Source organism: Schistocerca piceifrons, chromosome 1 (assembly GCF_021461385.2).
Source record: "Schistocerca piceifrons isolate TAMUIC-IGC-003096 chromosome 1, iqSchPice1.1, whole genome shotgun sequence".
NCBI classification, from domain to species: domain Eukaryota; kingdom Metazoa; phylum Arthropoda; class Insecta; order Orthoptera; family Acrididae; genus Schistocerca; species Schistocerca piceifrons.
The window spans coordinates 567,965,984-568,038,072 of record NC_060138.1 but is presented as its reverse complement, the minus strand read 5'-3'; positions in this window follow the sequence as shown (position 1 = coordinate 568,038,072).

Genomic DNA, 72,089 nt, shown 5'->3' with positions numbered 1-72,089 from the left:
AATCCACGCCGCCTCCTGTATGTTTCGGATAGCCCAAAGCAATCACACGATCATCGAAATATTCATTCAGGAAATTAAAGACGTCGGCCGTGCGATGTGCCCGGGCACCATCTTGCATAAACCACGAGGTGTTTGCAGTGTCGTCTAAGGCAGTTTGTACCGCCACAAATTCACGAAGGATGTCCAGATAGCGTGATGCAGTAATCGTTTCGGATCTGAAAAATGGGCCAATGATTCCTTTGGAAGAAATGGCGGCCCAGACCAGTACTTTTTGAGGATGCAGGGACGATGGGACTGCAACATGGGGCTTTTCGGTTCCCCATATGCGCCAGTTCTGTTTACTGACGAAGCCGTCCAGGTAAAAATAAGCTTTGTTAGTAAACCAAATGCTGCCCACATGCATATCGCCGTCATCAATCCTGTGCACTATATCGTTAGTGAATGTCTCTCGTGCAGCAATGGTAGCGGCCCTGAGGGGTTGCCGCGTTTGAATTTTGTATGGATAGAGGTGTAAACTCTGGCGCATGAGACGATACGTGGACGTTGGCGTCATTTGGACCGCAGCTGCAACACGGCGAACGGAAACCCGAGGCCGCTGTTGGATCACCTGCTGCACTAGCTGCGCATTGCCCTCTGTGGTTGCCATACGCGGTCGCCCTACCTTTCCAGCACGTTCATCCGTCACGTTCCCAGTCCGTTGAAATTTTTCAAACAGATCTTTTATTGTATCGCTTTTCGGTCCTTTGGTTACATTAAACCTCCGTTGAAAACTTCATCTTGCTGCAACAACACTGTGTTCTAGGCGGTGGAATTCCAACACCAGAAAAATCCTCTGTTCTAAGGAATAAACCATGTTGTCTACAGCACACTTGCACGTTGTGAACAGCACACGCTTACAGCAGAAAGACGACGTACAGAATGGCGCACCCACAGACTGCGTTGTCTTCTATATCTTTCACATCACTTGCAGCGCCATCTGTTGTTGAAAATTGTAACTGCTGTAATTTCGAAAGTTTGTCTGCCTGAAAATGTACTGTTGTCCCAAGCATATTGCAACAAACGGTGTATTTCTATCGCTGCTCGTTTAGTTTTTATTGCCGTTTCAAATATACTGGTCATTTTTGAAACACCCTGTGTATATATATATATATATATATATATATATATATATATATATATAATGTACTGTTTCTACCTAATGCGCCTCTTTGCTTGTGCACATTAGGCAGAAACAGTACATTTCTTTAGGTTTTCCCAAAGTTCAAGATTTTCCATTTTAGTGACATTGTCTTACTGAAATGTGTTAGGATAAACCTTTAAAATTCACATGGATTTATGCTAGATTAGGTGTTAATATTCTGCTGACGTTTTTATGAGTTGTATACTTTTTTTTGCTTTGATACTTCTGTATTTTCTATGATTCATTATAGTCAGTTATATATCGTTACTATTGGAAATAAAAATATCCTTTTACGGTTTTCCTCTCATACTTTGATACATTTTCAGTTAAAATAACTTTTTTGTTTGACTCTCTTCTTGCAATAATATTTAAACATACACTTATTACATTTGCATTAGGACTCATATGATATTAAATGGGTAGATACATACTTACAAGAAATGGAGCACCCTGTTTTTTTCATTATTTATTACGACCATTGCTTTTCCATTCCATGATTTCTTGCTCTTTTCAGAATGTAACTACATTCGTTTTGCAAATATTCATTTACATAATGGTTTTTGCATCTTTGTGGGATAATTGGGAATATTTTGTTTTTGTTTGATTATAAGAGGGTCATTTGTTTTCTTTTTTTTTTTTTACATAAGTAAACTCATTTTCGTTCAGTTACGAATAAATACTTATTGCCTTTTTCTGGGAATATGTGAGCAGTACCTGTACCAAACTTGTCCCAGTTTTGTTTCAATTTATCGAAGGAGGTACCTGCACGTGTGTGGGATTTTTTAATGACACACTGTTGTGTGAATGTGGCAGTGCATTGATCTTTGTTTCTGATCTCAACAATAGGATTTGTTTGATGCACGCCAGAATGCTGCGAGTTTTGAGCAGAAGGTTGCGTGGTTGTAGTCACTGTCTATAGTCGGATAAAAATCACTTTAAAATTGTCACTTCGACAGGGGCACATGATGGCGTGGATCAGACTTTACACGCCCCAAATGGAACACAAGCGTAATCCTACATTTCATTAAGCTCGACCAAACAAGCAAATTATTCACTTTGTAAATATGGAAATTGCATCAGCAGCCGCGCCGAGTGGCAGTGCGGTTTGAGGCGCCATGTCACGGATTGCGCGGCCTCCTCCCGCCGAAGGGAGTCCTCCCTCAGGCATGGGTGTGTGTGGGCATAAGTTTAAGTAGCGTGTAAGTCTAGGGACCGATGACCTCAGCAGTTTGGACCCTTAGGAATTCATACATTTGGATCAATGTGTTCTGGCAGAGTTACACTGCAGTTTTATTTTAATTTTATCTGCTCCAACAAATTATTGAGACGATATAAGGATAGTTTACGAAGTTGCATTTTCTCATGATGTTACCGAATTTTCAACATGGGGGAAAGTTTTATGTTGTAGAAGTTAGCTGAATACATCATGCGATTTAAATCTTAAATAATACGAGTATTTTAATACGTGGTGCGTCTAAAATGTTCGGTGAATGCTATCAGACGACAAACAAAACAAAAGATACAAACAAATGTTCTTTATTGCCCTTCAAAATATTCGCCACCAACTACAATACACTTTTGACAAACTGTCTTCAAAGGCCTCTTGTGGAACCGATCGCAGAACTGCTGCCACATGATCTTTGATGGCATTCACATCCGCACAACGTTCACCTTTCATGGCCACCTTCACGCGGGGAAACAAGAAGAAGTCCAAGGAGTCAGATCAGGGGAGTACGGAGGGTGTTCGAGAACAGTTACCGTCTTCTGCACCAGGAATTGGCTCACACGGGTCGCGCTTTGTGCAGGGCAATTGTAATGGAGCAGCATCCATTTTCCAGTGCTGTGCAACTCTGTCCGAACCCTCCGAATACACTGTAACAAAAAAAAATTGTTCAAATGGCTCTCAGCACTATGAGACTTAACATCTGAGGTCATCAGTCCCCTAGAACTTAGAACTACTTTAACCTAACTAACCTAAGGACATCACACACATCCATGCCCGAGGCAGAATAAGTCTATGGACCGATGACCTCAGCAGTTTGGTCCCTTAGGAATTCACACACATTTGAACATTTGACTACGTTCAACTGATCGCAGTCTTTTTACACTGCCAGTTACATGGATTGCATGCCGTGCATCGATTGCCCTCAACTCTCTGAAGACCCATGCGCAAGCAAGCACAAAAATGTTTCAAACGTCTTTGAGCTCTATGGGACTTAACTTCTGAGGTCATCAGTCCCCTAGAACTTAGAACTACGTAAACCTAACAAGCCCAAGTACAACACACGCATCCATGCCCGAGGCAGGATTCGAACCTGCGACCATAACAGCAGGGCGGTTCTGGTCTGTAGCGCCTAGAACCGCTCGCCCACAATGGCCGGCCATGCATGCACACATGAGCAAAGCTGCCGTTCAGATATGACACCATTCACCGAACGTTTTAGAGACGCCATGTATGTTCGAAACTAAAAGTCTGTCGGAGATCGCTAACGAAGGATAATTTGAGTTAAATATGACGCACAATGGTCCGCTCGCGCGTCGACTACTAATCGAGCGCCAGTGCAGTTTCGACAAATCTCTAGAGGCTTAGAATGAAACTGTTATTAATTTTTCTGATCCCCTACTTAATTCTATCAGAACAAAAAAAGAAGATTAAGAATGTTTATCACGGTGGGAAAACCTGTCTTAAATATACAAACCTGTATTGTCTTGAACGAAGAAAGCTATACAAATAACAGGGCCTCTGTATTACGGCATTTATACTGTAAACAGTAATACTTATCCTATCAGATACGTACTGAATTCTTGACATGAACTTCCTTATGAATTAGTTGCTGTTAAGGCCTTATTATTAAAATTTAAATACTTACGACGTGAGTAGTTACAGATGTAAATTGTGCACGCACAGTAGCTGGATCTGCCAGGGCTCCATTTCCACGGGGACAATGGAGAAACTCCGCTGATATCTCTCTCATCGATATGACGGAATCCTGAAGAGTCTATTGTCAGTGTTGTCATTTAATAAAATTATCATCACCTCCACTAAATTTTCCAAAAGAGTTTCATTCTGTCATGCTGTGGCCTTCCTGACAGCTTCTCTTGTTATTGCTCTGACTGCAGGAAGGGTAAATTTATTGTTATTCCTGGCAAAGTAACCTTTAATTTGGCCCATATCAAATCTACCGGGTTGAAGTGGCAGTGATAAGGTATTTATCTAACGACAGTAAGCATTTTTTTTTTTTTGCCAATTCGTCGATTTCGTGTAGGGGGATGATGCTTATGGAGAGAGATTACTTCTATAAGCTGCAACTTTTTAAGTTAATCACCTTCATCGATGTTATGACGCTGAAGTCAATGAATAATTTTCCTCTTTCGGTTTGCATTGGTAGGTGCCCTGGCAACAACAACTGAATGGCAAGGTGCATTATCCAGATCAACTGTTGAGTGGTTTCCAAGATTTGGTATCGGTATATCTTCAAACCAATTTGTAAATGTAACGTGGTTCATTTCATCGTGATAATCTCTTGTTTTCTTTGGTTTAAAAAGCAGGAGACTGTTTGGGAGAAAATCTCGCACGGTGCCTGCGTGAAGAAGAATAAGTCTGGCCCCCTTACCAGAAGGCATTGCCATTGTTCCTCTAGCTGTGCCGGCTGTCCACCCCTGCCTGACAACGTGACCAGAATCGACCCTTGTTTCATCAAGCCACACCATTTCATCTATATTCATGCTACAGATGTCCCTTAAAAATTGGCAACAGCATGCAGTTACATCCACCCTCTCCATCAACAGCTTACGGCTGTAGAAATGTCTATAGTGGAGGCCAAGGCCGTTTAAAACTGTGGACAAGGATATAAGACTACCTTGAAAAAGTCGTGATTCTTTAAGTGCGACCAGTAACTTCCTGAGCGTCGGATTTTCCTTCCAATGATAATAATCATATACATGACGACGAACCGCATCCTCTACAAACGAATCAAGCAGTTGCAGGCAGTTTGGTATTGGCGGAAAGTGTCCCGGGCCTGCCACGTCGATTTGCGCCCCTACCACTTGGGTCCTCTCTGTCAGTCCTAAAGTAATTTTGGACAAACTATAGGAACTCGCGGCCAACGGCCTTGCCGCAGTGGTAACATCGGTTCCCGTCAGATCACCGAAGTCAAGCGCTGCCGGGCTGGGCTAGCATTTGGTCCATCCGGTCTGCCGAGCGCTGTTGGCAAGCGGGGTGCACTCAGCCCTTGTGAGGCAAACTGAGGAGCTACTTGATTGAGAAGTAGCGGCTCCTGTCTCGGAAACTGGCATACGACCGGGAGAGTGGTGTGCTGACCACATGTCACTCCATATCCGCATCCAGTGTCGCCTGTGGGCTGAGGATGACACGGCGGCCGGTCGGTAACTTTGGGCCTTTGTGGCCTGTTCGGGCGGAGTTTAGGTTTTTTTAGTTTTTTCTTTTATAGGAACTCGTACTGACCTGGCGCATTTATTGAGTAGTATAATTTGTATTACACGTAAGACTGTCTGTGTGGTAGTGGCACATGGTCAATAAAGAATATAATAACTGTCATGATAGACGTTTCGTGGAACCCTATAGAATAAAAGTAGGTTTTGTTCCATATTTGATGATTTATGTGTAAACCCATGGAAAAATGGAAATGAGCGTTTGGCGTCATTGGCCGGGATGCCCCTTACGGGGCAGGTACGGCCGCATTGGTGCAAGGTCTTACTACATTCGACACCACATTGGGCGACATGGGCGCCGATTGGGGAGGAAATGAGGATGAAGACAACACAACACCCAGTCCCTGAGCGGAGAATATCCCCGACCCAGCCGGCAGTCGAAACCGGGTCTCTTAGGATGGCAGTCCGTCCCGCTGACCATTCAGCTAGCAGGGCGGACTGTGTAAACTCATGACCGTCACAGACCTTTCCTGGTGGTACAGGATCATACCAATAAAATTTGCGAGATCGCTCCCTATGCGACCCACGCGGTAGGAGGAGGACCAAAATAATACAGAGCCCTGGGCGGAATGGCCACGGGGTTAGAGGCGCCATGTCACGGATTGCGCGGCCCCTCCCGCCGGAGGTTCGAATCCTCCCTCGAGCATGGGTGTGTGTGTGTGTTGTTCTTAGCATAAGTTAGTTTACAGTAGTGTGTAAGTCTATGTTCCGATGACCTCAGCAGTTTGGTCACTTAGGAATTCACACACATTTGAACACATTTTAATACAGAACGAGAGGATAATAGGGGGGGGGGGGGAGGGCGGGATCTTAAAATTCGTTCGTAGTTGCGTTCCATGTGCCTCATTTGTCCGTCCAAGTTCAATGATTCAATGATTGGCCTTCATCATTAATAATTTGTGATGTTATCCTGCATCTTCCCCTGGATGCGGCTTAGAATTCGGTACTTGATTTCAAAATCTCTGTCTCACGATGATGTAATCCAGTTGGTATCTTCCTGCACCTCCAGGTCTTTTCGAAGCATAACTTATAATTTTATGACTAGTCAGTAATGTTGCTGCTTCTATTAGCTGCATTTTATTGTAGAACTCAAGGAATCTTTCTATTTCCTTATTCCTGATGTCTAACTCAAATTCCGTCGCCTACTGTAGCGGATCCATTCATCTAATTATTAGATTACGTATTAACTCATCCATTCAGATTCCTCCTATTCTCTCTCTCTCTCTCTCTCTCTCTTCATCTTGTATTTACCTCGTCGGCCTATGTACTTTAACTATTGCTGTTGGTTGTAAAATCACGGTCTTTATCATCGGCGTGTACCAATTTGTACTGTAAACTGTCACTGAAAACGACTTTTCATCTTGCTCAGAGCTTTTAAGGGCTGTGTTTCTGCGAGAATGCTAGTCTGCTTTCTGAGATTAGTTGAGCAGAGGAAAAGGCATGGTACAGTAGCGAAGAAGTTGTGTATATCAGTTTGGTTTCTAAGTGCTTGTTTTTGTCCAGTGCAAAGCTGTCGAATAGTTTGTGGTGCTCTGACCTGTCTGTACGCCATTATAATCAGTTGGCGACGTTCCCTGACATCATGACGCTTTTTCCCACAATATTTCTCTCTGGCAGCGGAGGTTTTCACCGAACTGATGTTGTCGCGGTACACCCTTGAGACGACGGCGCAGTATTTCGAAGATGAAATGTCCCAGTGCCCCCAGATCCGCTGACACCGTCGTACCGACCGACGGCCAGTGTAGCGTCCGATGACACCCCAATCACGTGGTATGCAGAGTTATTCTGTTCACCGTTGCGTTCACAACTATTTCCTATGTAGCTGTTTTCGAGTGTAGCTAACTGGACAGATACTGAGAGGGAGCAGACGTGGGACGACCTGGAGACTTCCAGGAGAGTTTACTGGCTGCCACGGAAAGGGGTGAAGCATTTAAAGTGACAAGAGGAAAAATTGATTACATTCAGAGGACGGGCATTATGAACTCATATTTTGAGGAGAAAAAAGCACGTTTACAAAATAAACCCCGAGCGAAAATTTGAGGCACAATTCTGACAGTACGCTGTTATAACCTTCTGAAAGTACAAGCTTTTACGCCGGCCGCGGTGGCCGAGCGTTTCTAGACGCTTCAGTCCGGAACCGCGCGACTGCTACGGTCGCAGGTTCGAATCCTGCCTCGGGCATGGATGTGTGTGATGTCCTTAGGTCAGTTAGGTTTAAGTAGTTCTAAGTTCTAGGGGACTCATGACCTTAGATGCTAAGTCCCATAGTGCTCAGAGCCATTTGAACCATTTTGAACAAGCTTTCAAATTTCGCGCACGCCGGTTGTTTGTCACTCTCTACGCCCCGAGCGTGGTGCACTGTTCAACGGAGTCAACTAATGCCCTCCGTTGGAGGTTCAAGGCGAGATAGAATGAGGGAGGAGGTGTACACATCCATCCAAAGTGTTTTGAAATATTATTTTAAACTACATGATATTCTACGCGAAAAATTGTGCGTTTAATATTATTTAACAATATTCTCATATTGATCTTCTTCAGCTGTGTGTACGCCTCAAAACAAAAACGAATAAACCTAAGCAACTGAAGAAATATTATGAAATGAAGTTAATGATTTTGTATTTACTGTTTAATTATGTCAATAACGTTGACGAATAGCTCATCTTCTGCAAATGTACTTTAAAATCGGAAGAAAATAACGCAAAACGGCAAAGACAACAACTAAATAGTGCCAAACTTTGTATTTAATGATGCATTCATTCCTTTCATTCATTTACACTACATATGTGAATCACAACATAAAAATGTTTAAAGCCAAAGGATCTGTGGCACCAACTACATTCTACATGTTAGAAACAACGCCCTTTGACACAATGAACAAAGCACGTTACCAATGTCAGAACAGAATTTCAAAAACCTGTTACTGCACTGCAAAGTAGGCGTACCTTGCGCTCAGGTTGCTGCAGTGTGTACGCATGTTTAAAAGATGTATTTTGAAAAGATCATAATTGCGTAAAATAAGAACAGTGGGCCAAATTTTCGAGCGGTATCGATTACTAGGGGTGATATCTTGCAAGAATCTCTTTTTCTGCCGGCCGCTGTGGCCGAGTGGTTCTAGGATCTTCAGTCCTGAACCGCGCTGCTGCTACGGTCGCAGATTCGAATCCTGCCTCGGGCATGGGTGTGTGTGATGTCCTTAGGTTAGTTAGGCTTAACTAGTTCTAAGTCTAGGGGACTGATGACCTTACAGATGCCGATTGGTATGAGAACTTAGAGTGATGTAGTTGCAAAATGCGCTGTTAATATAAATGAAATATTATTAGCGCAATTTTTTCAAATTATCTTTCTCCTGCTCTCTGTAATTACTTTATGCATAAGCGAAGTTGTAATTATTTTCATTACAATGGTGGTGTAATTTCAATAGAAATATTTAAATTATGAAGAAAAATTATACAATGTGAATTTTTATTATTTGCAGAACGAAGCTTGCCGACAGATTAAAGCTTTGTACTGTACCGCGACTCGAATACGGAAGATTATCTTTCAGGAGAAATGCTCTTATCGACTAACCTATCGATGCACAGACTACAACCTCCCTCACAGCTTCGATTATGTCAGTACTATTACTTTACAAAATTACGAGACGTTTGCGAAAGAAGATAGTTCCCCAAATTGAAACATCATTGCAATTATTCCCCTTCACGAGGCAAGAGAGAGACAAGACATAAAATGATTATACTCATCAGCTTCAACACATAAAATATAGATTTTAGTCAGGCAAAGGAATGAACTTACTTTAGAAGGAGATAGTGTGCAATGGACAAGATGCAAGGCGAGAAAGAAAGTGCAGAATGAACCACTAAATACGAATTACCACTTTGCTTCAGAGTCATAGATTTTTTATCCAGTTTCAATGAATCTGTCTGTACAGCTGTTCGGCACTCATTCAACCTTTGCCAGTACACAGAAGGATATGTACATCAACGCTACACCTTTTGTTTCACTTCACTGGGATAGTAAGTACAGCGGATGGAGAAAATTATGGCAACACCACAAACACAACAGATTGCTATGTCTGCAATAATACGTTGTAGGAAACCCGTTGGCATTCAAAACAGTTTCAGTCATCCCGGCGTGAATGAACACAGGTTGAGTACGATTTTCACGGGAATGTTGTGCCGTTCTTTGTGCAAAATAGTGACACTTCAGGAAACAATGATGGAGGTGGCTAGCGATCACGCACCCTTCTCTTCAAAGTGGACCTCAAGGCTCAAGGTTCAACATCTGCCGTATACAGCTTTTCCCAGGTTGAACCCTTGCTTGCTCACGTACAACTGGAGAGTCAATAATCGGTAGACTATCTTTCAGAAACAAGCGTTCGTAGGTTGGTTTGCCTGGTTTAAGAAGAATTATCATTTTGTTCTTTCGCTACATGAGCGGGAAGGTATGCCAGTTCTAGAACACTTAGTCAAGAAGTTTTAATTTGTTTACATTTCTGACGTCATAAGGCACGCCCTCTTGTCCATGACGCTATTATTATTTCTTCAGTGACTCCATCAAGATGGTGGATGTCAGGAAATTTAAAAATCAGTAACGGAGGAGGATGGAATATTACAAAGTCTTCCATCTTCCACGTCATATTTCTCCTCTTCTTCTGCACCTCCGATGTCTCCACCTTCTGTTTTCATAAATATATTGTTTTCTTTGGCTTCCCCCTCAGTTAAATGGTACCCATTTCCCATTAAATGCTACCGGTTACGTGCTGAATGGTGTGCGTTGTGTGACAGTTAAATGGTTTAATGCTTAATTAATGAAAAGGTTAAATGGTACCTATTAGTCAATTAGTCAATAAGCAGTACCTGTTACCTATTAAACAGTACTTCTTACCAGTTTAACAACTGCCTGTTACCCAGTAATTATTAGATGTTTATTCATTTACCCAGGTTCAGCAGTAGGCATAGTCCTCCAAAAAAATAATTTCTTCTTCACATGGTAGGAAAATCTATGTAATAACTATAGAATTCTAAAACAGTGTTTGAATTACAATCTAGAATTGAGAATGATCCACCGGATATTATCATTTCATCAAGTTGGAGCACTTACTTTAAAGTTCACTATCATATTTTTGGCACGATTTGGAAGATTGTGTGTGTGTGTGTGTGTGTGTGTGTTTGTGTGTGTGTGTGTGTGTGTGTGTGTGTGTGTGTGTGTGTGTGACAAACTTCTTTGGCTGAAAGATGAAATAAATACCCTAGTATGGGATCAGTATAATGTTTCAAGAACATAAAGCAGCAGTATTATATATTGCATTTTTAATGTTTTCAGTATAATAGTTGAATTAAAACTCATTTTCTGCAATTGCATACTTCCAATTCGTTAACTACGTTGCATAAATGAACAATGGTTATTCACTATTTGTAGAGGGTATGTTTTATACTCGCTCTAATATAACAGAAATACAAATGTGACAAATTATATTATATGCTTGCAGTGACAACTGAAATTCATCACAGAATACATACGTTCTCAAGCAATAAATAGCTTTCATCATCTACCTTGAATTATGGATTGCCCTTGGAACAAAAATGTGCCTCAGCAAGAGAGATTTCTGATAATTCTGGAAATTCTAAGCCACTATTATTTAGACATACCTGGAACAAAATCAAGATGTCAAGACACAGTGACTTGATACATTTGCTCCACGTCCTTTTCGTGCTGTAGTCTAGCCTGCAAATTATTAACATCGATTCCAGGCCAAGGATTTTGAAATACTTATAAGTTTCGTATAGTCAGGCCTATGTTTCTACATTTTACATTACTCTCAATCTTCTTAATTTGATTTCATATGCTTAATGTCTGCAAGGAAAATACAAGAGACCATTTCCGGAAATGTTTTCTGGCAAAAACATGCAGCTTCAACAGGGTCTGTACTTAATGTTTTACATAAAAGACTAATTCACTCAAAATGTTTAGTAAGTATTTTGTATTCAACTTTTGCTTGTTCTTTTCCTTGGTAAGTTCAACGTCTGAAATATGCTTTAACTTATGAGTACTGAATGATTAGTGAGAATAACATTGCTTACTTTGGTAATTCTCGTTGACACATGCAATCTAAGCTGAAGGTGATATCAGCAGTAATGCCCACATGAGTTTTGCAATGCAGTATACATATCATATTTCGCTGAGCCAAGAGTCAAATTCATTAGATGTTAGCGAGATAAGACTTATCATAACAAGCAAAATGCTCAATCAGCGAATTCCGTCATGCCATTGGCTGCTTGGTTGCTTGTGACACTTGACAATCATCATAGAACAATTTAGCTGAGCTCAATAATTAATTTTAGGAATCAATGTGCCATGCACTCATGGTACAGAAATCGAATTTTGCATGTATGAAAATGCTGCTTTACATAAAGCATTCGAATACTCTAAAGCACATTGAAATATTGCACATTACAACATTTGCATGTATTTTGGATGAATACTTTTGAGTATAGCACAAAAAGAAATTCAGAGCATTCAGACATTTTTTAGCACACTTTAAAGCATTTGAAATACTTCAAGCTATATTCTTCATTTGATTTTTGGAAAAATACTTTTGAGCATGGCACAAAACATTCAGAGCGCTGCGATTTTTGAGCGTTTTTAATATGTAAATACTGTAGATTATCCGAATATTTATGCTACTGCGGAAGACCTGTAGAAACTATTTTCTTGTTGACGGGTCAGAGTTCTTCTTTTGTTCTATTGGGATGTCACGTAAGCTGGCCAGCTTTGTGCTCCTTGACAGCCTTGTTGAGGTCTGACATCTGGAATGTGCTAGTAAGACTATCGGATTTCTTCTGAAAGATTTGCTGTGTTTTTAAGTACTCTGATTTTGTCGTTATTGTCATTTACGGTACAACACAAAAATGTGAAGATTGAAACCCACAGTTACACAAGCTCCCATCATTAGTCTATCAACCGTTCATACACATGCACTCAAAAAACACGAAGTAGTCATAAAATAAAACCATAATAAAAATGTTCGTACGTAAAGTCCACGTCTTACTTTAAAATCAGCAACACCCGATTCTGTGTTTAAATGGAAGTTCCTCCATTTGAATGTATAGATTATTCATTCTATTAAGCAATCATAATTTCTGCTTTTGGCCATTTTCAGTTGTCGCTTAGTTCTTTGCGACGAGTATTTCAGTCAAGACCACCCTGAGAAAGACTATTCAGATAAAGGAAAATCCGCCTGTTCTTCTTCCAAAGGGAGACATCACCGATCAATCTGCGCTGATTCGAATCAACCTAAGGCATCTCACAAACAATCTTATTCTCTCAGCGTCCCGTGAACACATTGCCCACCGAATTATTAAGGAGGACGCTAAGAGGATCAGATTGTTTGCGGGATGGCTTAGGTTGGTTGGAATCATACCAAACTGATCGGTGATGACTTCCTTTGCAATAAGAGCAGGCGGCTCTTCCTTTCTTCGAACGTCTTTAACAGAGTGATCTTGAGTGAGACAAAGAAGACACCAATATCTCACTCTTAGTGTTTTCAGGCACTCCTTCACGGTTCTGCAGTCTTGTGCTCAGTGATCGCTACGGTCGCAAAAGACGCAGTAAGGATTCACAGAACGTGTGGTCTTGTGTTTCGAACGACCTTGCTTGGAGTTAACGTTGAGAGTGGCTGCGGTAAGAGTTTACGTGCCGGAAGGAGCAGACGTGCCCGTGAATGGCGTGTCCTTACATAGTTTTTGCGCAATGAGCGCACCATCGACTTATTTCCCTAAAAATTCGATTACAAGTAGTACGTCACCTGCGGATAGTTTCTCCCTATTCACGTGGATTATCCAACGTCGCCAAATGTCTGTGGGGTAAGTTCGGAAAATTTTTGGCATTTACATCCTCACCCAAGGATTTCGTAGCTTCGATATGTTTATTATGTTATATGCCTGTCGCAATGAGAGTTTCAGGACGTTCAACTCGAATAGTTCGCAGTCCTAAATAGTCCAAGTGAACCTGTATATGTGGTTGCGGTTCCCATACTTTGCCTGAAGAATTCGCTTATTGTCTTCGTAAGTAGAAGCGGTCAGTGTTATGCTATCGACCAGTTGTATGGGCTCTCCTACAGATAGCCTCTTATGAATGCGAGCTTATTTAGATAGACACGGAAGCGCTCTATCGATACAGCTTTCAAACTGTTCCCAAAATCGAAGCCCGCTCTCAATGTCTTCAGAGAGCTTTTCGAACTTAATAGACGGCACCTTAATTCACATAAGGATCTTATCCTCAGACGAGACTGGATCAGTTACGCTCGATGTCACGCTAGAAGACACAATTTTTTTTTCTCGATACCGTCATGGGATTTGAAAATTTCGTCTTTCCCTTCTCAAGATAGTCGACGCTAACAACTAAATCCGTGTTAAATTCCTTGTCTTAGAAATGGTTGTATAAAGTACTGTAAATCTGTGAGAGAAGTGACAACCCTTCTTCCAAGCATTCCTTGAGTTACTTAATATTGTAAAATCCGTGTTAAATTTCTTGACCGAGAAATGATTGTTTAAAGTAGTGTCAAGCTGTGAGAGAAGTGACAGCTCTTCTTCCAGGAATTCCTTGAGATGTTGAATATTCTCTGACGTCGTGCATCTGCCATTTCTTCAGTCGTGTATACTAGCACGATAAGACTTCTCTGACAAGATCGTTTTCTTATCAAACCTTCTAACTCTTCAAGAGGGATTGTTGTTCCTAGCTTCCGAACAATATCCTCAACACGCTGTCAAAATATTTTCCGTTTCAAGTAAGCAAAGCCTGACTACGTGAAGCAACTCTCTGCTGTCCAGAGATACTAGTGCCTACCACGTGCGACAATTGACGAGCAGTTTTATGTAAAATACGCGCAATCATATGATCTTTCTTTGAATGTACAAGACACTTCCTAATGTTTTCAAGTGGCAACAGCAGACTCCGCTGGTCGTGATTATTTTGTTTTCAACAGCGACAGCAGTGGACAGAATCAATCTTGCATGCAGTGTGCCTACTCTACAGTGCGTAATTGCATCAAACCTGTTTAATACTGTAACAGCCCCGTCCTCCGTCAGCGGGAAGAAGGTGGTAGTGCATCGTCAAATGGTAGCCCACGAGCTCCCAGTTCCCGAGTTCCGGAACCGGATGATGTCGCTGCCGACTGCAGAAGGTAAAGAAGTGCAAGCCGATCACTTAACGGAGCGTTTTTTTACGTAGCTGTAACAACACGATCGTCAACGATATAATACAAAAATAGGTACAAAGATGAAATTCTTAGGACAACAATGTACAACGTCGTTGACATTCCACAACAGTGTTAAGCGCGATCAGATTTCTGCAAACAAAGTCATCGTTGAAATACCTTAAACCTAACTTCCCGTGTTTGGGATTCACAGTCATGAGGATTTTTTTAAAGGACATCATATGTGCCGTTGACTGCAAAAGTTATTTATCTCACATCTGCAGTTTCGGCCTTTGGGCCGTCTTCAGGTGTTACTGCAAAAGATAAAATAATACAAAAATTATGTACAGAGTGCATATAGCCTACAGAACTGAACAAACAAGTCATGTAGGCAGTAGTATATTACAGGAACGGTAAAACTAATACTTTACTTACATTTTGCTTCACCACATGTCACACATTAAAATCCTCCAACATACATCGTTAAAAACTACCCTTTTCACTGGGGAAATACAGTAACATCATACGAGTGCGAAATAATGAAAGTTACGTGAAATGTTACCATTGTTAACATTCTTCACATGAATCACTGCAAATCAATGTTCTGACACTTTGTTTACTTGTGAACTAAGGCCGTTGCTGCGAAAATATATTCACAAGTCAGACTGTCTGTACACTTATCAGAGATAACGGCTGTAACCTTCGTATCATAACATCTTTTTACATCTGCTGACAACGTACAGCTTTCTAGTTGGTGATAGTGTCGTATGGTCCAGGGGGACACGATAGAAAAATTTATTTACAATAGACTAGCGTAAAAATACATATATTATCTGTTCAAAAGGTCTCACACTTACTTAGGTACTCATACAGAACATGACAATAGAAATCTTACGTATTACTTTGCTTGAGAATACATTGCGACTGATGAAAAAACGCATAAAGCACAAAATACTCGCCAGTGATACAGCCAACAGTGCATCACAACAAATCTAGGGAATAAATTACAAGACGCTACCTGGTAAATATGTCTTTTTACAAAGCCGTAATGTGTGGAATGTAGTTATGTAAAAAGGTATGTACATATTCAAATTGCATAAAATCCCCTCGAGAAAACTGCAAAAAGTAATTATGCAAATAATGCACTGCTAAAACTGATTAGGCAAGAAAAGACACACCGTACAGGGAAAATGAAATGTAGAGAATAAAATTAATTTACAAAAATAAAATGTAATGCAGTGTATTTTCTTCCAACTCGTTACCATGTACAAAACTCGCAATACAATGAAGAACATCGGGAGCACCTATAAAACTTGTTACACAGCATTTATGAAGAGCTGGTGAAGTATATTATGTAAGAGAGTCTAAAAATAAATAAAATAAAGATGAAAATAAAAAGTGATAGCGCATACGATTGTTCCACGTTACCAAATAAATCGTTGTAAACACCATACACATTACGAAATCTAGGTAAACATGTTTCTATACAAAATTTTTGGGCAATGCCATGTTACCATCTGCCGTTTGCACATAAAATACATTGAAAATTATCTTAAAATCTTCTATTTCTTCAATCAGTTTGATCATTAAGTAAATAGTAAGGATGAGTTTCAATGTAGTTGTGAATTTGTATTTCTTCTATAATTTTCATAACTGTACTTTTAGGCACTGAATGCAGTATTGTAACGGTTGGATCTATGTTGCTCATCATATGTTTATTCTCATTTACATGTTTAATGAAGGTAGAGCTACTGCTCTCTGTCTGCCTAATATGTGGCCTGAACCTGTCACTGAGCGCCGTTACAGTTTGTCCAAAATAACATTTTGTGCATGTGCCACATTTTACTTTGTATGCCCCTGATCTCCCAAACTGGTTAGTTATACCTGTGCTGTGACTAATTTTCTTACTTAATGTATTGTCTGTGTGGAACTACTTGAATATGACCAAAGGCCATAAGCATGATTGTACAGCAGAATCAATAATCTGTACAGTCAAATGGAGTAACTTTCGTTTAAACAGCGTTGTAGGTCTGCGGCCCCAAGCTATGAAGAGGTCATTACTTGATTCTCTCTTTCGCTTTTCCATACTACCACCCATTCAGCTGAGTTCCCCTTTCCAGTAGTGGTAACACCTGCCTCATCTGGTTCAAGTCAAACTGAAGTTGCTAATTCTATAAATAAGTGAGTGGGCGGTAGTATGGCGAAGCGAACAGAAGGAATATTTGAGTAGAATTTAACGTCTCGTCAACTGCGCGGTCAATAGAGACAGACAAAAGCTCGAATTACAAAAAGAGGTGGAAAGGAACCCGCCATGCCCTTTTCAAATGAATCATCACGGCATTTTCCTGTGGCGAAAAAGGGAAACAACGGAAAACCTAAATCTGGATGGCCGGACGAGGGTCTGAACCGTCGTCCTCACGAATGCCTTCGTGCTTTTTAATTGCATGTGTGTGAAGGATTGACATGACTCCCGAGATGTGTATCAGTGGATTACATTATTTACGTTTGTGTATTGTATGCTACATAATGTTAACGACTGTTAAAAACTTGAATACACAGTATTGCTGTTCCACAGTAATACTTATTTTTAATGATTCTTTATGAACAGGCTTTCGGCTTTCTAGTCCATCGTCAGATAACTTAATACTCTAAGTTAACTGCTGATCACCGATGAAGCCGGTTTGTCACGAGCTATTAAACAAAAATTTCTTGGAACATGAGTACTGTGTATTCAAGTTTTTAATGCATCTATGTTCCTCCAAGAACCAAAGTAATATTCCATAAATGTTAAGTATTGTCTTCACAATCGCTCCTCCAATCCTTAAGGTGGATAATATTGGATAACTGATTTTCTGATTCGTGATTAGCTGGTAAGTTATCTGGTCTGAAGTGACTTTGTAATGTGTAGTAGACCTGGTTGTATCGATATTGGGGTGTCTTAGCAATCTCTATTCCTTGTGACCCCTCCAGGTTCCACTCAACACTTCGATGGCTTTTGTCCGACTATCCCTTATGGACAGTGTGAGTGACATGAAAATTTTAATTTCAGCTCCTACTGTTACCTCGCCAGAGAGATAGAGTTCTATGCACTGTAATCTGAACAGCAAGCTCAGTACGAAGACCAGTGATATAAAGGTAGAACAGCTACGAGCTGTCGACATTCTAGAATCGCCTCTATACAACCTCAGTGACGTTTGTTTCAGGTGAAGGTATGAGGCTAAAAACAGCAGCATCCAGCAAGTCTTTCAAGTTTTGTCAGTCAGCTTTCTAGACTTTGAACTTACTTTGGAGTAGAACTCTGTGATCTAAATGCTTGGTCTATGTTGCGTGCTTGGAACACGACTTCTAAACAACCTGGTTCCCACAGTCTTTTACACACAAAGATAATTAATTGAACACAAAATTATGTTTACGACATTTCTGTCTGATGTAAGAGACTTAGGAATGTGTGCACTTCAATCTCAGAACATAGGCTGCAGATAGGCAGTGCCTTTGTTGTCTCTTGCAGTGTACAGAAATTACAAAATTATATCCCTATTGAAACTCTTGTTGTCGTAGACAGTTGCTCAGCTCGTTATTCTGTAAGGTAAACGGGGTATGTTCTCTGAAGCGGCTACAGTCTTGAGGTGTTTTACGAACAAAATATCTTTTCTATTAACAATGACTCAAAGTAAAGCATCATGAAACACATATCTCAATAATTAGGTTCTAGTCACTTTCGTAGTAACATAACTGTTTCAACTTTTAAATGGAACACTCGCTTGTGAACCAGTTTTATGTATTTCTCCATAATCAAACTCAGAGCAGTTCCTGAATATACAAACTTTAATACATCGTCAAACCTTTACAAGTCCGTATTTTATTTTTACAATGGAGACAAGTACCAGACTTGACTCGCCCACTCGGTTCTCCACGAACTCATCACACACTCCCTCTCTCCATTTCTTTACAGAAAAAAAAAACAAAAAAGAGTTTAATAGATGTCAACGCAGTCAGACTGCGATAATTTTTACGTAAAAACATTATTCGAAGTACAAATATGTTTTGAAAAGAATGAATGGCTTTATACCTATAAACATAATTTCTATAATAGAGAGCAGCTGTAACATTTGCAGAAATATTAATGTAATGAGATAATAATACAATGAAAAGAAAAAAAGTGATAAAATAAATTTCAAAGAAACAATGCCCAAAAAATTACAGTATCAAATGGTCAATTTGACACATTTCTATCATCATCTACTGCTGCTCAGATCTAACAATGGTATATGTACTTTGTTTCAACAGCCCCAACCCACCATATGCCACTGTATGACACCAAGGAACATAAATATTTTACAACATTAATTATCCTATGGACTTAAGTTTTTATGTTAATTCTATATCACTGAATTTTAAATAAGTTTTTGTATGAGTAAAAAACGTTCGTGATTTTTCACCATGTAAATTGTTGAAAAGTATTCTTTTTTAACTTGCTTAATGATGTATTTAGATAGTTATTACAGTGATATATTGCAAGTTACTAATCTTTAAATTTCAATAGAACTTTCTTGTGCGAAATTTGAAATATGATTCTTCCTAGCTTACACACAGAAGAAAATGTAGATATATAGTAAGCTTATATTGCATAAAAATAATTGTTGTTGTTTTTCTTCATTTTTGGAATCATTGTTCATGCAATTAAGGTTCCTTTATATTCACATAAGTTAATAAAAATAAAATGTGGAAAATTACAAACATTTTTATGAGTTCCTTTCTACAAAATTTCTCATCACTGTTTGACCACGCATCCACACTGATTCAGGTAAAAATTGTACCTCAAGTTTTCATGTTCCTTCCTCTAATTACATCATTTAAACAGTTATACAGGGTGTTACAAAAAGGTACGGCCAAACTTTCAGGAAACATTCCTCACACACAAATAAAGAAAAGATGTTATGTGGAACTGTGTCTGGGAACGCTTAATTTCCATGTTAGGGATCATTTTAGTTTCGTCGGTATGTACTGTACTCCCTTGATTCACAGCCAGTTGGCCCAATTGAACGAAGGTAATGTTGACTTCAGTGCTTGTGTTGACATGCGACTCATTGCTCTACAGTACTAGCATCAAGCACATCAGTACATAGCATCAACAGGTTTAGTGTTCATCACGAACGCGGCTTTGCAGTCAGTGCAATGTTTACAAACACGGAGTTGGCAGATGCCCGTTTGATGTATGGATTAGCACGGGGCAATAGCCGTGGCGCGGTACGTTTGTATCGAGACAGATTTCCAGAACGAAGGTGTCCCGACAGGAAGACGTTCGAAGCAATTGATCGGCGTCTTTGGGAGCACGGAACATTCGAGCCTATGACTCGCGACTGGGGAAGACCTAGAACGACGAGGACACCTGCAATGGACGAGGCAATTCTTCGTGCACTTGACGATAACCCTAATGTCAGCGTCAGATTAATTGCTGCTGTACAAGGTAACGTTGACCACGTCACTGTATGGAGAGAGCTACGGGAGAACCAGTTGTTTCTGTACCATGTACAGCGTGTGAAGGCGCTATCAGCAGCTGATTGGCCCCCACAGGTACACTTCTGCGAATGGTTCATCCAACAATGTGTCATTCCTCATTTCAGTGCAAATGTTCTCTTTACGGATGAAGCTTCATTCCAACGTGATCAAATTGTAAATTTTCATAATCAACATGTATGGGATGACGAGAATCCACACGCAATTGTGCAATCACGTCATCAACACATCTGTGAACGTTTGGGCAGGCGTTGTTGATGATGTCTTGATTGGGCTCCATGTTCTTCCACCTACGCTCAATGGAGCACGTTATCATGATTTCATACGGGATACTCTACCTGTGCTGCTAGAACATGTGCCTTTACAAGTACGACACAACATGTGGTTCATGCACGATGGAGCTCCTGCACATTTCAGTCGAAGTGTTCGTACGCTTCTCAACAACAGATTCGGTGACCGATGGATTGGTAGAGGCGGACCAATTCCATGGCCTCCACGCTCTCCTGATCTCAACCCTCTTGACTTTCATCTATGGGGGCATTTGAAAGCTCTTGTCTACGCAACCCCGGTACCAAATATAGAGACTCTTCGTGCTCGTATTGTGGACGGCTGTTATACAATACGCCATTCTCCAGGGCTGCATCAGCGCATCAGGGATTTCATGCGACGGAGGGTGGATGTATGTATCCTCGCTAACGGAGGACATTTTGAACATTTCCTGTAACAAAGTGTTTGAAGACACGCTGGTACGTTCTGTTGCTGTGTGTTTCCATTCATGATTAATGTGATTTGAAGAGAAGTAATAAAATGAGCTCTAACATGGAAAGTAAGCGTTTCCAGGCACGTGTCCACATAACATATTTTCTTTCTTTGTGTGTAAGGAATGTTTCCTGAAAGCTTGGCCGTACCTTTTTGTAACACCCTATATATATATATGTGTGTGTGTGTGTGTGTGTGTGTGTGTGTGTATGCATGTGTGTTTCTGAAATTACGTTTATCTCAGAATTAGAAAAGTTGATTCATATGATATAATAAAAGGAAAAATTGTTAATGCCAAGAAGAGAATTTAAAGTATGTGTGAGTTCCAGATGTTATTAAAACTAAGTACACACAAATGGTGAAAAATTCTCAAGTTCCTTTATATAACACGAGCATTTGTTTCACACAGGGCATATTATCATACCTCAATTTTGAAGATATAAAAAGAGTTTCTGTTAACTATAAGACACATTTGATATTTAGAGGAATGAAGCTTTTTCAGTTTTTCAGTTTTTATAACTGACCTAATAAATAATCATCATTTTAATGTAATATTTACAAATTATAATTCCCCTTCCAGTTCTATATAAACCAGTACACAGTGTTTCAGGAGAGTACATGATATATAGAAGAAAATCATGCCAAAAATATGAATTAATGGTCATATTTTTGGCAACCCCCATCGGGGTTGCTGAGTAATGACTTAATTTTCTACTTCAAAAATGCATATTATAAGTTAATGGAGTGCACATCAACAACTTAAGAAAATCAGAGCCAGGAATTTCCTTGGACAACTGTAACAATATGGCATGAGAACAGCCCTCTCTCTCTCTTCACTTCCTTTCAACTTATATTTATGCACCAGTTTGACAAAACTGTAACAATATGGCATGAGAACAGCCCTCTCTCTCTCTTCACTTCCTTTCAACTTATATTTATGCACCAGTTTGACATGTTTCTCTCAGGTATATTAACAAATGATGCTTCTGGCTTTAAACAAATGATGCTTCTGGTTTTAATATGACAGTGAGGGAAAAAATACTCTAGTTTCTCATGAATAGAAACGACTTTCAATCATTATAAACATAGGCTTCCGCGGCCATTGCTACAAGCAATAAAATTTTTCTGGATTTGTGACGTCATTGTCAATATATAAAACTTCCGACGTGTCGGTCCCTGTTGCAAGTGACCTTCTCCAGGTTGTTCTTGTATACTGCTGTTAGTTCCGATATGTTAACGATACCTTCGTTATATGGCCACATGGAGAGGAAGAGCAACGAAATTTCTATCAACACTTCAACCTGCAGCACAGCAGAATCCAGTTCACTATGGAGATAGAAAAGAGTGAGGTGCTGCCATTCCTCAACGTGGAAGTTTACAGAAAGCCTGATGGTAAACTGGATCATATAGTACGTAGGAAGCCAACCAGTACTGACAGGTACCTACATGACTCCTCTCATCGTCACCCTACGCTGGAGAAATCCGCCCTGCACTTTAACCAAGAGGGCTCAAGGTATCAGCCATAAGGAACATCTAAAGGTTGAACTACAAAATCTCAAGTCCATTTTTTTTACCAATGGTTGTGGAATGACACTGATAGATAAAACAATGGCGACAAAGAATGAAGGCAATAGAGAGAGCAGAAGGAAGCACAAAACATCGCTCTATTGCCATATGTTCAAGGTGTCACTGAACAGATGGGCAAAATTCTCCGCCAGCAGGCCTCAAGCCGATTTTCCCAAGCAGCATCAGAATAAATGATATTCTTCACACAACGAAAGATGCAGTTGACAATCTACATGCTGCTGGAGTTTACGAAACCAGGTACGAATTTGCATTACAGTATGTAGGCGAGATGGGGCGACCCATCAACATACGAATACCTGAACACGAAAGATATATCCGACACACCAAGTCAGTGGTGGCAGAACACCAGGATGAGTGCGCAAACAGATTGACTTTGGTGAAGCTCACGTACTTGCGAAACAGCCTCTTACTTTCAGGAGGAAGTTAGAGAGGCAATAGAAATAGCCAAGCGACCCTCCAACACGAACAGAGGAGACAGGTACCGCCTTCCGATTTCTTGGCTGCCAGCAATAACAGCGTTACGGGACGACAGCTCACGTGCAGCGGTACACCCAGGCACGTGTCCGCAGCACGTGGCCTAGTGGCTAGTGTTGCTCCTCTGGATCACGGAGTCCCGTATACGATACCGGGTCGAGATGGGGATTTTCTCTGCCCAGGGACTGGGTGTTTGTGTTGTGCTCATCATTTCATCATCATTCATGAAAGTGGCGGGATTGGAGTGTGTAAAGATTGGGACATTGTACGGGCGCTGATGACAGCGCAGTTGGGCGCCCCACAGTCCAAACACCATCATCATCCAGGCGCGTGGGAGACTGCAACTGCCGCAGGTACATAGAGTATCGGTGCGAGTCAGCCGGCACTAGAAAGCAGGAAAACAACGCCTCGTCACAACTGCCGTCTGGTGTTCCATTCGCGATTTCCATCAATCACAAGCAGTAATTCAAACACCAATCGAACGTCGGGCTTCCTCTAAGGAAAAGGAATAATAAAAACACCAATAAGTATCCCTCCCCTTCATCCTTAACAGCCCGTCAGAATTAGATAACAGCCACGTCAACAGGTATATAGGAAACAAAGTTTCCTCGTTGAACAGTAAACAAGAGCACCCTGAAGAAGGTCACTTGCAATAGGGACCGAAAACCAAAAAGTCGGTAGTTTTATATATTGACAATGCAGTCACAAACCCAGAAACAGTTTATTGAATGTGGATTTTCAGTAAGTTAATTACTCCCACAAATCTGAAAATCAGAGTGAATAGCTTCCATCTCTAACCTATAGTAATTGGACATACTGTAAAAACCACTAAATATCCAAGTATTAAGCTAAAATATTGTATAATCCCATTGTTTTATGTAAGTAGCAGGTATATAGTGTTTTCATTAATTGTTTTGTAAACATGAAACATTATTAGTATTTCTCCTACATTAACAATTCCTCATCTTCATTTAATTTCCACCGCATAATTATTAAGTGAGATAGTTCCTAAAGCTCATAGTTTGTTTTTAATGATTTATAGTCACCTACATCCTTATAATTATAATTTCATCTATGTCATCATAGATGTTTGATTCATTTCATTACTATATCATTACTATAAGATTTACAACCAACATTTACATACCAGATGCATGTCAGACCCAAAGCAAGCATCCCAGTAATTTATCGATAGCCAACATAATCACAGACCAAAATTTTTCGTAACAAATGACATAAACTCATCTTAATCATTTCTCAAAACCATATACAGCATAATATCATAAACAATATAAATTACAAAACAGATCACTGGAAAGCCTGTAACGCACCCTCAACAATCATCATCATACTACTTCTTATCACAGCAAAATGTGTCATAAACTTCATTTTAATACATCCAATAATGTTTATAGATCTCATTACTTCAGCTCATATATACCACAAAAATATCCCATCATAACATCATAATATATCCACAGTGTCCTAAACACCATTATATTTCTCCTAGCAGAATAACATTTTGCATGTAATTCACATACCTTACTCATTACAACACAGCATATATTTTGAACCAAAAAATACATTACAGTACAACCTGATTTTTTTTAAACATCCCACTCTATTCATATTATTTATGACCTGACAGTCATCTTTTTGTAGTAAGCTTGTTTTGCCCTCAAGAACAGATACAAACAGCCAATGGACATAGTCTGGAATAGCAAATAGAATATTTCACATAATCATTCTCCACTCACTATAACTTTGGTTATTTTAATATTACCAAAATTAGCTGCTGACGATAGCTACAATATGACAAAGAAGATGATCTTTTCTGATTTCCCACTCTCGAGACAACAGTATTTAATAGGTTATCACCTCCTGTTCTTTCAAGACAGCAAACATACAGCATAGTGTAGCTTTGTGTAAATAGCGTAGATCAAAGGTATGTTATTTGAGACAAGCATAAAAATTCTTCCCCTAACTTCTTCACTACCATACAATGCTGTGATAAAAACTTACGTTCTCAGAAATTTCTTCCTCAAATTAAGGTCTATGTTTGAAACTAGTAGACTTCTCTCAGCCAGGAATGCCCTTTTTGCCAGTGCTAGTTTACTTCTAATATCCTCCTTGCTCCGTCCATCATTGGTTATTCTGCTGCCTAGGTAGTAGAATTCCTTAACTTCATCTACTTCGTGACCATCAATACTGATGTTAAGTTTCCCGTTGTTCCCTTTCTTGTTACGTCTGATTACTTTTTCTTCGATTTACTCTCAATCCATATACTGTACTCATTAGACTTCATTACATTCAGCAGATACTGTAATTCTTCTTCACTTTCACTCAGGATAGCAATGTCATCAACGAATTGTACCATTGATATCCTTTCACCTTGAATTTCAATCCCACTTCTGAACCTTTCTTTTAGTTCCATATTGCTTCTTTGATGTACACTGTAACGCAGCAAGTTATTACGAGGTGACATTCTTTGCAGTGAGGCACGCAGCCATCTGGTACGGTGGCTGCAGGATGGCTATGTTTTTATTTTCGCTTTGCTCACAGTACAGCTGACCCTGCATGCCGTGAGAACTGCATAGTGTAACATTCAGTAGATACAAAGATTCATACCCTCTACGAATCTAAATAATCCTTATAACTTATTACCCGATTTTGTTCAAATTTGGTACACAGACTTTTGTTATTGATGGAATGATGTTGTCAAATTTTCAGAGTTTTGTCTATTATAGTTTTGGAGATAAAGAGAATTATCTAAAACTCCTTATACTTACGCTTGTTTTTTATAACCAAGTTAGGGACAATAATAGATTGACTTTCATTATCATTTGAAGCCATTCCAAAGTTCTCAGTGCATGAAAATCAATTAATCAGAATTTTATTTTTCAACTTTAGTCAATGTGCATTACGTAATACAAAAATCGGTCAGAATTATTATTTGATTATATTTTGCAGCGTGAGTGCTTGAGAATGATTGAGGGAGTGTATGTGGGATATACGTTGAAATTTAATATTTCATTTTCCGTAAAACCTTGTACAAACGAACCGTGGGAAAGTTACGTTGCAATCACGATTCAGCCGACGTATGTCGGTGTGTGCTTGCTGTTGTATAAAAGTTGCCAGAATGGAAGTTAGAGGCGGAATAAGTTTATTTATAAATTTGTAGAATATTTCGCACTTCGTTTATTTTGATTAAACAAAATATAAGAATTTGAAGTTTTGCTGACATTAATTGCTATCAAATTAGTGATTGGATAAGGCAAGATTTGCCACGAGAATTATCTGGAAGTAACGTTCTGATTGGTCGCTTAGATCAACAGCCAATCAGAATTAAACTGTTCCTGCGTGAAAAGAGGGGTGGGCATATAAGATGGTACCTCGAGAGGAGTCGCTTGCCAGTCGCTAGCCAGTCTACAGATAACACGATGTCAGATCGCTTCTTAAAAATACTCTGTAAGATGAGAAAATGGTGAGCTAATTTCAGTTCGAACATATGACTGAAGCGACTGGAGTTACGAATTTTGTAATGAAAGTTTGGTGTTCCTAATTAAATAGTTTGAGAGATACGAACGTGTGAAGTTTCTGGTCGTAGTAACAACTCCGCGTGGCGTGTTTCGTGCTCTGTACGAAATATTTTAGTGAGCACCTTTTACGAAGAAGACCACTGAAACGACCGAATGTTTAACTTGCGAATAGTTGTGGGTCTGTGATTGGTAGAACGTGATAATTAGTCGGGTCGGCTTTACTAAAATTCTGGCTGCTTTTCGAGTGAATATTTGCTATACAGACAGTGAATTTTGAATGATAACGTTTTACCATGTTAAATCCAGACTTGATAGCCGTTTCATGTGTTTCAATATGAATAAAAAGCAGAGTTAATCTAACTTTAAGCGCTTTTCTACAAGTAGACTGAAGACCCCGAACGCCTCACTTTTTAATCATGAACTTTCGGGAACTGACTTTCAACTAGAGTTACGCAGCCTCTGTGTGGTAGGTATTAGGTGGTGGTTTCATCAGCGCTGCTTTGCACTGCCTAGCACGTATCTGCTACCACAGAGTGAAGGGATATTGGCAAGAATCCTATCGAGGTAGGTGGACTGAACGATAGCGTTAACAGCGACCCCGCCCCGCCGCAACACCTTGAACAGTAGGGGCGAAAGACTACGTCCCTATCTTATACCCTTTTTAATCCGAACACTTCGTTCTCTGTCGTCCACCATTATTATTCCCTCTTAGCTCTTGCACATATTGTATATTACCTGTCTCTCCCTACAGCTTACCCCTATTTTTCTCAGGTCTTCGAACATCTTGTCCCATTTTACATTGTCGTACGGTTTTTCCATATCTACAGATCCTGCGAACGTGTCTTGATTTTTCCTTAGTGTTGCTCCTGTTATCAACCGCAAAGTCAGAATTGCCTCTCTGTAGCCTTTACCTTTCCTAAAGCCAAAGTGATCGTCATCCAACCCATTCTTTTGTATATTATTCTTGTAAGTAACTTGGATGCATGAGCTGTTATACTGATTGTGCGATAATTCTCGCACTTGTCATCTCTTACAGTCTTCAAAATCGTGTGGATGACATTTTTCCGAAACTCAGGTGGTATGTCGCCGGAGTCATATTTCCTAGACACCAACGTGAATAGTCGTTTTGTTGACACTTCCCCCAGAGATTTTAGAAATTCTGATGGATTGTCATCGCTCCTTTCTGCCTTATTTGGTCTTAAGTCCTCCAGAGCTCTGTTAAATTCTGATTATAGTACTGGATTCCCTATCTCTTCTAAATCGACTCCTGTTTTTTCTTCTATCACCTTAGACAAACCTTCCCCCTCACAGAGGCCTTTAAGGTACTCTTTCCACCTATCCGCTATCTCCTCTGCATTTAACAGTAGAATTCCCGTTGCACTCTTAATGTTATCACCCTTGCTTTTAATTTCTCCGAAGGTTTTTTTGGGTTTCCCGTTTTCTGAGTCAGTCTTTCCAACAATCATTTGTTTTTCGATTTTTTCTAACTTTTCATGCAGCCATTTCGCTTCAGCTACCATGCACTTCCTATTTATTTCATTCCTCAGGGACTTTTATTTCTATATTCCTGATTTTCCCTGAGCATTTTTGTACTACCTCCTTTCATCGATCAATTGGAGTATTTTTTCTGTTACCCATGATTTCCTCGCAGGTGCCTTCTTTGTACCTATGTCTTTCTTTCCAGCTTCTGCGATTGTCCTTTTTAGAGATGTCCATTCCTCTTCAGCTGCATTGCCTACTGAGATATTCCTTATTTCTGTATCTATAGCCATAGATAACTTCCCCTTAGTACTTCTGTATCACCGTTATTTGCGTATTGATTATTCTTGACTAATCTCTTAAACTTCAGCCTACTTTTCATCACTGCTATATTGTGGCCTGTGTCTATATCTGCTCCTGGGTACACCTTACAATCCAGTATCTGATTTCAGATGTCTGTCTGAAACCTTCCCATATCAACAGGCCTTTTCCAAGTAAATCTCCCCCTCTTGTGATTCTTGAACAGAGTATTCACTTTTGTTACCTGAAATTTATTACAGAACTTAATTAGTCTTTGTCCTCTCTCATTCCCCAGATTCTCTTGTCACCATTTCTTCTGCTCCTTCCCCTACAACTGCATTCCAGTCCCCCATGACTATTACATTTTCATCTCCTTTTACGTGCTATATTACCCTTTCAGTATCCTCATGCATTTTCTCTATCTCTTCATCCTCAGTTTGCGAAGTCGGCGTGTACACCTGAACTATCGTTGTCGGTGATGGTTCGCTGTCGATTCTGATAAGAACAACCCCATCACTGAACTGTTCACAGTAACACACTCTCTGCCCTATCTTCCTACTCATAACTAATCCGTTATAACATTCTCTGCTGCTGTTGACATTACCCTGTACTCATGTGACCAGAAATCCTTCACTTCTTCCCATTTCACTTCGCTGACCCCAACTATATCTAGATTGAGCCCTTGCATTTCCTTTTCCAGATTTTCTGGTTTCCCTACCACACTCAAGCTCTGACATTCCACGGCCCGGCTCGTAGAACGTTATCCTTTCGTTGGTTATTAAATGTTTTTCTCATGGTCACCTTACCATTGGCAGTCCCCTTCCGGTAATCTGAATGGGGAGATAGTGCGGAATATTTTGCCGATGGGGAGATCATCATCACACTTTTTCAGTTACAGGCCACATGCCTTTTGGATACATGCTATGTGTCTTTAATGCTGTGGTTTCCATTGCCTTCTGCATCCTCATGCCGTTGATTAAAGCTTATTTTTACACCATTTAGGATCAGTTTCCCTCCCCTGGGGCAAGAGAGTGCCCTGAAGCTGTGTCCGCTCCTCCACCCTCTTTGGCGAGTCCGTTGGCAGAATGAGGCTGACTTCTTACGCCGGGTGGCTCTCCCCGTTGGAGGTTTGAGTTCATCCTTGGGTATGGGTGCGTGTATTGTCCTTAGCATAAGTTAGTTTAAGTTAGATTAAGTAGTGTGTAAGTCTAGGGAGCGATGACCTCAGCAGTTTGGTCCCATAGAAGCTTACCCCAAATTTTCTTACGCCGGAAGTCTTCGGCCGCCAGTGGTTATTATTAATCAAAATTTAAGCAGCGGTGGGTTTCGAGGTCATGTTGATTACTAATCAATGATTCTACCCCTTTTTTATTTTTATTTTTTAATTTATGGTTGGAGAGAGTTTTTAAAATGGCTCGTCTGGCTTACACTCCAACACCATGATCACTATTTTACCCTTGTTTTGTTTTGTTTCTCTTTTTTGTTTTTCTATTTATAATTTGCGTTTTTTCTTTCTTTATTTGTATAACACTTCTTATGATTTTCTAGTTAGTGTCACAATCAGTTACAGGATGGAGAAGGCAAGGTGGGCAGGGGTCGAATCTCGAGGCTTGGCAACGATGCCTCCCCCTTCCCGCCGCCGTCCTGCACCCTCACATTGCCCATAGTAATTTTACTTATTTATTTGTTTAATTTTTTGTACATATATGTACAAAGGAAAAACAAGTTAAAAATAAGTGCACCTGTGGTGTGTGTACTGTAAGACCATTGGTACACAAACCATCAGATTATTTGACTTGTCTCACTAACGAAGTAGGTGAGTGTCAGCAATATGTCTTGTGGTCTTATCGTGGCGTGTTTATCTTCTGCTGTTAGGTCAGACTATAGAAATGCCATTAGCACGCTTAGAGTAGCAGATTGACGGTGACCAACTTTAAACAGAACTTGATTAATTCACACACACATTTATTAAAATACACTCCTGGAAATGGAAAAAAGAACACATTGACACCGGTGTGTCAGACCCACCATACTTGCTCCGGACACTGCGAGAGGGCTGTACAACCAATGATCACACGCACGGCACAGCGGACACACCAGGAACCGCGGTGTTGGCCGTCGAATGGCGCTAGCTGCGCAGCATTTGTGCACCGCCGCCGTCAGTGTCAGCCAGTTTGCTGTGGCATACGGAGCTCCATCGCAGTCTTTAACACTGGTAGCATGCCGCGACAGCATGGACGTGAACCGTATGTGCAGTTGACGGACTTTGAGCGAGGGCGTATGGTGGGCATGCGGGAGGCCGGGTGGACGTACCGCCGAATTGCTCAACACGTGGGGCGTGAGGTCTCCACAGTACATCGATGTTGTCGCCAGTGGTCAGTGGAAGGTGCACGTGCCCGTCGACCTGGGACCGGACCGCAGCGACGCACGGATGCACGCCAAGACCGTAGGATCATACGCAGTGTCGTAGGGGACCGCACCGCCACTTCCCAGCAAATTAGGGACACTGTTGCTCCTGGGGTATCGGCGAGGACCATTCGCAACCGTCTCCATGAAGCTGGGCTACGGTCCCGCACACCGTTAGGCCGTCTTCCGCTCACGCCCCAACATCGTGCAGCCCGCCTCCAGTGGTGTCGCGACAGGCGTGAATGGAGGGACGAATGGAGATGTGTCGTTTCAGCGATGAGAGTCGCTTCTGCCTTGGTGCCAATGATGGTCGTATGCGTGTTTGGCGCCGTGCAGGTGAGCGCCACAATCAGGACTGCATACGACCGAGGCACACAGGGCCAACACCCGGCATCATGGTGTGGGGAGCGATCTCCTACACTGGCCGTACACCACTGGTGATCGTCGAGGGGACACTGAATAGTGCACGGTACATCCAAACCGTCATCGAACCCATCGTTCTACCATTCCTAGACCGGCAAGGGAACTTGCTGTTCCAACAGGACAATGCACGTCCGCATGTATCCCGTGCCACCCAACGTGCTCGAGAAGGTGTAAGTCAACTACCCTGGCCAGCAAGATCTCCGGATCTGTCCCCCATTGAGCATGTTTGGGACTGGATGAAGCGTCGTCTCACGCGGTCTGCACGTCCAGCACGAACGCTGGTCCAACTGAGGCGCCAGGTGGAAATGGCATGGCAAGCCGTTCCACAGGACTACATCCAGCATCTCTACGATCGTCTCCATGGGAGAATAGTAGCCTGCATTGCTGCGAAAGGTGGATATACACTGTACTAGTGCCGACATTGTGCATGCTCTGTTGCCTGTGTCTGTGTCTATGTGCCTGTGGTTCTGTCAGTGTGATCATGTGATGTATCTGACCCCAGGAATGTGTCAATAAAGTTTCCCCTTCCTGGGACAATGAATTCACGGTGTTCTTATTTCAATTTCCAGGAGTGTAATAAAAAGCATAGAAATTACTTAACTTGATTCTGGAAGCTGTTTACAATTGACAATCTGAAATTCCTTTTGTCTTGATACGTTAATCTTATTCTCACATATCTCTGATACTTGACAAAGTGTCTATACATTTATCTTCATGGCTATGTACAGGAATATGATAATCTTATTAGGCGCACACTGAAACTTGACTATAGACAAATGCAGACTAATGTAGACTGAGGCAGACTAATGCAGACTGACTAATCAGAGGTCTGTACACTCGTTATAATACCTTGAGCGTTCAGGTATCACTGCTCGAGTGTGATCCGCGAGGTGAAAAGGTTCTATGTTAGCAGCAATCTCATTGGCAGCATTACATATTAAAACGCGGATCGGCGGAAGCAGAATTTGGTCCGTCTCTAAGGCAGCGCTATATCGTAGTGCGGAGACGGACGAGCGCTACGCCTGCGTTGTGCGTTGTTGTGCTTAGCGGGGCGCGCTCTATTGGGAAAGTTGGTACGCGCTGACTACGCGGAACTATGTACACAACAGCACCCATCCGGAATACTGGAAATCCCACAAGGGAAGAAAGGATGGCAAGCGGCCCGAATACAAGGCATAGGCACGTTAAGTTTTATTCGTAATCGGGTGGACACCTGCCACACCGGGAATGGCCAGCTTAGTGGAGGCATGGTAAAAACGCTGTTAAGATAATTGTCAAAATACGTGCAATAACGGGAACTGCGCGCGACCTCCGCATGTGCAGTCTGCAAGTATTGCCAAAAACCAAGGCGCGAGTGATGAGCGTCTCCAAATAGATATGCCAAAGTCCGGACCTTTATCCAGAGACTGCAATTGTCTTGTTAGTCTGTATAATCAGTCTGTGAGCCCAGTCAATTACGGCGAAGCACGCGTTGGATTCAAATATCGCAATGTGGTAGGTCCTTATCGTCTTAATAGGTAATTTTTACTGAGTTGTATTGAGTCTTGCTAGTTTGTGCATAATTTTGGAGGCTTTGTCAATTGTCAATTTGATATGGTGGTTGAAAGTCTGTTTTTCGTCAAAGTGCTGTCCTAGATAATGTGTGGCTTGTTTCCTCTCTATGCTTGAATTGTCTAATTTTAGAACTGGATTCCTCTGTAGTATCCCCCTGAGCGGTAAATATACAGTTTCGTCGGGAGCTATTTTTAATTTATTTTCTTTTCACCACCTGTTAATTTTCTGAATCAGTTGCGTACCTTTTGTCTCCAGTGCTGCTCTCGAGTTGGCTGATACCACGACGAGCAGGTCATTTGTGTACGCCACAACACCTCTTACCCTTTCGTCACTGTCCAAAGTGTTCAGCAACGGCTCGATTGCGATAGCCCAGAATATTGGTCCACAGATAGAACCCTGAGGACATACCTATGTTATTCTCTTGACAACCTTGCGTTTACCAGCCCTCCACTCGGCCACTCTGCCTCTGGAGTAGTCGAGTAGGCTATTGTAGAGAGAAGCTGATAGCCGCATTTCCCTTACCCTGACGAAGAGGGACAGCACCACAGGTTGTCAAATGCCCCGGCTATGTCGATTAGTATGGCGGCCACGTATCTATCGCTGATGCTATTTGTAGTTGTTAGTGCTTGGTTGACGGCGTCTTCTATTGATCCACCTTCCCTGAACCCGAATTGATGGGGCGTTAGGCCGAAGAGGCCTCTGTGTGATTGTAAACGGTCACATAGGAGCCTTTCCTGTACCTTGGAGAGATGTTTAAGAGACAGCTCGGTCGGTGAGATTTGGGGTCTGTTGGCTCTTTGTCTTGTGATTTCCTGATTATTACTACACTAGCAGTTTGACATGTAAGTGAGAAAAGGTGTGATTTGTGTTACTGTTTGTTTTAATGTTTCTGAAAGCATTTTGTCTGGGTCGGGTGCTTTTCGGTTTTTAAGCCTGCTGATTGCCATCGCGACTACTTCTTGCGCGAATGGTATGGTTTCACTGTCACTGATGTATGGTTGCCTCGTCCTCTCTCTTAGGTCAGCGTGGTGTCGCTCGTCTCGTGTGGGGTCGTCGTCTGGGAGGAGCCTGTTCAGGAGATATACTGCCGTGCTTCCCCATCCTCTGGTCATTGTGCCGTCAGCTTGTTTTAGTGTTGACAGAAATGTCGGTGTCTTAATTCGTTCTGTTTCTGTCTTGAATGGTTGTCCCCAGATGTCGTTCTGTAGCTGGATTTTGACAAAATTGGTCCAGTAGTCGTGCCTTGCTGTCTTTAGTTGTTTTTGGTATTTCTGTTTTGCGTCACGATACAGGTCAAGTCTTATCTGTCATTCAGGAGCTGTGTTTGCTTGTTGGTAGTATTCTCTTTTGTCCCGTGAATCCTTCCTTAGTCTTGGCAGTTCTGTCGACCACGGTTGTTTCTGTCCCCACCCAGTTTTGCCAGTGGTATAGCTGCTTCCTGCGCCCTTTGTAGGACCTCTGTCAGTACCTGTGTTTTGTAATCTATACTGCCTTGAACAGTGTGAAGTGACGACTCCTCGACAATATTTCGAACTTTTTGCCAGTCGGCTCTTCCTGTAACTAAATGCTGTTGTTCATGGTCCATGGTATGTGTACTGACACATCTGTCCGTGGTTATGACTACTGCGTTGTGGTCGCTGTGTGTGGCTCTACCTATACCCGCCATGTGTTGACTAGTGGAAGAGATTTTGCGTTCCCTGGAGAAAGATCTATGTTACTTACACCATCGGCGTCTCCGCGGTAGGCAGGTGGCTGACCCTTCCTATTCAGTCTGAAGAGATTGCATTCATTTACCACGTCAAATACTAGTTGCCCTCTGTCGTCAGTTCTATCTGAGTTCCACTAGCGGGATTTTGCGTTTATATCAGTTGGAATGAGCAGCCTTTTTCTTTCTGAGTGTTGTGTAATGTCTTCTACTTTGTCTAAGAAAGGTTCTATATCATACGATCACCGAGCGTAAATAGACGACATCAGCCATGCATCCTGTCCGTCTATTATTTCTGCTGTGGCACGGTGTTCAGAGAAAAACTGGATGATCTGTGCTACTATGCGATTTTTATTAACTACTATTATCGCGGCTTTGGCGTTTGGTGTTTCTGCTATTGTCATATAATGTAAGGGTATCCCTGAAAACTTCCCCCCTCGCAAAATAGGTCCCTGTAGCAGGCGACATCTGCTTTTGTTTCTTCTAAGAGCCTACCTAGTTACATGTTTACTAGGGTACCGCCCTGGAAATTTAGTTGTATTACCTTCAGAAGGGACATCCAGTGAAGGAAAAACACTTGGGCGTGTTTTCTTTAAAATCCAGAAACACACGTCCATGTAATGTCACGAAATCCTTGCATACTTTCCCTAGCCCCTCTCCCCTTCGCGCACATGCCTCCCCTATAAACGTACATAGTTCTTTGGGGTTCGTTGGCATATTTTCAACCCTTAGGATCATCCTGTCAATTTGTTCTGTATTTGGGAAGCAGATGTTATACCCGTTTTCATGCTTAGTTCGTATTACATAGCGAAGAGCTGTTTTCTAGTCTGCTAAGCTGTAGGTTAGCTTCTGAGTTTTCGTAGTTTACATGATTAATGGTATTCAGCTTGAGGTCCTTTGCTGTGTCTGGTTGGTGTTCTTGGCTGTTTGTATGTTACTCCGATTTCGAGTAATTTTGTAGTGCAGTAAGTCTTTCCTGCTTTATGGCATCTGGTAGTGTGGATTTCGTTGGGCATTTCCCCTGATAGTGACTTTTTTATCTCTAGTGGGGACTTATTCGTGAAAGATGACTGTTGTATGTCCTTTTCTGGGGTGGTTGTGTCTGGTTTTGTGCCGGTGCAGGATGTGTCTTTTTGTTCAGCTATATTTCTGTTTTGTTTCTCGTAGTGACTGTGTGTGCTACCACGTAGATAAAACGAACTGGTGTAATACATAGTCTTCATTTGGTTGTAGCATAGTCTACTTGTTGCGCGGATAGTGTGCAATTGTTTCATTTGTATTTGCCTGTGGTGTTGGATTACTTGTGAACTCCGTGACGTCTTCATTCTCAGGATGTTAAGGACGTCGTTGCATTTCTCTGTACTATCTCGCAGTATTTCGTCTTCCAGTTCGTCAACTCGTAAAAGGAGATCAGCCTGGAAGATGGCCCAATCAAATATGTGACGTTTCACGTGCCTGGCAACTTCATATTCACTTGCACCATACATTCTCATATCGTCTATATAGTCGGTAATGCTGAAGTACCTAAACTGTATTGTCTCTCAGAACTGAGGCATTACATTAGTATTACTATCTGCATTGGAGGGTTGTAGTAACCTCATATGTTGCCGCCAGGCAACGGCTAGCCGCCAGGCTCTCATCCTAGTCGACGGCGATTTGTACCTTTGCCTGTTTGTGTTGTTAGTTACGTCTGTTCCTGCGCGTGTTACGGGGTTGGGTTTCTGACAGTTATGGTAGCACTCCTTGTTAATGGACGTTGTCCAGAACATCGTACTCGGTACGCTCTATTTGTCTTTCGTAGAGCTGTTTATGTGTAAGACAGTCTGACCCCCCTGCTTTATCACATGTTCTGTTTGTTTATTTGCATGGTATACCGCCTATAGGATTCTCCTTCCTGCGTTCTAACTTTTTGTGTCCCGGTTTTGCACATCTCCCACATACTGGATCCTTGTTGCAACACTTCGATGGGTGACCGAATGCTCAACAATTAAAAAATTTTTGTACAGTAACAAAGTCTTTAACACACAAAGATTCAAATTCAATAAAAACCCTTTCTTTTGAAGCTGGTAATCGTACGCTTGGCGACACTTCTAGAATATTGTTTAATGTCCTTTTGCTCTCTGGTTCTGTTTTAATTTTTAATTTCGCTAACGAACTTGTCTTTAATAATGTGTTCGCTCAGGTTTATTTCGTAGAGCTCTTCTAAGAATTCCTGGTCAGTTAAATACACTCCTGGAAATTGAAATAAGAACACCGTGAATTCATTGTCCCAGGAAGGGGAAACTTTATTGACACATTCCTGGGGTCAGATACATCACATGATCACACTGACAGAACCACAGGCACATAGACACAGGCAACAGAGCATGCACAATGTCGGCACTAGTACAGTGTATATCCACCTTTCGCAGCAATGCAGGCTGCTATTCTCCCATGGAGACGATCGTAGAGATGCTGGATGTAGTCCTGTGGAACGGCTTGCCATGCCATTTCCACCTGGCGCCTCAGTTGGACCAGCGTTCGTGCTGGACGTGCAGACCGCGTGAGACGACGCTTCATCCAGTCCCAAACATGCTCAATGGGGGACAGATCCGGAGATCTTGCTGGCCAGAGTAGTTGACTTACCCCTTCTAGAGCACGTTGGGTGGCACGGGATACATGCGGACGTGCGTTGTCCTGTTGGAGCAGCAAGTTCCCTTGCCGGTCTAGGAATGGTAGAACGATGGGTTCGATGACGGTTTGGATGTACCGTGCACTATTCAGTGTCCCCTCGACGATCACCAGTGGTGTACGGCCAGTGTAGGAGATCGCTCCCCACACCATGATGCCGGGTGTTGGCCCTGTGTGCCTCGGTCGTATGCAGTCCTGATTGTGGCGCTCACCTGCACGGCGCCAAACACGCATACGACCATCATTGGCACCAAGGCAGAAGCGACTCTCATCGCTGAAGACGACACGTCTCCATTCGTCCCTCCATTCACGCCTGTCGCGACACCACTGGAGGCGGGCTGCACGATGTTGGGGCGTGAGCGGAAGACGGCCTAACGGTGTGCGGGACCGTAGCCCAGCTTCATGGAGACGGTTGCGAATGGTCCTCGCCGATACCCCAGGAGCAACAGTGTCCCTAATTTGCTGGGAAGTGGCGGTGCGGTCCCCTACGGCACTGCGTAGGATCCTACGGTCTTGGCGTGCATCCGTGCGTCGCTGCGGTCCGGTCCCTGGTCGACGGGCACGTGCGCCTTCCGCCGACCACTGGCGACAACATCGATGTACTGTGGAGACCTCACGCCCCACGTGTTGAGCAATTCGGCGGTACGTCCACCCGGCCTCCCGCATGCCCACTATACGCCCTCGCTCAAAGTCCGTCAACTGCACATACGGTTCACGTCCATGCTGTCGCGGCATGCTATCAGTGTTAAAGACTGCGATGGAGCTCCGTATGCCACAGCAAACTGGCTGACACTGACGGCGGCGGTGCACAAATGCTGCGCAGCTAGCGCCATTCGACGGCCAACACCGCGGTTCCTGGTGTGTCCGCTGTGCCGTGCGTGTGATCATTGCTTGTACAGCCCTCTCGCAGTGTCCGAAGCAAGTATGGTGGGTCTGACACACCGGTGACAATGTGTTCTTTTTTCCATTTCCAGGAGTGTATGTTCAGACATCATGCACTGCCAGCAGGGGTCTGAACTTCTTGGGTTCTTCACACCTAATGTCCTTAAGCTGCGCTGTTTTTTCTATTATCTTTTTCTTGTCTACTTGTGATTCTGTTTCAATTATTACGGTTTTTGCTATTGACCTGATTAATTTTATTTTTAATTTGTCTTGCTTGGAGTTAATTGTTTTAATGATAGTTTATCTTATGGTTCTCACATCTTGGTTGGTTTATGATTCAAAGAAAAGTGTGCTGGACTGTTTAGCTTTTGTTTGTTGAATGCGTTCCTGTACTTTGCTTTTAGTTTTTGCAATCGGGCCGGCAGCCGCACCCGCTGCAAATAAAAGTGAGAGGGGTTTATTATATGACATCAGTCTCTGGTTTTCGGATTTGAGTTCCGCTATTTCTTGTTCCAGGTGCTGAATGCATCCCTGGGCATCTGGTGCGCTTATAACCGCTAGTTCTTTTCAGAGTCTGGCGTTTTCAGTTCTCAGCTCTTCATTTAGTCCATAAAGCCTAACTTGACCTAGTGCGAGTGCCCAAATTTTGCGATGTAATTCTGGTTGACGCCCTTTTTTGTTTTAGTTCATCCGTGAACTCCGCTAAGATCTCATATTCAGCGTTTACCATTTTAGTTTCCATTTTCTTTCTTTTGGTAATTAATTCTTCGCTGAATACCACTCATCTTATTGCCCCCGTGCTCCTGCCCGTCGGAGTTGCTTCGCTGTTTCAACGTCCTGCGACATATTGATTCCGGGAGCACGTTCGGCGTTTTCCAAAATAACAGCGGCTACCACCAGCGTGAACCAGTTTGTATGGTCCAGTGTCAGCGTATACTCCCGGACGTGGAGCTTAACTTAGCCAAAACCCGACGCACAGTCCCAAATGCTTCACAAAGTGAAGCAGAGAGAGCGCGCAGAGGACGAAATTTGCTGTACGCCAGTCGATTTCCAAATTCTAGATCCGTAGCGCATGTAGTTGGTCTCTAAACCGAGTGCAACCATTTCCGTTAAGCGCAGTACGCTCTATGATTTGTTCCACAGTTTGCCGCGCTGTTATTCGGTAACGCCAGGAAATAAGAGCCACACGCCGGTTGAAAGTACCTGCAGCCAGCTTTCCGTCAGGCCCCAACAACCGCACGAGTGGTCGACTGTGAAGAGCGGACAAATTGAATAGCTGGCGGCGGCCTTTAGAGTGGTAAACTGACGCGCGGAGTTCGAATGTTCATACATCACTTTTGGTTATAAAATGCCTTCCCTTGAGTTAGGTCACAAACATAATGCCTCATTTAAATACGTTACTACAATATACTTTTTAACTTATGAACAAACAGCAACTAGTCACTGTTTATGAATTTATCTTACGCACTACATGGAATCTGCCGTAGCTAAAAGTTACGTACTGGACACCTAGCATTTTTCGTAGTTCATTTACGATAGTTCTACGCAAAATGCATCAAAATACTCGAAGATTTGCCCACTATATTAATAGATATTTTCTGACTCTACCTTGCTTTAGATTTTATGACGAGAAGTGCGTTATATATGGCATAGTGCTTTGGCAACTCACGACCAAATTATCAAGTTTCAACCTAACCTAGACCATGAAAACACTACAGATCAGCCTGTAACGCCGGAAATGCATATCCTCCTATTTCCATCTATTGTACTATAATTTGTTTTCCTTATTTTTGTTACCTGAATATATGACATTTCTGTGTCTTTACATATTGTAATTGTTTTACTATTTGTATATATATATTTATGCATTTATGTCGATGTATAATTGGTTTGTTTCGTAAATATTATTTGTATTTTTACGCTGGGTCTTGCCTAGGGAAAACTGCTATCGAACGATTACATCGATAGGTCGTGTGAAGACTCAAAGTGTGTACGATCTTTGGGAGTGTTAACTCTGCCGCGTGGAGTGCGGGCAGAGCTGGGGGAGTCTGGCTGGAGTAGCGAGTGGAGCAGGTGTGTTGTGTGACGCTCCCGCGAGTTGCCGCGCTTTCGGGGTTTGGCAGCATGTAATTGCGCTCGACTCGCGATGATAGTTTCTGACATGGTGTCGCGGACGGGAAGCATTAGCTAGCGCACATCAAGAGCCCGTTTCGCCTGGTGACCGTGTCGAGAAGAAGGCGCGCCAACATCCAGCTTCTGCAACAGCGACGGCCGACAATGAGTGACAGTCGCCACCTCCTCGATCGACGGCTTCAAACCTTCAATCAACCAACAAGGAAGACTAAAAGCACGTAAAGTTTCAGAACTGTATGGCAGACCTCAGCTTTTCAAATTGTTCCATTTGCCTTGCAAAAGTACAGCAACTTAGCATGAACCTTTGTTGCTCATTGTCCCAATTGCATTGCCAAGCAGGATCCCTTCCTTTTCCGAAATGAACCCGAGTGTCGTCGAAATTCAAACGCCAGCATGATTCCATTTCACTGCTTTAATTTCAAAGTTCAATTTTAGTATTCATAGCTGGCTACAATAGTTAGATTACACAAGCACAAATTAAGAGTGCGAGTTTTGTTACCGTATTTTAGCTTGCCTGTGACTGCAGCTCAGCTTGGTACGTACTAAATTTTACTATTGTTAATTGTTCAGAATCGTTTAATTCAAGTTCAAAGTTAAATCTCTTCTTTCTAAATTGCGTAGATTCAAGTAGCTTTAGAAATGATTGTTGAGGTAGTCCAAGACTAACTGTATTTCGATGTGCTTCAGAAAGAAAGCTCACTATTAACTTCAGTCACTAAATTAACTTTCGATTTTCCGGTTTCATTAATTCTTTTGCTAAATTAAATGTAGCGAAATTTATTACTTCTGACAAACTTTCAGTTTTCACACTACACGTGTCAACCTTCAGTTGCCACGCTTCTAGTGCTAATTATATGTGTAATAACCTTTCTTTTTCAGTTATTATAGTAATTGTCCATAGGACTGGCGACCGTAATTTCCCCCAAATCTCAAATATCTAATTACCGCTAGTTGATTGTTAACGTAACGGCCACACATTTACTTTCTTTATTAACTTTATCCCTATTTCAAAATTAATTTCCACCAGTTTCACTTGCATTTTTCCTTTCATTTAGATGTAACCTTTTCCTCCCTCTTTACCGACAGGTTAACTTCGGTGACGATTGCTTTTCCAAAATTCCCATTAGGTACACGCGGTTTCATTTTTCACTGTCATTAAGGTCGATAAGTGAGGGGGAGGTTACACGTGGCGACCTGGTGACAGGACAATCTTCAAATTTGAGGTTGTTCTGGACACGAATTTTGCATTGTACAAATCTCGTAACAAAGTACTGGTTACGAAAGGGTCGATACGTCAGCGAGAATATTAGTGTGAGGAATCCTAATTAGATTAGAGATTTGGCATTTATATTGAAAATTATTAAAATGAGTGAAGGCAACAATTGCCAAAATTTGGTAGACTTGGATACGGAACAATCGGTCGAACAGTGGGGAACGCGCACCGCGGTACCCGTTGTTCAGGGACAGGCGGCTAGCATGAAAGACGCGACCGCCGAAACGCAACAAAGAGCAGAAATGGAATTCCACACTTTAGAAAATGTTTCGGAGTCGGAAGTGAAAACCAAATGCGAATCCCTTGATGACGAATACGGGGGGACAATTAAAGAGGAAGCCGCTACGGAAGTAAAACCGGTAGTTTCCGGGAATTTAACTGATCTATTGAATGTTTTGATTAACGAAATCAAGAGTCAATCGGCCAAGCAAGAAGCTCAGTCTGAAAAAATTGAACGAAAGCTAGACAGTCACAACAAAGCTATTAATGTTGTTAACAACAATGTTGGAGTTGTTAACACAAAAGTTGATAAAATCAAAGAAGATATTGTTGTGATTAATAGCGAAATCGGTAATCTTAAACAGGAAATGATAGGCGTTCAGGCGGAAATTGCGAGCATAAATACTCGTTTTTATTCCGAAATTAGCAGAATCGAGAAAAGTGTAGGAGAATCAGTTGCTCCGATCATCGAGAATAAGGTGACGGAACAAATTCAATTAGTGAAAAAAGAGGATCAAAAGAAGGTGGAAACTTTAAAGGCTTTAGTATCCGAAGTAGATACCAAAGTGACGAAGCAGGCTAATACCTGCGAAGAGAAAAAAAGGGAAGTAGAAACGCTTGCGACAACCACTTGCCAAGTAATTACGAGAGTGTCGGAATTAGAAAAGAAACTTGACGAAAAACAGAGCTATGTGCCAATCTATGCACATAGTTCGGAATTGTTGACGAAAGAGGAGCGGTTCGACCCCTTGAAAAAAGGCGGTATACACGCGACGGATTTCATTAAGAATTGTGAAAGAGTTTTACCCAGATCATGGACTGATGAGAGAAAAATTAATGCGATTATTGATGTGTTGGCTGGTGATGCCAAGCGTTGGGGCTTAAACCTCAACATTACGCACCTGACTTTTGACGAATTTAAAAATTTGTTTCTGGCTGAATACTGGTCAGAGCAAAAACAGCAAAGTGTCTGGCGCGAATTTGTCGTATCGAGGCCTTTCGATGCGAATTCGCGCGGTTCGATGAAGGAGTTTTGTGAGGGCTGAATCCGCAAGTTGGAATATTTGCGTGATCGCCACTCGGAATCCGAAATAGTCTGGGAACTCTACAAGAAGCTTCCAGATGATACAAAACGATACGTAGGAAGCAATTACAGGACAATCAATGATTTCCTGGGAAGAGTTGAGGACGAGGACTATTGGCGCAATAATCGCGACAGTGGTAGAGGCCGTGGTAACAACAACGGGTACCACAGCAACCACAACAACGATAACCATGGGAATAATGCATACCGCAACCATGGCAGCAATAACAATAATGGTTCGGACCGTAATAACAATCGGTACAATGCAAATAATAACAGGAATGACGGAAACCAGTATCATACTAACGTGATACGGGCTTCACAGAATAGTAATAACGCCAGAGGGTGTGATCAGCCGCCTCGGCAGCATCCGAGGAGCGTATCTGCTGGGACGAGACAGGGAAACCGTTAGCCGCGCCGGTGAGGGGCCGACCGGGCGTGGAGAAATTTTGGCGGCCTAATAACAGTAGAAAACCGAGGTGTCGTCGTTATGAAAATTCCGTATGGAATAATCAACGGCGGGAGAGTGTGCCAGTGTTAAGAGAAAGGAGTGCGCCCACAAGTAGTAGAACAGCTGTATACACGGCAGTAGAAAATACATTCACTCTCAGTGAGAACAATGTAAGTAGTGTTCCGGAAATCGATTATAAAGTGGCAGCTGTAATACCCACAGCGGAACTGGAGATTGAGTTTAAGAATGATTCGCAAGTGTTGAGAGAAGATCAGATGTCGGATAAAACGTCCGTCTTCGAGCGAGGGGATGCAGAGAGGGATGAGGTCTGGTTAAGGCAGTTCGGTCGCTTATACGACGAACTAAGAGATTATAGGGGCCTGTACGGGGGAAGTATTTGTGGAGAGCGCGGGCAGAATTTGCCGCGTCTCGTCCCACAGGAAGATAGTATTTGTGAAGTGATAGAAAGTTCTGGTCCTAACCGGCAGACTTTACCGAAAGTCGTAGTGGTAGAAGTAGCCGACCCATCCGACGCAAAACTCCAGTTTAAACATTGCGAAAGTATTGAGGAGGAAGATTACGAGAATTTTAGTGATAGCCGGACACGATTGGTAGAAAGGCATGTGGATTACAGCGTGTATGAGGTTAGAGCTGACATTATACGGTCAGACGATGGCAGTGTGGGTTGTGCAGATCCAGAGGAAGTAATTGCAGATACTACTGGGCACATTTCTCCAGGTAGATTGGCAGATGAGATCAATCTGGCTAAAGAGGAATCAACGAAGGTGACAATTAGTGAATTGATAGGAAAGCAACACTCGCTAGTTGACGAGTTACAGGAAAAGGTTTCGGTATTGGAGGCGAAGCTACAGACGAAGCCTCAGGACAAACGTGTTGAAATTAAAACTGTATGTGAACAGAGGCTGAAAAAGCCGCCAGATAAGCCGGATTTGGGATCAAAGCCGGATGGTTTTTTCTGGAATGACCTGGATATAGACGAGGATTTACTGTGGGAAAATAAAGAAACAGTCGAGGACAAGTGTAGACCGGTAGTAGTGTCTGTTAATATGCACGACCTACAACTAAACGTGTTGATTGACACCGGTGCAGAATTGAGTGTTGTATCTGGGAAAATATTTGAGTTACTGAAAGACAGACCCGGCATCGTAGTTATTCCAGTAACAGGAGTGGAAATTATCGGTGCTACTGGGAAGGCCAGTAAACCGGTCACAAAACAGATTTTTGTCAACTTCGAGATATGTGGGGCACGATTTGAACAAGAGTTTGTCGTCGTGCCAGAATTAACTACGGAAGTAATTATCGGGTTAGATTGGCTATTAAAGTACCGTGCAGTGATTAATTGCGAAAACAAAACTTTGACATGTATGTCACAAGATAAATCAATAGTAGTTAGTTTTGACGAGGCAGGAGACGGTGTGCATAGGCGATACCAGCCTATACACATTGTTAACTGCCCGGATGACATTGACGTAGGAATGAATTTGAACTGCCGTAACGTGAGGAATCTCGGCATTGACAAAAGTGTAGAAAGTGAATTGGAAGAGATAATCAAATTCCTTCCATGGATTGACATTAGTATTGGTGTGAAAAAAGATCGTTTGCGAGAAGTAATGAAGCTAAAAGCTGATGCTCGCATACGTCGTCATGACGCTAAAGCGCGTTTTGCTAAGTTTGCAATCGGAGACTTAGTACTTGTAAAAGCTCATGAGAAATCGAGCGAGATAGACAATGAAATCTCTAAATTTAAGTTTGTTTATAATGGACCATATAAAGTCATTGGTATACCTCACACAAATGCTTATTGCTTAGAGTATCCAAGCTCTGGAAAACGATTAGGTATACGGAATATAGTAGACTTGAAATTGTACCAACCTAGGATCGATTAACACCACACAATGGGTAATTTGTACAGTATGTAAATATAGAGTGTAAGATTTAAGGTTTGCTAGATTGCCATGCTTTTGCCTGACCAAGAGGACATTAAAGAAGTTGTAATTAATAAGTAATTAATTTTGACTAAATGATTTAAGAGAGAGTGATTATTTATCAATTGAAAAATCCAAGCTGCTAGTTTAAGTTTTCAGCTGAGTACAGTAGACTAAGGAATGTAAATATGATTTTGTAAATAGCTGTAAGATTCCATAAATATGTGATTTACTAGTCATTGCCCATGTACTTAGACGCTGTTTTAAGTTTCAGGTTAGTACATGCGTGTGATGATGGACAGTGTTGAGTTATCCACTGTGATAGTGTTTATGGACTCCTTGAGATTACTCGGGAGTGAGTTTTACCGAAAGAATTCAGTGAAACGGACGTTCTGGAAATGCCGTTACAAGGGCGAGAGAGATCAAGCGTGCCGCACAGGCGGGCGCAACAATACTGGCGGGGCGGAACCGCTGTCGGCTCTTGTGCCGCTGTCGGCTCTTGTGCCGCTGTCGGCATTCTTTGTACTTGCGAGTACGGAAGGCGGAGTTGTTTTTCTTCCCGGACAGCTGATATGAAAGAATTCTGTTGTCAATATTTATGTTTTTGTCGATCTGCTGTATATTATTTTCTTGTTTAGCGTTAAGTGCACACTCATGACGAGAATATTAATTATGAAAAGTTTATATAAAATACGTATCCTATGTAATTAATTATTAATTTTCGTATTTTGATATACCTGTTTCCTATGACCATGTAATCTGATTAATTTTGTAAATAGTATTCCATTTCTTGATACTGCTAGGAATTTAGATTTTTAGAATAGCTAAACCATTTTCTATGTTTTCTATGAATTTTAATATGTTGTCAACCTGTTTTATTTTGATCAAGATGACAGAGTGGAATAAGATTGGGAGTGTCTCCACTCAATTATCGTCTAAAAATTGGTTTATGGTTAATTAGGCGAATGCTAAATTTTGTTGATGTTTTGAGCATATGCATTTCCGCTGTTTCTTTTTTTTTTTTTTTTTTGGACATTTTCTGAGTCAGTTTACGTTACACGAACATCCTCAGACAATGTGGGGCACGTGTAAAGCCGGAAATGCATATCCTCCTATTTCCATCTATTGTACTATAATTTGTTTTCCTTATTTTTGTTACCTGAATATATGACATTTCTGTGTCTTCACATATTGTAATTGTTTTACTATTTGTATATATATATTTATGCATTTATGTCGTTGTATAATTGGTTTGTTTCGTAAATATTATTTGTATTTTTACGCTGGGTCTTGCCTAGGGAAAACTGCTATCGAACGATTACATCGATAGGTCGTGTGAAGACTCAAAGTGTGTAGGATCTTTGGGAGTGTTAACTCTGCCGCGTGGAATGCGGGCAGAGCTGGGGGAGTCTGGCTGGAGTAGCGAGTGGAGCAGGTGTGTTGTGTGACGCTCCTGCGAGTTGCCGCGCTTTCGGGGTTTGGCAGCATGTAATTGCGCTCGACTCGCGATGATAGTTTCTGACATGGTGTCGCGGACGGGAAGCATTAGCTAGCGCACATCAAGAGCCCGTTTCGCCTGGTGACCGTGTCGAGAAGAAGGCGCGCCAACATCCAGCTTCTGCAACAGCGACGGCCGACGATGAGTGACTGTCGCCACCTCCTCGATCGACGGCTTCAAACCTTCAATCAACCAACAAGGAAGACTAAAAGCACGTAAAGTTTCAGAACTGTATGGCAGACCTTAGCTTTTCGAATTGTTCCATTTGCCTCGCAAAATTACAGCAACTTAGCATGAACCTTTGTTGCTCATTGTCCCAATTGCATTGCCAAGCAGGGTCCCTTCCTTTTCCGAAATGAACCCGAGTGTCGTCGAAATTCAAACGCCAGCATGATTCCATTTCACTGCTTTAATTTCAAAGTTCAATTTTAGTATTCATAGCTGGCTACAATAGTTAGATTACACAAGCACAAATTAAGAGTGCGAGTTTTGTTACCGTATTTTAGCTTGCCTGTGACTGCAGCTCAGCTTGGTACGTACTAAATTTTACTATTGTTAATTGTTCAGAATCGTTTAATTCAAGTTCAAAGTTAAATCTCTTCTTTCTAAATTGCGTAGATTCAAGTAGCTTTAGAAATGATTGTTGAGGTAGTCCAAGACTAACTGTATTTCGATGTGCTTCAGAAAGAAAGCTCACTATTAACTTCAGTCACTAAATTAACTTTCGATTTTCCGGTTTCATTAATTCTTTTGCTAAATTAAATGTAGCGAAATTTATTACTTCTGACAAACTTTCAGTTTTCACACTACACGTGTCAACCTTCAGTTGCCACGCTTCTAGTGCTAATTATATGTGTAATAACCTTTCTTTTTCAGTTATTATAGTAATTGTCCATAGGACTGGCGACCGTAATTTCCCCCAAATCTCAAATATCTAATTACCGCTAGTTGATTGTTAACATAACGGCCACACATTTACTTTCTTTATTGACTTTATCCCTATTTCAAAATTAATTTCCACCAGTTTCACTTACATTTTTCCTTTCATTTAGATGTAACCTTTTCCTCCCTCTTTACCGACAGGTTAACTTCGGTGACGATTGCTTTTCCAAAATTCCCATTAGGTACACGCGGTTTCATTTTTCACTGTCATTAAGGTCGACAAGTGAGGGGGAGGTTAAAAGCCAACTTTCTTCAAAATGATCAGAACATATAAAATGTTGCCTCCTGACAGCGTGTAACCATTTTTGTAACAGCTATGGTTTTGAGAAAGGAAACCTGCAAATAGATGCACAGACATTATACTAATACCGTGCTACAAAAACATTTATTAAGCAAGTGCACTGACATACAAACAACTTAAAATATTCACTTACCTGTGAAATGTAATATTCGTTCCTTTCTCGAATTTATTCGCACAATTAATCGCTGCACCTCTCTTCACCATTGTACTTCTTTTGATTGGAACGTATAGACAGTAGAATTACGAGTAACAAATACTGTATGTACGTCCCAACAAATATACAACGTTGGATCAGGGTCTTCATAAACAACAGTACTACACAACACATCAGATTACAACCACTATAATGGCGTCCAGCCGAAGGTTCAAATTATCCCGCGACTGCAGCAGTCTAGTTATTTTTTACAAGGTCTTTGCTTTCCGTAGACGGCGTCTGATAAGTCGGCCGCTGTTGTATGGGACGGCTGAGTCAACGAACAGCTGTGGCTCGCGTCCGTCGTCACTGCAACCCACAGCACTCCGCGCAGTCAGCAAAAGGCGCAACGCGTCGCAGCCGATAAAGAAGACAATGGCCTTCCGTTCTGCCGACGAAATTTGCCACACGGCACGCATGAATACATTCACTATCACGGAAAAAAAGAAATCTTACGGCCAAAGTACAGTCTCCGAACTAGTCTTTAATGCGTAACATGACAGATTAAGCCTTTAGCTGCCCACGCAGAAACTTGCACTGCACTCCGACCAGTTTTTCCCACCACAAACGCGAAAACAAGGGGAGCGCTCGCCGAACACGTCCGCACGCCAAGCCACTCACTCACTCAGTGCCCCCCGGAGTGGCCGAGCGGTTCTAGGCATTACAGTCCGGAACCGCGCGACCGCTGGTTCGAATCTTGACTCCTGCATGGGTGTGTGTGATGTCCTTAAGTTAGTTAGGTTTAAGTAGTTCTAAGTTTTAGGGGACTGATGACCTCAGAAGTTAAGTCTCATTGTGCTCAGAGCCATTTTTTTTACTCAGTAATTATAGTATGGCAGCGAAACTTGGTAGAGATTCTAATGCGTTAATGCGGAACCAGTTTACGCTGCAGAAACATTAGTTCCAATTGTGGCTACCAAAAGAAAATCTGGCTCTGTGAATGCAAGAAAGACGTAGAGAAATGTTCCATAGGTAATGGATTAAAAACGGGTTATGAGCAGAAAAGATCAAACAAGTGAGAAAGACATGAGGTTGAGTTTATAATTAACCACCGCTTACACAGTTTGTTCGATATGAGCACAGGAGACGTCGACGAGATGTTGCATCCGTAAAACGACGTGATCAAATGGTTCAAATGGCTCTGAGCACTATGGGACTCAACTGCTGAGGTCATTAGTCCCCTAGAACGTAGAACTAGTTAAACCTAACTAACCTAAGGACATCACAAACATCCATGCCCGAGGCAGGATTCGAACCTGCGACCGTAGCGGTCTTGCGGTTCCAGACTGCAGCGCCTTTAACCGCACGGCCACTTCGGCCGGCCGACGTGATCAGCTTGCTCGCAGCAGTTCTGGGAGAATCTGAGCAACGTGTTCCTGTATACTGGCCCTCAGATCGGGTAGCGACCAAACGTGTCCCTGGTAAACGAGTTCTTTTAAATAGCTCCAGAGCCAAAAGTCACACGGATTCCGATCAGATGATCTTGCAGGCCAAGCATCTGCAAAAACTTTGGATATAATGCGTTCGTGGAAGGTTGCATTAAGCAGACCTTTTACTGGGAGAGCGACATGTGTGGCCCCATATTGCGTGAAAACTGCAGTTTCCACACAGCTGCGGACTCACTTGCTGTACAAGGAGGTCTCGATAACGTGCCGACTTCACGGCGCCTGACAGGCCTTCTGGATGTGTTGTCTTCAAATAAGAATAAAGGTGCTTCTGTATGTATCCTCTTAAAAAGAAGAATGAAGGTTCTTATGAATCCACACCACACTGTCATATACGGCGAGTGCAATACCTCCTCGTGCACAACACGCTGATTAACACTACCCTAAATTCGGCAGTTTTACACTTATTCACAGGCGGCCGCGGTGGCCGTGCGGTTCTAGGCGCTTCAGCGCGGAACCGCGTGACTGCTACGGCCGCAGGTTCGAATCCTGCCTCGGGCATGGATGTGTGTGATGTGCTTAGGTTAGTTCGGTTTAAGTATTTCTACGTTCTAGGGGACTGATGACCTAAGATGTTAAGTCTCATAGTCCTCAGAGCCACTTGAACCATTTGAACTTAATCACTGCACACCGTAGTGCAAAATGTACCTCGTTACTCCATAGAATATTGCGCGGCTATATGACGGAAGGCTTCCAATTTTTGGCAGTTTTTGCCGCTGAGGTCTGTAGCGCGACGCGATAATGGAGGTACCAGGCAACAGCGGTGCAGAGGACATGTTATTTACTTGTCCGTCCGGTCGGTACTTACGCTGCTTCAAAATTTCCATTGCTAATATCTGCAGGGTAAATAAAACAGAATTAACAAGTAGTTGTGTTCAGTGCTTGATCAGTAATATTGCCGGAGTTATTAGTCGTGCTTAGAGACAGTTACTCTGTTCACCTATGTTGAACTCTCGTGTAAATAGACATATGCTCTGTAACTAACCATTTGCGGCATTTGCTCAAGAGTCTGGTGTCGTAAGACCTTAATTATTGTTATGTATTTTGTTGTTATTCTAAGTGTCAATGAAACTCTGACACGTCCAGAATTACCGAAAATTTAGAGTTGTTTGCTAATGACTTTTCTAACCATGAAAATCATGTACAGTCGTGCTCAAAAGTATCCGAACGATCTGAATTGCATTTCGCCTGATTCGTGTGCAAACCGCATAATGCAGCTGTCTAGCAGGTCCTCTAATCGCTCCTTGGTACAGTCGTTTGACTAACGAAATTGGTTCCAACAAGTCACCACTAGAAAACTCTGCTCTGTATCGCAATAACTCAAGATGTAAAGTAATATCACGATACTACAAATATCAGGGAACACCTTATCACAGATAAGACTGTCATTAAGGCTTGTAAGCTTACATTTATTGCAATAAATGACATACCTGAAATGTTACCACCCTCATTATTACGTCAGATAGGTAATGCACGTAGTAAGTTCGTTGTACTCATGATTTCCTCTTCAAAGTAACATACCGTACTTGTTATTTAACACAAAATGACATTAAAAATTTAAGTTATTCACGAGCAGCTAGTTGAGGACATGTATGAACTTCAAATGTCACGACGAACCGTCTCATTCTGCATATGGTTTCAAAGCCAGGTCATGCAGACTAAGATTTCGTGACTGACAGAAACTAACAGTCATTCCTGACTAGGCATACAGAGAGTGATATACCTCGATTTTAGACAGTATCAGTTAGCGAATATCAACTTTAAATTACATAACGTAAACATTTTTAACGGACGCGAATTCCTACCCAGCAACTATTGTCCCTGTTAACGAACTACGAGAGATGTTAAATATTGCTTCTTCACAAGTAACTTACTTGAAATGCCGTGAGGTAAAGCTTTGTGTTGGACAGGGATTCGAACCCAGAACCTAATCGGATTGTTATCGAAACATAATCAACTGTGACATATCGGATATTCTCGGCAGTAGCTAGATGTTTTAAATGAAAAGACGAGACGAAACATTAATTTTTTTCCTTCCCACAACTCCAAACCGGCACCTATCGCTGCTATATTCTAGCGAAAACGAACATTAAATATGGGTTTGTTCCACCAGCAGCGACATGTGAGCATGTTTGAACTAGAAATAATATGACGAAGAGTTCAGTGCTGACTGGGAATCGAACCCCACACATATCGTTGTTGACTACACACAAAGAGACGTCAGCTACCGAAGTTTTCTCCACCAGCAGCTCGGAATAACATCCTTGAACTTACAGTGATCTCATAGTTCTGTGTCTCACTGGGAGTCGAAAACGTCGGATATCGTTAGTGTTGACAACGAATGAAAATGCATTAAAGATCAAAATTATTATCCACCAGTAGATAGGTGCTCTCATGCCAGAGCCTGATAATACATAATGGAAACTTTAGTGCCGGGCCAGGATTCGAACCCATTCAGGCGCAATATGTGGTCATGTTGAGGAATCTGCAGTTTTGAAAAAGCAACAATTTGTAGTCGAGCTGTATTATCGCGAAGGGATCAAATTCCGCGTTAATGGCGGCCTGAGTTGCATTCCAAGTTCAGAACCAATTTTATCGACATACAGAAGCTCAAATAAAAGATGGAATAAGTGTCCTGTGACCCTACATAGCGTTTGTTTCGTCTCCAGAAATAAATAACAAGTATAAGAAAGGTTACTGGTGATAGAGTTCCCACATTTCACCACTCCTGACTTTATTGTGGTTCAGCGTAACGTCTACTTGGTAGAGAAGGAATATCATGTTTAATGTGAATTCCAGACCACAATGCCATTATACTTTCTTCACTTGGCGTAGCTAGAAGAGAATAGAATCTGTCTTTCCCTATTAAAAATCATCGGCAGAAGCTAAATCGAACCCAGACCACCATCATACGAACTTATCATCAATACAACAAACGACTAAATGTTCTTCTGTGAGACTCATTTTTCTATCATAACACCGTTGCGGTAACTCGATGAGAATTCTGACACACAAGCTCCCTGTGATATTTTGCAACATGTTCAGTACATTCATTTACTTGGTTGACCGAATCGCCATGAACTAGTTGCCTCGGCGACCCAGTGCATACATTCGGCTCTATTTTGTAATCACCGAAATAAAATCACGTAACTGCCACCTACACAGAACTGCCAACAGTGTAGGATGCAGAAATTTTAAGTAGGGAGAGTTCCTTTCCATTTGTTGAAAATGTCGTGCAGTGCAAAAGAAAAGCTGTAAATGTCTGTCTCTCAGAAGTCTATATCCGGCCACATGCATTATCTCACAGCACTATGGAATGCAGAAGTTCTGGAGGAACTGTTCTTGACTTCTGGAGACGCTGTTGCTACATGACAGCTACTAGCGTTAACGGTAAGCGTCGCGCACTGCAGATAAATCGTCACGAGTTCTATTACATTCGACGCTACAGTTTTAAAACGCAATTCTGCTGTCTTCTGAAATTATCAATTTAATGGAACTTTGAACATAATTCCCTCCACTTCTCAACCCACAATACCCGCATGTGGAAAAAAGGCTAACTTCTGCAACATTACGAAAATTGTGCACTTTACTATAAGAAATGAAATAAAACTACTTGCGATAACCTTACGCCGAAAGGCTTTTTTTAAAACAACTCAGTATCTGTACACAAGCGTGCTTCTATCGGCACGAATTAGTAAAATACTACTCACTTAGATTTCGATTGGGTCTGTGTTTAAGCTGGATGCTGGGTCATACTCAACAGGTATGCAAATGTGGCACTTCATAAATAAAGTTATGTATTCCTAGAAATCCAAAATTTGCATGTCAGCAGCGGAAAGAAGAGTTACCTGCAGTGCAGCATTGTAAGCTTTTCACCATTGCACTATGAGCCGAAAGTATTTTCTTGCTATTTCCCTATCGATGTTTGATCTGACTTCATATAGCTCTTTCACAGAAGGGATAAAAAAGTCGCAGTAAGCGAGACTGGAACCGCGAACTACAACAGAGGCAATTTCACAGGTCAGCACGTCCCCACAGACCTAGCGTAGAGTTATGTGTCCTGCTTTCCTCTTACAAAGCCAATAGTGACTAGAACTCCTAAACCGCTATTTCAACGACGAGATTAGTTGCGATTTCCACGTGCAACGGCTTCCTGGGCTGGAAACCGTAAATTTACAATCTTTTGTTACACCTCAAGCGATAATAACTCAGATTATTCAATGGAAACGACAGCAAAATACAAGTGGACTTTGAGGCTTAACCCCGTGCACACCAGGAAGTAACACGTCGATCACAGGGTTGCCAAACATACCTTGCCTTGTTGCCAAATCTCAGTTACAGTGCTAGCAGGAAGAAGACAAACCGATGTGATCCTATAACGGGCTGGGAAGTGACCATAGGTGGCGTCTCAAAGACGCGGCTGCTACGACCTGGAATACGTAATGTAGTGTTGGCAGTTAGCCAACACTATGCACACTACTTGAGAGAGGAGGCCGAAATGCACGCTATAAGCTCACGCAGGATGGCGTGAGGTCTGAAACAGGATACGTAATGAATGCTATAAAGAAAAGTACGTAGCGTCTGGAATACTTAACTTTAATCCATCATTTGTATACATCGTTCTTGATGAGAGATGCTTCATACGATAACTATCAATTGCTATGGCGCCTTGCTAAGTCGTAGCCATTGACTTAGCTGAAGGCTATTCTAACTATCTTCTCTGCAAATAAACGAGGCTTCGTCAGTGTTGCATCGCTAGCTAAGTCGTCCGTACAACTGGGCCGAGTGCTAGTAAGTCTCTCTAGACCTGCCGTGTGGCGGCGCTCGGTCTGCAATTACTGACACTGGCGACATGCGGGTCCGTCGTATACTACCGGACCGCGGCCGATTTAAAAGCTACCACCTAGCAAGTGTGGTGTCTGGCGGTGACACCACACGTAATGCGTCTGATTCGCATTTATGTAACTAGGTTTAGGGACTGGACCGTAGTTACTAATAATACTCAGGACTGTCTGCAGACTAAGCATCATAAATCAGCAACTCTCATAGTTGTTTTTATATTTCTTTCGTAACTGTACTCAAAACTAAGAAACTCATTCATGGACGTTTTCGCGCCTCGCTGATATTCGAGCACACCAAAAAAATAAAAATAAACAAAGAAAGTGTGTGTGTGTGCGTGTGTGTGTGTGTGTGTGTGAGAGAGAGAGAGAGAGAGAGAGAGAGAGAGAGAGAGAGAGAGAGAATGAGAGAAGAGAGAGAGAGAGAGAGAGAGAGAGATAAAAATAAAAAAGAGTGAGAGAGAGGGTAAAAATTGTTGCAAAGAAATTGAATACCGGTATGCAAGGAAATCTTTCATTAAAATGACACATTCTACATCATTACGAAATGTTGTATTCATGAGCTATGTAACAAGTATTAATCTAATCTAATCTAATCATATTGCTGACTAGCTGTGAAGAGTCATGAATTACCGAAATTTTCGCCAATGTCAGTAACCAAATCTAAACTTGAATATAAAAGACGACAGTTTTTCTAATAAACCAGGACTCCTATCAAGACCCTTTCATCACTGTTAACTGACCACGAAAGATGTATGATATACCTCCACTCAGGAGTAACAAAGTGTGTATGCATGTAAAGATGAACTGCATGATGTCAAATTCTGTGACGGAGATACTAACCCAACACGTAATCGGATTGTTAATTAAGTAAAATCAAATGTTATGTATCGGTTTCTCTTACCAGCTGCTAGGTGCTTGAATCTAAAATAAGGATACAAATTTTTCTGCCTGAGCGACAATCGAACCGCACTCCTATCGTTCTTCTTTGTCGTCCACGAATATAGCTTAAGTATTAATTGCTTACTCACCGACAGTAAGGTGTATGCGTGTTTGACCAGAAATTGTTGGCAACGCACGAACAGATATTAAAAATGCACATTTATTTTCACTAGCAGGCTGGTGTTCACGTGATAGGGCTTGAAATGAAATTATGAATATATTTGTACTGGAACAGGAATCGGACCCACATACCTTTGGAGGAGACCTAGAGAAGATTGTATACAGAAATGGAAGAAAGAGCACCAATAAATTCTACAATCTGTATGCATTGCATACACACAGAACTTACTGTTACAGTGTACTTATGGAGCCCAATGAGTGAATTGCATATTTTACGGTGAGAAAGAGCACTGGCAAACAGTCTTCGTTACATTAGGTTACTTAAACTGGTGTCACTCTGAGCTAGAATTTATGGTCAGCGACTAAGTGTAAGGACAATGAGTCGTATGTGGGTTTTGCAGCTGTGCAATACTTTCCTACATTATAGGAGCGAATATTAAATTTGAACTAATTTTGCGACAATTTTGAACTTGGATAGCTTAGAATGAAAATCTTTCTGTCCATTGCAAAGGAAAACAATTGATTTTCTAAAACATTTTCTGTCGTATACAACTTGAAACAGGTCACGTCGACCAAATAATATGGAAGAACTGACAGCGAAATATATCGGAAGGCAGTAAGACCCCCTGGCTTTTGGTTTGGCAGTATTCGACAGCCATTTCTAGGCGCAAGTAAATGAATAAAGGCAGCGCGTTTTTGTTGTCAAGTAACTTCTTTATCAATTATTTTAGTTTTATTGTAATCTACGAGTAATTGCTGATGTTTGATATTAACATGAAAAGGATTCCGTAGACAGGGAAAGAAGCTCTTCTTGGGCAACTACTTCTATAATGACCAAAAGGCCTTAAATGATCTTCAAGCACATGTGTTCCAGCAGCGGTATGAAGAAAATGATAGTAATAATGACGGTAATAATCGAATTATCCGGTAACTTCACACTTCACAGTGGATTTTCTCGAACTAAGAAATTTCCTGAATTAGTGAAAATTTCAAAATGGCTTCACATCGAGGCTATGATGCCTAGAAGAGTCTTAACATCCTGCAAGAGATGAGAATAGCATAATCTTCGCTTCAGAAGCTTGCTTATTCTTAACCATTTAACAGACTCGCATTTTTTCCACCGTGACTAGTTTTGTAAGCTAAGCACATCATCTGTTACGGCACACTCCTGGGGCCGGGAAATGTGGCCACAATGGTCTGGTGGAACGAACTATCAGAAGTGCAATGCGTGGATTCAGACATTTACTTTTAAGAGGCACAAACAGATTTACTTTACCTCACGCAACTTCAAGAGAAAGATGTTATAATCCACAATCCGCATTAAACATCACGTTCCTTCATTCCCAACTGGGCAGAGCCAGTTTCCATTGCGAAATGACATAGGTGGAGGTCTTGGTAAACAAAAATACTGTCGCCAGTAAACTTACTTACATTAGAAAGTTTTATTTTAGTTGATGAACCGATAGCCATTTAAAGGAACAGGGCTCTTATTTTACTTGTACTTGATTGAACTAGAGACGTTGAAAAATTTTGTGCTGTAATGTGATTCGAATTCGTATCTCCTCTTTTGAGGGTCTGAATCTCTAGGAATAGTATAGTTCGATCATTTCGTTCCTTTTTCCAAGACTGCAATCTTCTCTAGGTCTCCTCCAAAGGTAAGTATGTGGGTCCGATTCCTGTTCCAGTACAAATATATTCATAATTTCATTTCAGCCCTATCACGTGCACACCGGCCTGCTAGTGAAAATTAAGGTGCATTTTTAATGTCTGTTCATGTGTTGCCAACAATTTCTGGTCAAACACGCACACGTCTTACTGTTGGTGAGTAAGCAATTGATACTTAAGCTATATTCGTGGACGACAAAGAAGAACGATAGGAGTGCGGTTCGATTGCCGCTCAGGCAGAAAAAATTGTATCCTCATTTTAGATTCAAACACCTAGCAGCTGGTAAAAGAAACCGATACATAACATTTGATTTTACTTAGTTAACAATCCGATTACAATTTTTACCCTCCTCTCTCTCACTCTTTTTTATTTTTATCTCTCTCGCTCTCTCTCTCTCTCTCTCTCTTCTCTCATTCTCTCTCACTCTCTCTTCCGTCTCTCGCTCTCTCTCTCTCTCTCTCTCTCTCTCTCTCTCTCTCTCTCTCTCACACACACACACACACACACACACACACACACACACACACACACACACTTTCTTTGTTTACTTTTATTTGTTTGGTGTGCTCGAATATCAGCGAGGCACGAAAACGTCCATGAATGAGTTTCTTAGTATTGAGTACAGTTACGAAAGAAATATAAAAACAATCATGAGAGTTGCTCATTTATGATGCTTAGTCTGCAGTCAGTTCTGAGTATTATTAGTAACTACGGTCCAGTCCCTAAACCTAGTTACAGAAATGCGAATCAGACGCATTACGTATTCCAAGGTCGTAGCAGCCGCGTCTTTGAGACGCCACTTATGGTCACTTCCCAGCCCGCTGTAGGATCACATCGGTTTGCCTTCTTCCTGCTGATACAAGGCAAGGTATGTTTGGCAACCCTGTGTTTGACGTGTTACTTCCTGGGGTGCACGGAAGTAAGCCTCAGAGTTCACTTGATTTTACCTGTCATTTCCACTGAATAATATGAGTTATTATCGCTTGAGGTGTAACAAAAGATTGTAAATTTACGGTTTCCAGCCCAGGAAAGCAATTGCACATGGAAATTGCAACTAATCTCGTCCTTTAAATAGCAGTTTACAAGTTCTAGTCACTATTGACGTTGTAAGAGGAAGGCAGATAACATAACTCTTCGCTAGGTCTGTGGTGATGTGCTGACCTGTGAAATTGCCTCTGTTGTGGTTCGCGGTTCCAGTCTCGCTTACTGGGACTTTTTTATCCCTTCTGTGAAAGAGCTATATGAAGTCAGATCAAACATCGATAGGGAAATAGCAAGAAAATACTTTCAGCTCATAGTGCAATGGTGAAAAGCTTACAATGCTGCACTGCAGGTAACTCTTCTTTCCGCTGCTGACACGCAAATTTTGGATTTCTAGGAATACATAACTTTATTTATGAAGTGCCACATTTGCATACCTGTTGAGTATGACCCAGCATCCAGCTTAAACACAGACCCAATCGAAATCTAAGTGAGTAGTATTTTACTAATTCGTGCCGATACCAGCACGCTTGTGTACAGATACTCAGTTGTATTAAAAAAGGACGTTCGTCGTAAGGGTATCGTGGGTACTTTTATTTCATTTCTTATAATAAAGTGCACAATTTTCGTAAGCCTTCTTTTAGTGTTGTTAAAAAAATACTAAATATGAGAGATAAATTAATTATCAACGATATAGGCGAATTCTCTGGTGTTATCTATAACAGTCTGACAATGCACATGCAGTTTAATGGTTACATGCATGTAGAAAACTTGTTCTGAGTTGAAGCAGTCAAAGAAGGTTTGAAGAAGAATAAAATGCCACTACCAGATGACAGCTAATGTAGAAAATCCTTTTCTGACTATTTTGGCACTATACGCTAGCCCCATATATAATACAAAAGCTTCGAGATGCATCTGCTGCCTGGCCGTCCATTAAACCTGAAAGGAACAAAATGTGGCAGAAGTTAGCCCTTTTTCAACATGCGGCTATTTTGGGTTGAGAAGTGAAGGGAATTATGTTCAAAGTTCCATTAAATTGATAATTTCAAAAGACAGCAGAATTGCGTTTTAAAACTGTAGCGTCGAATGTAATAGAACTCGTGACGTCTTATCTGCAGTGCGCGACGCTTACCGTTAACGCTAGTAGCTGTCATGTAGCAACAGCGTCTCAACAAGTCAAGAACAGTTCCTCCAGAACTTCTGCATTCCACAGTGCTGTGAGATAATGCATATGGCCGGATATAGACTTCTGAGAGACAGACATTTACAGCTTTTCTTTTGCACTGCATGACGTTTTCAACAAATGGAAAGGAACTCTTCCTACTTAAATTTCTGCATCCTACAGTGTTGCCAGTTTTGTGTAGGTGGCAGTTACATGATTTTATTTCAGTGATTACAAAATAGAGTCGAATGTATGCATTGGGTCGCTGAGGCAGCTAGTTCATGGCGATTCGGTCAACCAACTAAAAGAATGTACTGAACATGCTGCTAACCACCACAGGAAACTGTGTGTCAGAATCCTCATCGAGTATACCGCAACGGTATTATGATAGAAAAATGAGTCTCACAGAAGAACATTTAGTCGTCTGTTGTATTGATGATAAGTTCGTATGATGGTGGTCTGGGTTCGATCTAGCTTCTGCCGATGATTTTTAATAGGGAAAGAAAGATTCTATTCTCTTCTAGCTACGCCAAGTGAAGAAAGTATAATGGCATTGTGGTCTGGAATTCACATTAAACATGATATTCCTTCTCTACCAAGTAGACGTTACGCTGAACCACAATAAAGTCAGGAGTGGCGAAATGTGGGAACTCTATCACCAGTAACCTTTCTTATACTTGTTATTTATTTCTAGTGACGAAACAAACGCTATGTAGGGTCACAGGACACTTATTCCATCTTTTATTTGAGCTTCTGTATGTCGATAAAATTGGTTCTGAACTTGGAATGCAACTCAGGCCGCCATTAACGCGGAATTTGATCCCTTCGCGACAATACAGCTCGACTACAAATTGTTGTTTGTTCAAAACTGCAGATTCCTCAACATGTCCACATATTGCGCCTGAATGGGTTAGAATCCTGGCCCGGCACTAAAGTTTCCATTATGTATTATCAGGCTCTAGCTTGAGAGCACCTATCTACTGGTGGATAATAATTTTGATCTTTAATGCATTTTCATTCGTTGTCAACACTAACGATATCCGACGTTTTCGACTCCCAGTGAGACACAGAACTATGAGATCACTGTAAGTTCAAGGATGTTATTCCGAGCTGCTGGTGGAGAAAACTTCGGTAGCTGACGTCTCTTTGTGTGTAGTCAACAACGATACGTGTGGGGTTCGATTCCCAGTCAGCACTGAACTCTTCGTCATATTATTTCTAGTTCAAACATGCTCACATGTCGCTGCTGGTGTAACAAATCCATATTTAATGTTCGTTTTCTCCAGAATATAGCAGCGATAGGTGCCGGGTTGGAGTTGTGGGAAGGAAAAAAATTAATGTTTCGTCTCGTCTTTTCATTTAAAACATCTAGCTACTGCCGAGAATATCCGATATGTCACAGTTGATTATGTTTCGATAACAATCCGATTAGGTTCTGGGTTCGAATCCCTGTCCAACACAAAGCTTTACCTCACGGCATTTCAAGTAAGTTACTTGTGAAGAAGCAATATTTAACATCTCTCGTAGTTCGATAACAGGGACAATAGTTGCTGGGTAGGAATTCGCGTCCGTTAAAAATGTTTACGTTATGTAATTTAAAGTTGATATACGCTAACTGATACTGTCTAAAATCGAGGTATATCATTCTCTGTATGCCTACTCAGGAATGACTGTTAGTTTCTGTCAGTCACGAAATCTTAGTCTGCATGACCTGGCTTTGAAACCATATGCAGAATGAGACGGTTCGTCGTGACATTTGAAGTTCACACATGTCCTCAACTAGCTGCTCGTGAATAACTTAAATTTTTAATGTCATTTTGTGTTAAATAACAAGTACGGTATGTTACTTTGAAGAGGAAATCATGAGTACAACGAACTTACTACGTGCATTACCTATCTGACGTAATAATGAGGGTGGTAACATTTCAGGTATGTCATTTATTGCAATAAATGTAAGCTTACAAGCCTTAATGACAGTCTTATCTGTGATAAGGTGTTCCCTGATATTTGTAGTATCGTGATATTACTTTACATCTTGAGTTATTGCGATACAGAGCAGAGTTTTCTAGTGGTGACTTGTTGGAACCAATTTCGTTAGTCAAACGACTGTACCAAGGAGCGATTAGAGGACCTGCTAGACAGCTGCGTTATGTGGGTTGCATGCGTAACAAGCGAAATGCAATTCAGGTCGTTCGGATACTTTTGAGCATGTCTGTACCTCTTGAATAAAATGTCAATGCACAGTCGGTTCACTGGATTTCATTTTTATCAAACCTACCTACAAAATTAAAATTTGTCAAATATGCTTAGAAAATATTGCAGAAAGATATCTTTATTGGCATGGGTGGAGAGAAGGGTGTGGGGGGGGTGGGGGGGGAAGAGGTCGCAAGTTTGGCAGTTTCATGAGAGGCGCAGTATCTCCTTGGTATGTTTCTAATAGCAGCAGCATTCAATTTCTGCACAAGACCTCGAACATGATACTTCCAAGAAAACTCCCATCTACCCTCAGTCTGAAATTTAACGGATCAACTTCATTGACTCTTTGACCACCTTCGGACAGTAAAATTTCGCTTTTATTTTATTTTATTTTATTCTATTTTTTTATTTTTTTATTTATTTTTTATTTTACAGTGAACCATTAATCTGTTCTCTGAAAACGACGTGCTGATGTTAGTTACTACAATATTAGCCACATCAGCCATATTCCAGTCCACGTCTTACATAATAACCCTCATCTCATCAGGAAAGAACAATTTTTGCGTCATCTGTCATGTTTAGTGGCAAGTAATTGATGTAAATCAAGAAAAATAATGAACCCAGAACAGAACGCTGTAGAACCTCCCCACTTTAGATGATCCGAGTCAGATACATTCCCCATCGTTGTTGGTAGACAGTGGAGGACAACCGTCTGCTATCTACTTTTCAGGTATAAAGTAAAATATTGTTGGCATTTTCCCTAATGCCTTAATGTTACAAGTTATGCAACAGTGTTCTACGGTCAAATACAATCAAAGAAAATACTTGCTTTCATCAGTCTGTCAGCTAGCCCTGCTAACACTCCACACACTAAAGAATAAACAGCACTCACTGTGGATGCTCCCTTCTGAAAGCGAAACTGAGAGTCCTGCTGCAGATTATGTGCACTGAGGTGTGCTTTCCCAAAAATTTCTGGAAACAGTAATAGTAAAGAAACTGGCCGGTAATCGTCGACATTATCTCCTTCGCTCTTTCTATAAAGTGGTTTAACTGAAGAGTATATCAGGCTGTCAGAAAATAAACCGCAGCTGAAGGAGTCATTGAACAGGAGATTAAGTGCAGAACTAATGTATCGTGTACTGTGCTTCACCGCCCTACATGAATTTTCATCATGCCCATGGGAGTTTCTGCTCTTTAGTGATACGGTAAGAGATTCAGTTTTTCTTTGCTTGTCTCCTGTAGCTGCTGTAGTTGTCTAGGAACACTAGCTTTCAATAGTCACACGCAATTAGTAATAAAATAATAGTAATAAAATTTTTGATTTAACTTGCCGTCTACTGACAAGAAGTGATTATTAAGTATCGCGCAAAACTCTGATGGATTACTAACAGGTTAATTCTCATACAACAGAGTTGTAAAATGCTGACCACCCGTTTTCTGACCAAATACCTGTTTCACATCTGATCATATAGCTTTAATTTTATTCTCATTGCTCTCTATTCTCTTGGAGTAATAAACTGTTCTAGTCTCCCTGATAATATTATTCATAATTCTGCAGTATTTTGTGCAATGAAACCCTGATACCGTGCTCTCACTTTCAATATTACGCTGCACCTGCCTCTTACGTGATATTCTTACATTCCGTGTTATAATAATACTAAATGAATAAAAGAAACGAATGAAGCGACCTCCTTCTGTTCATGAGGTTTTTATTGAACGTATATTGAATAGAGATTGGAACAAAGAATGTTGCGTGAAATGATTAGAGATTCCAGCACAGAGAAGCCAGACACTGCTTAATAAGAACAAAATGCTGTGCCTAGTGGCCAGTAACTTCAATGGCATGCACGACGTCTCATGTTTCTCCTACTGGGAACGTGTCGGTCATAGGTCGTCCACGTCCAAAATCAAGAAGGTTGCATGGAGAGGTTACTCTGTTGGGAAGTGATGCATGCCAAAACCATATTCGCTGTTTTTGCTGGTGTAATGTGTTAAGGATGCCACATGTAGACCTGTTACTTGTGTAATAGTGTGGGCACAGGCGAAGGCCCGATGCCGAAAGCTAGGCGCGTGCTGACACGTACAAGTTCAGCTCTTACGCCATACCAGCTGCTCTTCAACTGCGACACAGACACTGGGGCAGCAACTGGCGTTTCGATAAGTTTCAGCGGCGCTTTACAGGCCATGTACGTGACCTCAGTCGCAACAATACCTGCCTTGCCGTGTTTTAAACGACAGTACTTAACGGTTAGTGCTGGGTGTAGTAACTCTTCCAAACAGCGTCCCATACGAGCAAGACAATTGCGTCTGTATCTGTGGTTACTCATAGTTTAGGTACTTGGGCTATGCACAGCGCTGTTTAAAAAGAATAGCTCGATGTATTCTTAAAGTCGAGGAGCACACATCTGCTTTCATGGCTCGCAGCTAAGTCGCTGAAAATAGTAACCTGCAGCTGTGATCCGACAGTCAAGTAGTCTATGCATCGGCTACAAATGCGAGTTTCTAAAATACAATGAAATATGAATGAGAAGTTAAGTGAATAATTTAATAACAGGGATTCTATTCTAACGTCTGTAATTGATGTATACGACAGAACATTATGTTGAATAACGTTTATTCGAGAAAGGGCGTCTCAAATAAACGGGAAGTGGTCCTACGATATTCATTTAAAACACAGATGTAAAATACACTTATTAAATGCAGTAAAGGTACGTTGAGAACGTTTCGAGAGTGGTAGTACACTACTGGCCATTAAAATTGCTACACCACGAAGATGACGTTCAGACGCGAAATTTAGCCGACAGGAATAAGATGCTGTGATATGCAAATGATTAGCTTTTCAGAGCATTCACACAACTTTGGCGCCGGTGGCGACACCTACAACGGGCTGACATGAGGAAAGTTTCTTATACACAAATAGCAGTTCACCAGCGTTGCCTCGTGAAACGTTATTGTGGTGCCTCGTGTAAGGGGGACAAATGTGTACCATCACGTTTCCGACTTTGATAAAGGTCGGATTGTAGTCTATCGCCATTGCGGTTTATCGTATCGCGACATTGCTGCTCGCGTTGGTCGAGATCCAATGACTGTTAATAGAATATGGAATAGGTGGGTTCAGGAGGGTAATACGGAACGCCGTGCTGGATCCCAACGGCCTCGTATCACTAACAGTCGAGATGACAGGCATCTTATCCGCATGGCTGTAAAGGATCGTGCAGCTACGTTTCGATCCCTGAGTCAACAGATGGGGACGTTTGCCATCGGCACGAACAGTTCGACGACGTTTGCAGCAGCATGGACTATCAGCTCGGAGACCTTGGCTGCGGTTACCCTCGATGCCTCGATGCTGCGATGGCGTACTCAACGACGAACCTGGGTACACGAATGGCAAAACGTCATTTTTTCGGATGAACCCAGGTTCTGTTTACAGCATCATGATGGCCGCATTCGTGTTTGGCGACATCTAGGTGAACGCACACTGGAAGGGTGTATTCGTCATCGCCGTACTGGCGTATCACCCCGCGTGATGGTATGAGGTGCCATTGGTAACACGTCTCGGTCACCTCTTGTTCGCATTGACGGCACTTGAACAGTGGACGTTACATTTCAGATGTATTACGACCCGTGGCTCTACCCTTCAATCGATCCTTGCGAAACCCTACATTTCAGCAGGATAATGCACGACCGCATGTTGCAGGTCCTGTACGGGCCTTTCATGATACAGAAAATGTTCGACTGCTGTCGTGGCCAGTACATTCTCCAGATCTCTCACCAACTGAAAACGTTTGGTGAATGGTGGCCGAGCAACTGGCTCGTCACAATACACCACTCACTGCTCTTGATGAACTGTGGTATCGTGTTGAAGCTGCATGGGCAGCTGTATCTGTACACGCTATCCAAGCTGTGTTTCACTCAATGCCCGGGCGTATCAAGGCCGTTACTACGACCACAGGTGGTTATTCTGGGTACTGATTTCTCAGGATCTATGCACCGAAATTGCGTGAAAATGTAATCACATGTCAGTTCTACTATAATATATCTGTCCAATGGATACCCGTTTAACATCTGCATTTCTTCTTGGTGTAGTAATTTTAATGGCCAGTAGTGTAGAAACCCCAAACTAAATAGTGATCAAACATATCCGAAAACGAAGTCCGTTTCCTAACCACAATACACTAAATATTCACCAGCTCAAAACAGTTGTGAGTTCGTCATGAGTGTTCACATATTAACACACTGTTAGTTAACGAGCATGTAGCTCTCATTCAAATATATGGCCAAAAGAGTCAGCATTCAGAAGTCGTGAAGCGAACCCTGTCGTCCAGGACAGTGGACCAAAAGGATCGCAGATCCGCCATGAAATGCGGAAAGTCACAGGCGTCTATTATGCTGAATGAGGCCTAAGAGTGAGACACACGAGAACCCACATCGTAGGGAAACCCCGTAGAAGCCGTTTGTGGCCAGGGAGACGTAGCAGTGTTAGATGACGGACCTAAGATCGGCCATCAAGTGAAACATTCATGAAAACTATTTGATTCTGTAGTAATTCATGGAATGAAACCACAGTTATTTTAATCTACCATCCTTCATAAATTTTCAGGGTGATCACAATAAAACTTGAGTATTGATCATATATATAATAGTTTAGGATTTACTGTTAAAGTGAAATTAACAAGTTTTGTAACAAAGTCCTGATTGCTAAAATCTGAACACTTTGGTCGATCTTAACGATAGACATTTCATATAGAAGCGCATCATTAAAATAAGAAACGTTGTAAATATCAACTTGGTAACTTCATTTGTTTAAAAGATATAGTAAATTTAAATTATCAGTATTTTCAGTTAAGCATCAGATCTTTTCCTCCATAGAAATCATATTGAACGATGACTATATGACACCTTATTGAATCACTAGGTAATAGAATATTTGTGGTAAAGTTTAGTTCATAATAGTTACTTTTGATCAGAAAGTACATTGGTGCAAAGCTACTGGCCGCGGCATTCAAAGCTAAGAAGGAAATTATATTGGTTTAATGTAAACGAATTTAACGTTTATTATGTAATGGATTCCCCCCCCCCCCCCCCCACCCCATGAACCACGGACCTTGCCGTTGGTGGGGAGGCTTGCGTGCCTCAGCGATACAGATAGCCGTACCGTAGGTGCAACCACAACGGAGGGGTATCTGTTGAGAGGCCAGACAAACGTGTGGTTCCGGAAGAGGGGCAGCAGCCATTTCAGTAGCTGTAGGGGCAACAGTCTGGATGATTGACTGATCTGGCATTGTAACACTAACCAAAACGGCCTTGCTGTGCTGGTACTGCGAACGGCTGAAATCAAGGGGAAACTACAGCCGTAATTTTTCCCGAGGGCATGCAGCTTTACTGTATGATTAAATGATGATGGCGTCCACTTGGTTAAAATATTCCGGAGGTAAAATAGTCCCCCATTCGGATCTCCGGGCAGGGACTACTCAGGAGTACGTCGTTATCAGGAGAAAGAAAACTGGCGTTCTACAGATCGGAGCGTGGAATGTCAGATCCCTTAATCGGGCAGGTAGGTTAGAAAATTTAAAAAGTTAAATGGATAGGTTAAAGTTAGATATAGTGGGAATTAGAGTGCGGGTAAGCTACTACAAACAGCATAGTGAATGTATTATTGTGGCCAAGATAGACACGAAGCCCACGCCTACTACAGTAGTACAAGTTTATATGCCAACTAGCTCTGCAGATGATGAAGAAATTGATGAAATGTATGATGAGATAAAACAAATTATTCAGGTAGTGAAGGGAGACGAAAATTTAATAGCCATGGGTGACTGGAATTCGAGAGTAAGAAAAGGGAGAGAAGGAAACATAGTAGGTGAATATGGATTGGGGGTAAGAAATCAAAGAGGAAGCCGTCTGGTAGAATTTTGCACAGAGCATAACTTAATCATAGCTAACACTTGGTTCAACAATCATAAAAGAAGGTTGTATACATGGAAGAACCTTGGAGATACTAAAAGGTATCAGATTATATAATGGTAAGACAGAGATTTAGGAACCAGGTTTTAAATTGTAAGACATTTCCAGGGGCAGATGTGGACTCTGACCACAATCTATTGGTTATGAGCCGTAGATTAAAACTAAAGAAACTGCAAAAAGGTGGGAATTTAAGGAGATGGGACCTGGATAAACTGAAAGGACCAGACGTTGTACAGAGTTTCAGGGAGAGCATAAGGGAACAATTTACAGAATGGGGGAAAGAAATACAGTAGAAGAAGAATGGGTAGCTTTGAGGAATGAAATAGTGAAGGCAGCCGACGATCAAGTAAGTAAAAAGACGAGGGCTAGTAGAAATCCTTGGGTAACATAAGAGAGACTGAATTTAATTGATGAAAGGAGGAAATACAAAAATGCAGTAATTGAAGCAGACAAAAAGGAATACAAACGTCTCAAAAATGAGATCGACAGGAAGTGCAAAATGGCTAAGCAGGGATGGCTAGAGGACAAATGTATGGATGTAGAGGCTTATCTCACTAGGGGTGAGATAGATACTGCCTACAGGAAAATTAAAGAGACCTTTGGAGAAAAGAGAACCACTTGTATAAATATCAAGAGCTCAGATGGAAAACCAGTTCTAAGCAAAGAAGGGAAAGCAGAAAGGTGGAGGGAGTATATAGAGGGCCTATACAAGGGCAATGTACTTGAGGACAATATTATGGAAATGGAAGAGGATGTAGATGAAGATGAAAAGGGAGATACGATACTGCGTGAAGAGTTTGACAGAGCATTGAAAGACCTGAGTCGAAACAAGGCCCCGGGAGTAGACAACATTCCATTAGAACTACTGACGGCCTTGGGAGAGCCAGTCCTGACAAAACTCTACCATCTGGTGAGCAAGATGTATGAGACAGGCGAAATACCCTCAGACTTCAAGAAGAATATAATAATTCCAATCCCAAAGAAAGCAGGTGTTGACAGATGTGAAAATTACCGAACTATCAGTTTAATAAGTCACAGCTGCAAAATGCTAACGCGAATTCTTTATAGACGAATGGAAAAACTGGTAGAAGTCGACCTCGGGGAAGATCAGTTTGGATTCCGTAGAAATGTTGGAACACGTCAGGAAATACTGACCTTAGGGCTTATCTTAGAAGAAAGATTAAGGAAAGGCAAACCTACGTTTCTAGCATTTGTAGACTTAGAGAAAGCTTTCGACGATGTTGACTGGAATACTCTCTTTCAAATTCTAAAGGTGACAGGGGTAAAATACAGAGAGCGAAAGGCTATTTACAATTTGTACAGAAACCAGATGGCAGTTAGGGGCATGAAAGGGATACAGTGGTTGGGAAGGGAGTGAGACAGGGTTGTAGCCTGTCCCTGATGTTATTCAATCTGTATATTGAGCAAGCAGTAAAGGAAACAAAAGAAAATTCGGAATAGGTGTTAAAATCCATGGAGAAGAAATAAAAACTTTGAGGTTCGCCGATGACATTGTATTTCTGTCAGAGACAGCAAAGGATTTGGAAGAGCAGTTGAACGGAATGGACAGTATCTTGAAAGGAGGATATAATATGAACATCAACAAAAACAAAACGAGGATCATGGAATGTAGTCGAATTAAGTCGGGTGACGCTGAGGGACTTAGATTAGGAAATGAGACGCTTAAAGTAGTAAATGAGTTTTGCTATTTGGGGAGCAAAATAACTGATGATGGTCGAAGTAGAGAGGATATAAAATGTAGACTGGCAATGGCAAGGAAAGCGTTTCTGAAGAAGAGGGATTTCTTAACATCGAGTATAGATTTAAGGTCAGGAAGTCATTTCTGAAAGTATTTGCATGGAATGTAGCCATGTATGGAAGTGAAGCACTGACGATAAATAGTTTGAACAGGAAGAGAATAGAAGCTTTCGAAATGTGGTGCTACAGAAGAATTCTGAAGATTAGATGGGTAGATCACATAACTAATGAGGAGGTATTGAATAGAATAGGGGAGAAGAGGAGTTTGTGGCACAACTGGACGAAAAGAAGGGATCGGTTGGTAGGACATGTTCTGAGGCATCAAGGGATCACCAATTTAGCATTGGAGGGCAGCGTGGAGGGTAAAAATCGTTTAAGGAGACCAAGAGATGAATACATTAAGCAGATTCAGAAGGATGTAGGTTGCAGTAGGTACTGGGAGACGAAGAAGCTTGCACAAGATACAGTAGCATGGAGAGCTGCATCAAACCTGTCCCATGACTGAAGACCACAACAACAACATGTAATGGATGTTATTGTTACTTTGTTTAGAACGTGAAAGTGGCCAAGCTTTAATTATTTAACTGTGTTAAAATGTTAAATAATCTAGAGTGGCCTGTAGCCAATCAGATGGACGGCTTCGGGGAATGGAACTGCACTAGTCAGTTGAGCGACGATGGTCGGCACGAGGGAGTCGCGGCCGGAGACGGGCAGAGGGACAGTTCTGGTCTAGACACCGAAAGGTACAGTGCTGGTGGAGATGCGAAAGTGGACGATCGGTCTTTAGGTAGCTAGGAAGTGAAACGACTTAGATAATTTCGCGTTGTGTGGTATCGCATGCCTTGTGTGAACACAATTTAACCAAAAGGTCACAAGCGTCTAATTTAGGGCGTGTAATGCGACACGTGCGGTTCAACCCCTAGATGAATAAGAGCCAAGACATTTCAACGAACAGGAACCACATGTGAGCCCGAACATCTTTGGGATGTTAACTCGCAACACGCAATATAAAGAACAGTAACTCATACACTATTTTTGTCAGTTCCGTAAAACAAGCGGAAAAAGTTAAGAGTCCTACTCTGGAACACATCCAGATCTCTCATAAGTTACACTGACCAGCCAAAACATTATAACCATTGCCCACCGAGAAGTTGGATGCCGTCTGGTGGCGTTGTGAGCACCTGACATGGTAACAGATGTACGTAATCGGAGCAGACATGGACGGGGTGTCGCCCTAAACAAGATATGGGCTACAAATGGGTAAATCAATTGGGATAAGCGACTTTGACAGAGGGCAGATTATTGTTACGCAAAGCCTGTGAACAAGTATTTAAAATATAGCGAAGCTGGCCGAATGTTCACGTGCTACTGTTGTGAGCGTCTACGGAAAGAGAAAGGACAACTGTGAAACTAGCACTAGCCGCCAAATGTTTAAATTTCCACTACTCTTCACAGAATGTGGGGCTCGGAGGGTTCTCTGTTCTGTAAGCTAAGGATAGATGGTGATCTGTGGCATCTCTGCCAAAAGAGCACAATGCTGGTGCACGTACAAGTGTTTCAGAGCACAGTGTCCATCGTGCATTATTGAACATGGAGCTTCGCAGAATACGACCCCTACGTGTTGACATGTTGACCCAACGACATCGCCAATTATAATTGCAGTGGGCACGGGACCATCGGGATTCGATTGTCGATCAAGGGAAACGTGTCGACTCTTAGGGTGAATCACATTTTTGCTACACTCGCTCGATGTTCGTCTTCACAAACGCAGTCATCGAGGTGAATGGTGGCTTGAAACGGGCAGCACACCATGGAATCAGGCTGCTGAAAATAGTATAATGCTATGACAGACATTCTCCAGTGCTTGCATGCGTCCTCTGTTAGTAATCGAAGACACGCTGACAGCTGCGAACCACATGCATCCCTTTATGCTTGATGTCTTCCCCGGCGGCGATGTCATCTTTCAGCAGTATGAGTTTCCGTGTCTCGGAGCCTGAACCCTGGTGCAGTTGTTCAATAGCGTTGTAGTGAATTCACGTTGATCTCTAGGCGAGGAAATTCGCCAGATGTAGTTCCTATGGAACCCCTCTGGGTCGCTATCGGGCGCCATCACGACGTACACAAATCGCCAGCCTGTTGTTTACGCGATCTACACGACCTGTGCGTAGACTCCTAATGCCGCATACCTCCACTAACGTACCAACAAGTTGCTGCATACCGGATACACAGAAGTGGTCTTGTATTTCGTTCCCAGGACGGAGAAACAAGCTATTAAGCGGGTGACCACGATTTTTTGGCTCATAAGTGTAGAGTCCCTTCAAATATACTGTTGGCCATTAAAATTGCTACACCACGAAGATGACGTGCTGCAGATGCGAAATTTAACCGACAGGAAGGAGATGCTGTGATACGCAAATGATTAGCTTTTCAGAGCATTCACACAAGGTTGGCGCCGGTGGCGACACCTACAACGTGCTGACATGAGGAAAGTTTCCAACCGATTTCTCATACACAAACAGCAGTTGACCGGCGTTGCCTGGTGAAACGTTGTTGTGATGCCTCATGTAAGGAGGAGAAATGCGTACCATTACGTTCCCGACTTCGATAAAGGTCGGATTGTAGCCTGTCGCGATTGCGGTTTATCGTATCGCGACATTGCTGCTCGCATTGGTCGAGATCCAATGGCTGTTAGCAGAATATAGAATCGGTGGGTTCGGGAGGGTAATACGGAACGCAGTGCTGGATCCCAACGGCCTCGTGTCACTAGCAGTCGAGACGACAGGCATCTTATCCGCATGGCTGTAACGGATCGTGCAGCCACGTCTCGATCCCTGAGTCAACAGATGGGGACGTTTGC